Genomic DNA, 72,089 nt, shown 5'->3' with positions numbered 1-72,089 from the left:
AGATTAGGAAATAGGTCAAGCTCCGGTACAGAGATGGACTCGCAAAGACAATAGACCTTATGTTGATATAGAAATTCATTGGAAGCATTGTAATGTTCAGAGGGCCCGAGCCCTAGTTGATACCGGAGCGGGGGCCACTTTGATATACGGTAATCCCAGAAAGTTTAAAGGACAGTATTTCACTATCACAGGTTTAGGTGGTAAAGAGGCACCAGCAGTGCAGACAAAGGTCCAAATGAAATAGGGAGAATACCAAAAAGAGAGTACACTGTATTGATTGTGCCCCTATCTGAATATATTATTGGAATCAATATCTTTAAGGGAATGACTTTGTATTTAGACGATGGGTACTACCAATTTGGGTCATAGAAGTACATTTCAGTTGGCGCTGTAAGGGTGGTTCACTTGAAAATTCCCCCGATGAAGGTGCCTCAGGCTACTAAGGTAATTCATTTGAAACAGTACAGAATTCCAGGAGGGCATGAGGAGATCAGTGCAACCATACAGGACTTGATAGAAGCAGGGGTGGTGACTCCGGTCACTACCGCTTGGAATAATCCTGTGTGGCCTGTGCACAAAAGTGACAATACTTGGCGCATGACAGTTATTTATCGTGAATTGAACTAGCATACACCACCTTTGACTGCTGCTGTCTCAGACACTGATACTTTAATTGAGAAAATACAGAAGCACCCTGGGACTTGGTATGCGACTGTTGATATTGCGAATGCTTTCTTTTCAATACTGAATGTCAAGAGCAATTCAGTTTCTCATGCGATGGTAGACAAATGAAATTTAAATATTTACCACAAGGGTACTTACATAGTCCCACGATCTGTCACCGTCTGGTGGCAGAGCATTTGGATGAGGTGTCAGTTATCAGTGGGGTACAGCTTTGCCATCACATTGATGACGTGATGAAACAGGGAGAGACACAAAAACAAGTGCAGACTCAGTTAGACAGGATTGTGGAGCATTTGCAGAGCAAGGGATGGGAGATAAATCTCAACAAATTACAAGGACCCTCTCAAACTGTGATGTTTTTGGGTATTCAGTGGCATCAGGGACACAGAGAGGTTGTGCCCCAAGTGAAACAAAAGATCAGAGAATTTGCTGTGTCCCGAAACAGAAAGGAAGCCCTGAGGTTCATTGGTTTGTTTGGTTTTTGGAGACAGCACATCCCTCACTTGAGTCAGATTTTGGCCCCTTTGCACAAAGTTAAACAAACGAAAAATGCATTTGAATGGAGAGAGCAGCAGGAAACTGCATTTGAATTAGCGAAAGAAGCCATACCGCACGCTTTTGGATTTGTGGCCAGTACGGGAGGGGGATGTTGAACTGGATGTGACAGTACAAGGACCGTACACTAATTGGAGTTTGTGGCAGAAGCAGGGAAGAACAAAAGTACCTTTGGGTTTTGGACAAAAAAAGTGCCAGATGCTGGAGAGCGGTACACCCCATTTGAAAAACAATTGTTTGCATGCTATTGGGATCTAGTGGATACTGAGCAATTGACCCTAGGGCACGATGTGACTTTGAGACCTGTAATGCAATGGGTGATGAGTTCCCCCAAGACTCACAGAATAGGACATGTGCAGGAGGTCAGCATAAATAAATGGAAGTGGAATATACAGGATAGGGCCCAAGTAGGTCCCAAAGGCACTGCAGCGTCGCATGAGCAGGTGGTGCAGGCCCCAAATGGGAGAGACAGACGTGTTGTATGATGTATCTGAAATACAGGAGTCTCCTGTAAAGTGGGGTAAGTCATTTGGTGAATTCTCCGTGGAGGACAAGAAGCATGTGTGTTTTATTGATGGTTCAGTCAGGTGTGTAGGGGCTAAGAGGCATTGGAAGGTGATGTCATACAATCCTTTGACCAAGAAATTGTTGACCACTACTGAAGAAGGAAAGAGTAGTCAGTTCGCAGAACTATACGCTGTGTATCAAACTTTGAAACAAGAATTGCCAGAAAAATGTCATATTTACACTGATTCGTGGTCCACTGCCAATGGGCTAGCACACAGCTTTCCAAACTTTTCATGTTGGTGACACACCTTTTATCCAATCTTCAGCTGGTGACACGGTAATGCGAGCGAGAGGATGGGAAGAACAATCAGAGTCCCAATCACGATGGTACCTAGACATCCCAGGCCAGGGGATGGGACTTCTCATGGGGGATCGTTGCACTGACACCCCAGATGTGGGATGCAGATGTCTCAGGGCAGTCTCGAGTCCTGCTTCACACTCGCTGCTAGTTTAGTGCAGACACCTCTACTCCTTGATAAGTTTGAGCTCACCAGTTCTGCTCGATGTTGGTGCCTGGTAGGTCTCACTGCACCTCCACTCCCCTCCTGGCTGATATCAGGGGCACTTGGCAGAAAACCTAAGGTTGTATGTAGGGGTTGTGGTACATACCCCGTTTCAATCTGCTATAGATCATCACTAATGCTGTGTCTGCTGAAGTCCCCACACTCACCTGGTAAAAGATCACAGCAGATCGTCCTCTCAGTCTGTCCCCCGCAGCAAACGTGTGTCACTAGTCTGGCTGCAGTAGTTTGAAGGGTTCAACAGACAGTGCTTGATACTTCAGGGATAGAAAGAGTGTGCAAGAGCTGACTGCACACCCACCACCAGGTATGTGCCCTTCAGGCCCGTCACCGCTCCACTGACCTCTGGTACTCACAGCCGCCTATGGATGGCATTTTGTACACGTTAGTGCGGCCATCTGCGCATTTAAGCTGTGGGCTTGTCAACAATGGGGTGCGACTCCAGCAGGCGAAATCGGGTCGCAATTGTCAACTCCGCAGGACAAGAGTTTCTCACCGGCTGGGGAGCACTCAGGCTGTTCACAGGCTGGTGTGGGTCAGTGGCAGCGCAGCTTCCCGGTCCATCCTGCGCCGCTCGCTGGTGTCAGAGTCTCTCCTGTACTTCAAGCCATTCACACCAGCTGGGCTGTTGTAATCGATGTTGCTGTAAACTATGGAGGAGACCTGCAACATGGCGGCTACCGGGGCCTCTGAGGTATCTACGGAGAGTAGGCCCTAAACAGTTTTATCATTTCAAAAATGTAGCTTACGTCACTGAATGCAAATGCCCAAGAGAGCATTCGCCCTAATATACCTGCAGATGCCATCATTTCATGACACACCTAAACCTGGGAGGCGACACACACTTTGGAAAGCTCTGGGCTAGCAACTTGGCTTCCCACGTGACATGCTCATAACTGGATGATAAATGCAAAGGAAGTATTGTGTAAGGAATTGTGAAAGAGATCTGGACCATGTTGACACAAAGTACAGTTACCGTGTGTTAGGCCTGGCACCATTGGCATGGGTCTCCCTTCCATATTTTGCTGTTATCTCCCCTGTTTTTGCTGGTATTAGATGCTCTGGGCGCTGTGCCACTGCCATTCAGTGCCACAGCGCAAATGCTCCCTGTGTAAATGTAACTGTGAATTAGTATATCCCTGATTGGCTTATTTGAGTTACCTGTTAGTCCCTAGTAGTGTGGACTGTGTGTGCCCAGGGCTGGTAACCCAAATGCTGCTGATGGGCCTGCAGTGCTGGTTTGCCCCACCCACAGAAGCAGCTTGTAAATGGTACCTCAGACCTGCCACTGCAGTGTCTGTGTGCAGTCCAGAACTGCCATCTTGGCTGAGAAGTGGCCACACTTCCCAGCCCCCGAACATTCCCTTAGCATCATGTCAGTCACCCCTATGGTAGGTGCATTGTGTGTGTAAGGCAGGACATGGCTTGATATGTGTAGCATGTCCTGGTAGTGAATTACCCTCCATTTTGTTGTTCACTGCTGCAAGACTACCTGTTCTCCATAGGTTAGAATGGGCAGTCTGGCTATTACATCTTATAATCCTAACAGTCCCAGGGATCATGGTAGAAATTCGAGTTTAGTATGCCTGAGCTCAGAATAATCAAATACATATTTTAGCAAAATTGGTTTTAATATTCTGTGTTTGAAAATAGCACTTTTGGAAAGTAGGTATTTTCTTGCCTAAGCCTTCCATTGTGCTCTACTGTTATGTGTATTGGCTGTCTGGGTTCAGAGAGGCAAGGCAGGCTGAGTCAGACCTGGGTTGAATAGAGAGATCTGCATTGAGTACTGGGGAGGGGTAGCTCCTTGACCTGAATAGGGCTGTGCCTGGCAAGGTGAATACTGGCTCCACCTCCTACTGTGTGTCTGATGGCAGACCCCCTCTTTCTGAAAGGAAGGATGCAGCCTGGTAAACAAAGTGCTCCAGGCCTGAGCAGAACTGGTTCTGGCTGGGTTCAGTGACTAGAGACATGTGAGAACAAAGACTTTTGGGGTATAAATATCTGTGCTCAAACACCTGATTTTTGTATTGCTCCTGAATGTCAAGAAGAACCTCTGTCCGTTTCACTGAAGGGCTCTGCAGGAGAAGACTGTTCTTGTGCTTGTGTGCTATTTCTTGGGTTGGCCTGCAGTAGTTTCCCCTGGATTTGGAAGAAGAGAGAAAAGGACTCTTGAGAGATCTTTTATTTTGCTACAGCAATCACCCAAGGGCTAGAAGAGAGATAGCCTCCTGCTGGAGTCACAGGCACATCTGACTCCCCCACCAGCCTCCTGATTCCTCCCTGCGAGGATTTCTATCTGAAGATGAGGCCCCAGTCAGTTCCAGGGCCTCTAGCTCTACTCCAGAGAAGTGAGTGCTGAAATCATTGCTAACACCTGCTTGTGAGCCGCCACAGCTGAACAGCGTAAGAAAAATCACTGCGCTGCTGCCGCTAAGTACTCGCAAACCAAAAGTCATCGCATCACACGCTTGCGGGCCCTAAAGTGCTCGCTGCTCCCAAAGATCTTTGTATCGCACGTTTGCAGGCCGCCGAGTGCTCGCTAACCCCGGATCATCGCATCCAGATCGTCGCATCGCAGTGTGGGCGCCGTGCGTCTGCCATTTTCCTCGCAACACGCCCGGTTCGTCGCTCCCTCGCGGAGCGCCATTTTCTTTCATTGCAGCAGTATCGCACACGCAACAGTCCCGGCGAATCATTCCCCCTTGCGGCAAGGATTCAACACATCGCTGGCCTAGCATGAAGAAGTGTTTTGCTTTGTCACGCACACGCATCCGCAGACCGGCGCATCATCCTCCCTTGCAGCAAGGATTCTACGCATCGCCGGCCTTGCGTGAGGAAAATCATCGCTGCAGCTCGTTTGCGACATTTTGTTGGTTTTGCTATGAAATCCAGGTACTTTGTAAGTAAAAGGGTCGCAGAGACCACTGCCTTGAACTGAACTCCTATTTGCACACTCTGAACTATTTTTACAGCATTTCAAGGATAAACCTACTATACAGTATTGTGGCTTTTTAACGTTATTGGTCTTGTGTTAAGGCTATATATAAAGATACTTTTTTTATATAACTACTTGTGTGGTGTCCCTTTGTAGTGTTCCTCACTGCGTTACTGTGTATGATCATAAATGCTTTACACACTGCCTCTGAGATAAGCCTAGCTGCTCGTGCTACGTTACCACAGGGTTGAGCAGGGGTTGTCAAAGGGTGTAGCCCCCTTACTCTGACTTAGGAAGAAGTGTCCCTACTTGGACAGTGGCCAGCAATTGCCAACTAGAGACCCCCATTTCTAACATTGGTGGTCAGCGGTGAGGATCTGTACTTGCATTTGTGATCGCATACAGTAATTATAGTGTACACTACTAGTGAGTGCAGACCATAACGCAACCACATACATTTTTGAGGGTTTTGATTCTATTTTTTTATTGATATCGCTAGTTATTCCTACAATGGACAAGCCCAGATCCAATGCCTCGAAGGAGCTCTCCTGGGAAGAAGAGAAATTAGATACCTACAATTGCAAGCAGCTCAAGTATTTTTGCAAAAGATTCACATTCCCTATTACAGGCCTCACCAAGAGGGAGGAGTTTTACAAAGAACTGAAGGCCTGGCTAGAAGCTAGGGATGCCCCTAAGAATGTGGGAGAGCCTGGGGAGGAGGGAGAGAATACAGGAGAGCTGCAGGTGGAAGTAGTAGCATAATATGGAAATGTCCAAACTCAAGATGGAGGGTCAGAGGGAGTTAGAGAACAAGAAGTTAGAGGTTGAGATAATGAAGATGAAATTTGAACATGAGAGAGTGTTGAGGGAGTTGGAGATTAAGGCAAAGAATGTAGAGATCTCCCCCTCTGGTGGCAGCATACCTGTAGTGCATACTGAGAATAGAGTATATATACCTAAAGAGGTTATTAAGGATTTCCACAAAAGTGAAGATATTGGGCAGTGGTTTGCAGCCTATGAATTAGCCATGGTGTCCCACCGGGTCCCTGAGAAGGTTTGGGGAGCTGGGTTGTGAGGGCGCTTTGTTAGTGAGGGGAGGGATTTGTTGGACCTGCCTCAGGAACGTAGAATGGTTTATGCTCACATGAAAGAAGTTTTGATGACCCGCTATGGTTTGACCTCTGAGATGTATAGGCACAGGTTTAGGACCTGCAAAAAGTTAGAGGGTACCACGTGGGTTGAATATGTGTCTTTTTTTGCAGCGCAATTGAGCACTGGGTAAATGGTAGCAAAGTAGAAACTTTTGAGCAACTGTATGATTTGATTGCCTGGGAGTATTTATCTAGTAACTGTTTTCCTGAGCTACGCCAGCTCCTGATTGATTGCAAGCTAACTAACCCTAGGAAGCTTGCTGAGGAGGCGGACCGCTGGGTGAGCACCAGGGTTCTCAAGGGTCCGTTGGGAGACTTCACCAAAGGTGAGCAGGGTCTCCAGCAGAGAAGTGGGGGGGAACAGGGGTAAACCAAGGGAGTTTCCAAGAGGACCCCAAAGTAATTCCCAAGGGAACCAAGCAGTGGTGTCCTAGCCTCCCCAAGAACAGAGGTCAGCGCCCCCGACAGGTAGGCCTGTTCAGAGGGGGCCCCTTACTTGTTTTAAGTGTGTCCAAGTGGGAATTGACCCTTGTTTCATAAGGAGACTTTGTGATGGTCCCTAAACCTGCTCTGCCTGAAAACACTAAGAAGTACAGGCAGTGGGTGACCATCATTTGCCATAGCGTGGAGGCTCTAAGAGACACAGGAGCCAGTGTAACTGCTGTCAGCTCCCGGTTGGTGTCTAAAGAGCAGGTTGTCCCTCATGCATTCTACCCTGTAGTGTCAGCAGACAAGTCAGAAAGCCAATGTGAGGTGGCTCAGGTTCCCTTTGAGTGGGGGGGTCTCAGGAACTCTTCAGGTGGCTGTGAGGCCTGCCATGCCTATAGACTGTCTGTTGGGCAATGATTTAGAGAACTCCCCATGGGCTACGATGGAGAGGAGAGCTCACTTGCAAATGTTGGATCTGCCTGAATGGGCAAGTGCTACCACTAGGTCCATGCCAGCCAAGGAGGGTGTTGAGAAGGATCTGGAGCCTGAGAGTATGTCCAGATCCCTTCCTTAGAGAGAAGGGGCAGGGGGCATGGGAAGCCGGCCCCCTTCGCTCCCACTGCCCAGGAGGGAGCAGCCCCCAAGGGGGATGCCCTGGAGCCTACCGGGGAGCAGAGTGCCAACCTGGGGACCTGCCTGAGCTGATCCATTGGCAGCAGAAAGGAGGGCCCAGCAGGGAGGAGTTTTCTGAGCAGCAAAGAATTTGCCCTTCTCTTGAGGGTATGCGGCAACAGGCTGCAGCCCAGACAGCAGGTGACCAGTCTGGTTCACATCTGATTAATTGGGAGAACGGACTCCTCTATAGCGAGCCTAAGGCTGCTGAGCTGGGGTCAGCCCGTGTGCTGGTGGTGCCCGCATGCTTCAGAGCCTTCCTACTGTGGCTGGCTCATGACATTCCATTGGCAGGACATCTGGGGCAGACCAAGACCATTGAGAGGCTGGTCACTCACTTTTACTGGCCCTGGATGTGCAAGCCCTCATCGCAGGACATGTGGGACTTGCCAGGCAAGTGGGAAGAGTGGGGGTAGATCAAGGCCCCACTCCAGCCCTTTTCAGTTGTTAGTACCCCATTCGAGCGAGTGGGCATTGACATTGTGGGGCCTCTGGATCCCAGGACAGCCATGGGTAACAGGTTCATCCTGGTGGACCATGCAACCCGGAACCCTGAAGCCATCCCGCTCAGGATTGTGACAGCCCCCGTGGTGGGCCGCACACTGATGGGTATCTTCTCCCGTATGGAGTCCTCCAGAGAGGTGGTGTCTGACAGGGGGACCAACTTCATCTCCCAGTTCATGAAGTCCCTGTGGAGGGAGTGTGGGGTAACTTATAAGTTCACCACTCCCTACCACTCCCAAGGAAATGGTCTGGTTGAAAGGTTCAACCGGACCTTGAAGGGCCTGATTATGGGCCTAGAGGAGCCCCTGTGGAGTAAGTGGGACGTCCTCTTGCCATGCTTGTTGTTTGCCTACTGTGAGGTGCCACAGAAGTCCTTAGGGTTTAGTCCCTTTGAACTGCTCTATGGCCATCCGGTAAGAGGACCTCTGAGTCTGGTCAAGGAAGGCTGGGAGCAATCACCCAGGAAACCTCCCCAAGATCTATTTAACTACATCTTGGCCTTCAGGAATCAGAATCTGCGTTTTCAGAAAAATTGGTGAGGCAAATCTGGAAGCCAGCCAGGAAGAAATGAAATGCTGGCACGACCAGAACACCACTCTGGTCGAGTTTCAACCTGGTCAGAAGGTTTGGGTACTGGCCCCAGTGGAGCCTGGTGTGCTCCAAGATAAGTGGACTGGTCCATTTGAGGTGGTGGAGCGCAAAAGTCCAGTTAACTACTTGATGGACTTTCAGTCTCCCAGGAACCCCTTGCAGGTCTTGCATGTGAATCGCCTGAAGCCCCACTTTGCGAGGTCTGAAGTGGGCATGCTTCTTGGCACAGATGCTGGAATGGAGGAGGAGAGTGAGCCTCTTCCTGACCTCCTGTGTGCAGGAGAGAAGGATGGGTCAGTGGAGGGTGTGGTCCTCTCCACCACACTGACTCCTGAGCAGCAGATAGATTGTCACCAGCTGTTGGGGCAATTTTCTGACTTGTTTTCACTGGTGGTCACTGAGTGGTGCATCAATGACGTGGACACCGGGGATAGTCCTCCTTTCAAGCACAAGGCTTACAGGGTAACTGATAGGGTCATGGCCTACATTCAGGAGGAGGTCTCCAAAATGTTTGCCCTAGGGGTGATTCATTCCTCTAGTAGCCCATGGTCCAGCCCCGAGGTCTTGGCACCAAAAGCTGCTGCACCTGGTGCCACCCCTGAGTTCAGATTCTGTGTGTACTACCGAGGTCTCAATTCGGTCACAAAGACCAACGCGCACCCCATCCCCAGAGCTGATGATCTCATCGATCGGTTGGGGGCTGCCCGGTACCTCAGCACGTTAGATCTAATGTCTGGATACTGGCAGATCGCCTTAACTGATGGGGCAAAGGAGAGGTTTGCATTCTCCACCCAGATGGGCACTACCAGTTCCGTGTGATGCCCTTTCAGATGAAGAATGCCCCTGCCACCTTTCAGAGGTTGGTTAACCAGGTGTTGGCCAGGAGGCTACCTGGATGACATTGCAGTGTTTAGTTCCTCCTGGGAGGACCACTTGCGCCACCTCTGGGAAGTGTTGATGGCCTTGTGCATGGGGAACACCGTGTATCATGTAGATGCTCAATGCTCCACCGACTCACTTGACCGCTGGTTTAATTCTCTCACAGATGAAAAAGCTAAGATTTCAGAGGCCAACGTGGCAACGCAGGATTCTGACCTGGTTGGGATTCCGAAGTGGGCACATCGGAAGTGCGGACACTTTGGAGCACATATTACTAGCAGGTGAGCAGAGAATAGAGGTATAAAAATCCCCCTAGATTTGATTAAAACTGTGATTTTGCAGGGTCCTGACTGTAAGCATGCCCGACATAGATCAGTCCCACAGATAGTGAGAGGACAGCTAGGTAGAGGAAAATTACCAGCACAGATTTGGCAGATTGATTACATCGGGCCTCTGCCAACTATTTGAGGATGTCAATATGTTTGCAGAGCTGTGAATACATACTCTTGATATTTGATCGCCTTTCCATGTAAACGTGCTACTCAGGTGACTACATTGAAAACATTAGACTTGCTGATTTTGTACTATGGAATTCCATTACAGATCCAAAGTGACAATAGGTCTCATTTTAAAGGTAGATTGGTGCAGGAATATTGTGTACAACACAACATTTAGCAGATTTTTCATATTCTATATTACCCACAGGCTGCGGGTTTGATTGAGCGCATGAATGGATTGTTGAAAGATCAATTGAGAATGTTGTCTGATGGCTCATGGAAAAACTGGAGAAATCACTTGAATGAAGCATTGCAGAAACTGAATAATAGACCTTTTGCAAATGCAGAAACCCCTTTGATGCGAATGTTAACTCCAGCTTTGCAGATTCAACCCCATGTGGCCACTAATACCTTTCTTTACTGAGAGACAACTCCTGTAGCTTTGGCTCTGTATCGAGCGACACCGTAGGCTGCAGATCTTGATCTGCATGCTTTAAAACTGTACAGACTGAAAGCAAGAGATATTACAATCACTGAGACAGGAGTGGCGATTCAGATTCCCCCAGAGCACTTTGGCTTAATTGCCCCTCGATCTGGATTCGCTTTAGAGGGCATCCAAGTGTTGGGAGGAATCATTGATGCAGACTATCAAGGTGGAATCAAAGTCATCTTGCTGAATAGTAGAGATGCAGATTTGGTGATACAATCTGGAGACAGAGTTGCTCAAATGGTGATCATGCCAGTGTACGGAGGAGTAGTTAAGAAGGGAACTTCCCCAGCCCTCCTCACCATGCGTGGGGAAGGAAGGTTTGGCTCTACTGATAAGAACCCAGGAGCCAAAGTGTGGGTAGAGTCTCCAAATAGTCCCCCGAACTGGCAGAATTCATTGCAACTGGAAGGGACAATATCCCATTGATCAAGAAGCCAGGGCAGGAAAAATGGGAACATGTGCCTGCTGATAAATGTTATTTGTGAAAATGAATAATACCTGTTTTGTTTCTGTTCTTCTAGACCATGGCATGGCGTGTCTGAGCTCTGCTTGGTCGTCTACGGGTGGGGGCGGGGAGCTTCTCAACACCGAAGTGGCCAGCCGACCTCGCAGATTAACAGAGCTGCTGACTTGACCTGACAATGTGTGATCCTACCTTGCACAGACAATCCTCAACAAGATCGTACTTCTGCATGACGAATATGAAAGTACTATGGATGTCGTTTCCACGTGCCTTGTAGCTATACCCACCCCTGTTGCAGTGCCCTTGCAGACATTCAATGTCACAAATGCAGACGGGGCAGTGGAGGAACACGATGTAAAGTCTCATTTATCACCTTGTGAGTTTTGCCGATTTTGTCTGGAAACTACTGAAAATGACTGGAAAATTATTACACAAGTATCACGTTTAAAGTCACAGAAGGTGAAATTTGCTATAACTTGACTTGCGGCCCTGTTATCATTGGTAAATGTGCTCAAATACGACTTGACAGTACTCAACCTACCATGACATGGCAAGAAGAAACTTTATGCAAAAATCGAAATGACAATGTTTGTGAGAATGTGCAAAACAACATGGTGTGCAAACACGTAGTATCTAATGCTAGTCATTTCAGGCATGTCAAACTGCCTGTAGGGTGGTTATTCTCATGTGGTAACGTTATTTATATGTATATTCCAGTGAATATCACAGGTGGACCGTGTGCTTTTACTAGATTAGGTCTGATGATGATTCTATTAGATCCAGCATCACATGCTTGAAATACGAGAGAAGCTGTTCAGCTTAGTGAACATTGTGACTCTGAAGTTCATTTATTATCCAAGTCTGAATATATTAGTTTAGGTTCTTCAATAGTAGGAATTCCAGGCCTAACGATTTATCATTCTAGAGCTGTTAGTGAATTAGCATGTTTGAAAAATATTAATCACACATTAGTTGCTTTAGCAGAATTATTATTAGACATGCGAGGGGCAAGAAAAGCTATATTACAGAACAGAGCTGCAATTGATTATTTACTCTTAAAACATGATCATGGATGTTCAGACTTTGAGGGAATGTGTTGCTTTAATCTTTCAGATCATTCTAAGTCAATTCATCCCACATTGACGTTTTGCATAGGATAGCTAAAGATGTCAAGCAGAATGTAGACAAAAGGTGGTGGGATTGGTTGTTTGGGTAGCTGCCAGATTTTGGTAAACTTCGCTCTGTTCTAGGTGGGATAGCATTAGCAATATGTATCCTGATAGAATTATGTTGTTGTATTCAGTGTGTTGATAATCTTTTATACATGATTGGACCCCAAGTGTTTGATTTTAGACCAGTATGTTATATGAGTCAATGGTCAAATGATGGAATGTAGTAATTGAGAGAAAGGTGTACTGACCATTGAATTTGTTGTGCATAACTGACTCCATTTTCTGAACTGATGCCATTTTCTGTGCTCGCACATAGCTGCAAAGTGGGGAGGGCATGTTTCTGCTCCTCACTTGTTTTTCACTCTTCACTGACCAGAGTGAATTGGATATTTTCTCTGGAATGTACAACTCTGCCTCGGAGTCAAAATACAGAAGCTTGGCCAGCCTTCATCTTCGCCTTGATGCAGACTGGTACAGCCAGCTCGGTGTCTCCCAATGAGAAGGGGCGAGGTTTTTAAGAAGCTTCGCCTCACGTTTAGTAATGGTATTTAAGCTGGGAACCTTCAAGGGCCAGGCGGAAGCTCACCACATAATAGAATTATTGCTGTAGAGGTGATGGAATTTGAGTCCTTATCGAAATCCTTCCTGGGCTGGTGAAGGTCTCCCCCAGCTTGAGTTGGCAAGAATGTTGCTTAATCGATCGGTGAGGTGTTCCTAAACATTTTATAGATATTTTTTACTCTTTGCTACTTGTATATACTGCATTTTATTCTAATTGTTCATTTTAGTTACTTGATGTGAGGGAATCTGCATTTATTGATATATTTGGCCTGCCGTTCTAAAATGTGGCATTAATAAACTTGTGTGTGTTATTTTAAAGGCACCTGGATTTGTTTTCTTGCGTCGCCTAAAGGAGTGCTGCGTCTTTTCCTCCTCTTTAGGAACTGCTGCTCAAAGTGTATTATTTAAAGGTGCAGTGGTATATTTGCCTCCAAAGTGGGAGTGCAGGGGTTGGGTGTGGCTTATTGGTGAGAAGTCACATTCAGTACAGGGCTTGCCTTCATTGATTCTGAAATGTACATAATGTATCGCTATGCTTGCTGATGTCAGTCCCTCTGCAGAACTTTCGCTATTATATTAAACTGACAACCAATCACATAGTTTCTAAATATTCATGCTCTTACAGTGTGCCACCATGTATCATACATCTTCTTTTTGTCACCGCTTAGAGTTTACCATACAGATGAATATGGCTCATCCACACAAAGAAATAACTCTCACCTGGCCTTTTCTTGCCAGTAACTATGCCCCTGTGACCCCTCACACACTCTCTTATCGCAACCGTTTCTAAAATGAGCCGCGTCTCATCCCTGCTGCAACCCACTCTGGCATCGAGCCATCTATTTACTCTTCGGCTTCAACGCGTTAGTTACATGGTGCACCACGTGGTCCACCAGTACTGTGCAGATCACGTGGTTCTTCCTCACAAACACAGCAGGCATTTTAAAATTCTGTGTAGGTTCAATCGTTTAAGGAGATATATACTGTTAATGCACTCATTGCGTTAACGCCCGTTAGTGTCCGGCATTGCATCTGTCCTTGAGCCGCTGTCACAATTTGCGGACTTCGTCTTAAGGGAGTCGGTCCTCAGGCAACCATCGTATATACAGGATACAACTGATATCTTAATTATTCTGAATGATTTGGAATTCAATCCTACACAATAATTTCTAGTCACAATTGACATAGAATCAGTGTATACCAGTATCCCCCAGGATACTACGCTGGTGGCAGCAGCTAGAGCCCTGGGGGAACAGGACTGGTTTTACGACAGTCCCCAATCGTTTGTGCTCAATAGTATTGAGCTCGCTTTGACACGTAATTACTTCTGCTTCAAAAATGACATGCACTTGCAAGTGTCCGGTACATCAATGGGCACAACTTTTGCGCCCAGTTTGGCCTGCATTTATGTGAGCCAGTTTGAGGTACACTTCCTGTACCACTTGTCAAACTCCTTCCAGAGACACATTGGTCTCTGGAAGAGGTATATTGACAACGTGTTGTGTATTGGGACTGGAGAGGAAAGTATCGTCCTTGAATTCTTGAACTGTTTGAACAACCTTGATCCCTGTTTAAGATTCACTTTGATAAGTAACAAACATGTGGTCTACTCAGATCTTGACATCATTGTGCAGGAGAACAAATTGAGTACCTTGGTCCATCAAAAAGCACAGCATGTTGAAGACTTAGCATACAAATTGACACAAAGAGCCTATCCGAAGAAGATACTCAATAAAGCACGCAAAAGAGCCCGTAATACACCTCAGAGGCGTTATTGGAAAGGAATACAAGAGAAGCGGATGACTGTTTACCTGTTGTCATGACATTTGACCCTTTAGCCTAAAAAATAAGACTAGTTATGAGGAAACATTGGTCGTTGCTGTCCACCGCAGACTTTAAAATGCCTCAACCCAGATTCCCATGTAGACGTGCGAATAATTTGGAAGACAAACTAGTACATACACGACCACCACAGAAACCAAAGTTAACAACGATGCCAGCGGGGCACTATCCTTGTGGCAGTTGTTCTGTGTGTGAATTGACCGAGAAAACCAACAGTCAGCGTCTAAAGAGAGGCAAAACATGATTTCTAAATAAATTCACTAATTGTAACACAGTGATGGTAATATACAGGCTCACATGTCAATGTGCGTTACAGTATATTGGTCTAACAACCAGGAAAGTGAAGGTACGGATCCAAGAGCACCTGAGTAACATCAAAACAGGCAAGCTCACTACATGCCTGGTGAAACATTTCTGTGAATCTAAACATGACCCTCGAGCTCTTAAATGGGTCGTGCTAGAGAGGGTAATAACCGGCAGTGACAGCTTAGAGAGAGTATTGGCAACGAAGGAAGCTCATTGGATTTTCTCAGAAAAGGTGGACCAAACAGGATTAAATGACCACATTGAGTGGAACAAAGTCAGTAGACAGTAGGGTTTTATGACTGACTTCTGTATATTATTGGAGTGCTAAACTATGGAAGCACTATTAAATGGAAGGGATAACCATATTACTAAATGTATGTTTGAAAGATCTCAATAATGAGTAGAACATATATTTGTGGGTGAAAAACTAGGATAATAAGTTTAAAGCAGTGTGCATAGGTGTGAGGAACGAGGACATAACATAGGACTTTTTGAAATACACATAGACCTCCCCCGCGAATCAGCAGCACCCTTGCGAAAAATGCCAAAATACTGAGTGAATGAGACTGTGAACAAATAATGAATGATAGGTTTATGAATTAGGACGCTAAACGTGATTTTTAAAATACACATAGATCAACCCTGTGACTATTAAAATACACATAGACCAAACTTGTCAAGTAGCAGCACCTTTAACATGTCACAATATTGAGTGGATAAGACTATTAACGAACTAAGGCGTAATAAGTTCAGTCTGGGTCCAACACTTCACGAACTAGACTTAGATGAGAGTGCATGCATGGGCAGTGGGCGATTAATAATATTCATACTACAGCAGGCATTATAAGGTATGTTTGCTGATAGGAAAAAATACAAGAGGAGTGGCCGAATGTGGGAGCCCAGTACGCTATGACTGCATTAACAGTACATATCTCGTTAAACTAATGAACCCACACGTGATCTGCACAGTACTGGCGGACTACGTGTTGCGCACTTAACTAAGGCGTTATAGCGCGTAGAGTAAATATACAGCCCGATGCCGGAGTGGGTTGCAGAAGGGATGAGACGGCGCTTATTTTAGAAACGGTTGCGGTAAGAGAGTGTGTGAGGGGCCACAGGGGCATAGTTACCGGCATGACAAGGCCAGTTGAGAGTTATTTCCTTGTGTGGAGTGACCATATTCATCCGTATGGTAAACCCTGAGTGGTGATGAAAAGAAGATGTATGATACATGGTGGCAAACTGTAAGAGGACGAATAGTTAGAAACTATGTGATTGGTTGGCAGTTTAATATAATAGCAAAATGCTGGTGACGATATAGACCTACCGACGTGTTTGCAGTGAACCAGAGACACACCGAGGGTCACTGGGTGAAACAGGGTGGCCAGGTGCGGATTAAGAACCAAATTGAGGGAGTGGATAACAGACAGACAATGCCTTTGAAATAAAGATATGACACTTCAAGTAAACGAATGGCACATATTTTATGAATGACCCTGATTTATTTCTGGAACGTTAATTCCACAGGTGGAATGATTAGGCAATGGAAGTGCTATTTTAATCAGGGGAAAGAGTGCTGAATACAACCCCTGTTGGTTTGGTGGTATGCGTGCCCTCAGCCTGTACCTGGTAAATATTCTCCTTATTTAGGAGTTATAGTTGTTTATTATGTGTTAATATTACTGTACCTAGTTGGCCAGTTTTTATTAAAACAGAACAGCTGTTTTGTTTTGTCTTATCAGCCGTTCCGCAACATAAAAGGTTTATTGTCCAGTGAGGCAAAAGATTGAACCCCACACCCTGACGAATTTGCCACAACATAAGTAAATGGCAATGAAACATGTTGGCCTTCCTCGAAAAGGTTAGCAACATACAGTGCTTTTAATTGGAGTAAGCTCACAACTGTGAACAAAGAGGGCAACCTAACAGTGAGTCTTAACTCAACTTTTTTAATTTGCATGGAACACACTGTCCTTTGCAAAAGACGGGGTTTTGTTTTTGTTTTGAGACAGTTAATTCTTTCTTTCTGCCCTTTGTTCTCTCTCCACTGGACCCACTATATATTCTTTTGTTTCTGTGAGTGGGTAACCGATGATGATATACGTGGGTATACTGGCGAGAACCTGCTGGTAGCCTCCCTGGTGTTGCATACGTGAGGTGCCCTCTCACTCTTTCACTTATTTTCTAAGTGCCTTTCACTCGCATGCTGTGGGGGAGGTTGTACTTAGATGCGGTCTGTCTGATAGCAGTTCTCCTTTTTTTAAACTTCTGATTTGAGAGCTCTGGGACTGCAGTAAACTGGTTAAAGTGCCAGATAACGGGTGGAGATAATTATCCCCACGTTAGAAGCAGGTCCTAAAAAAAATATTATTGGCTCTCTACTAGCCAGGCCTTTATTTGTTTTGATAATTTGTGAGAGGAGGGCGGCCTCGTATATTCCCTCTATAGCTCCGTATTGTGAAGAAACCATGGAAACAGACCATCACCTTTCATGCAAACTTGTGCATGTCCATAGTAAACAAAAGAAAGACACAACAGTAGTTTACAATGTATTTATTGAGACTAACATAGTCTATGTTGAAGCAGGATTGTATTGAGATATAACTAAGAAAATTAATGAACATTACTAATAGGCTATAAACATTACACAACCTGACAATAGTAACTAATATATCAATCTAAACCTGTCCTCATTATGTGAGCTCAGGGACACATCAGTGACTTCTGGGATTAGCGCTGAACCCCATCCTGAAATGTGTGGTTATGTAGTCTGCTTAATAGGCGTAAACGGCTGCTGGCTCCATTCCAAAACTGCTCTCAGCTGGAATTCTCCCCTCTAACTTTCAAGGGGTCGAGACTAGTTTTTTATCATAAGAACTGTTGTGTTAAATATCTGCAGCTGTTCTACTGTGTTGTGCCTAAATCGGTAGGCGGTGATGTTAACCGGGCACAGATAAACAGTATACCATATTATTTGACCTTGTACAAAACGTTCAGATTGAAACCCAAGAAGAGTCACTGAATAACAAATAATATACACTGCATATTCATAAAATAGTATGTATTATATGTGGCTGTGCGAAGCAAAGGCAGCCTAAAGCTGCGAATACGAGTAACGAAGGGATAACCAAAGTGAGCCCATAAGAAGAAAAATTGCAAAATAATCATAGACCTAGAACCATTGAATTTAATTTTCATATAATTTTTCAGAACCTCACAAAAAATCAGTAATTCACTCTTCTATGTTTCTTCATGTCTTTTGTCTCCAATCATAGTGACCACAATGACACTGCAAAGGGAAGTATGAATCATAGATATGGACATCTTCTACTCAGGGCTATGCATATTTAAGACATAGTGGGGCATCTCTAGAAAATGTTGAAAATGTCACTGGTATTCAGTGCAACGTGGCGCATAAAACAGTGATTTCTATATTGCAGCTGGCTAACAATGACTCATTTATTTCACCCATTTCTTAGACAACAGAATATATAACTGCTACTATCAGGAAAAGTGCAGGGCTTGCTATGTCTCCCATTTTGGATGGAAATTCAAACATTTTATGTCTTCACCTCCAGACCGTTGCCTCTCCAAGTTTACCTCACCTCAGCGCTTGTCAAGGGTAAACTCTATTACTAAATGTGGACCAACATTAAAATCCAAATGTTAGGGTAGCATTTTTACATCTGGTTGTAGAACAGAAGATCCATTATTTTCAGGCAATGGTACTTATTATCAGGTTGGGAGAGGGAAGATAAAAGAAAGTCTTTTTTCTTCACAGAAGCTTTTAGCATACGCGAATCATAGCGACACAATATTCATTTTTAGATTCGGTTCGCTCGCCAGTTCTCTAACAAATACATTGCTTATAATATTTATTGAATTAGTTTTAGGTCCTCCCCTTTAATCTTTGGCTTTTTAGACTAGCATCGTTTAGCCATTGGCTTTAAACTTGTCAATTACATCTTGGCCTAGCATAGAACATTTCTCTCTCACCTAATACTATTAGCTGTTTGAGTGTACCCTTTTGCCTCCTGTGGGCTTCTTCAATTGCAATCTATCTTGGTTGCCACCATTTCCTCTTTTGCTCGGTGTCCGCTCATCCTTGCTACCCCCACCACATACCCATTCCCTCTGCCTCCACTTTCTTTCCCCAAACTCTTCTGGCTGCCTTATACTCTTGCACTCCCTCCTCCTCGCTCTTCCCCCATTGTGTCCCACAGTTCGAATCTCTCCCTTTTTTATACCTTGTTTCCCATTGCCCCAGACATTCCCCATATCCAAGCTTTTCCTTCCTCCTGCCTGCACTCCCTCACATTGCCCACCTCCCATCCCTGCCTCTTTTACATAACATAACATAACATAACATGAGTATTTGTAAAGCGCACGTTCACCACTACGGGCATCTTGGCGCTGAAATAACAGATGTTTGTTGTTACCCAACTCAATGGTACTCATTTTATCGACCCCAATGGATGAAAGGCTGAGTGGACCCGCCGGGATTTGAACCTGTGACCATGAGGTCGAACACAGGCCCCTGCAGTAGACGCATTAGTCCACTGAGCCACCAGACCCGACTATGTCTCTTCTCTAATCCCTGTAGCTGGGACTGGTGGCTTAGTGGACTAATGTGTCCACTGGAGGGGCCTATATTTGACCTTATCCTCACAGGTTCAAATCCTGGTGGGTTCACTCAGCCTTTCACCTTTCTGAGGTTGTTAAAATGAGTACTATTGAGTTGGGTAACAATAAACACCTGTTATTCAGTGGCAGGATACCCTTCTGGGTGAATGTGTGCTTTACAAATACGCATGTTATGTTATGCCTGTTGGTCACACTCTTCCTCTGATGTTTACCACTGCTTACCCCCTCCATATTTCCTCCATTGCGTCTCAATTCTATAGCACCCATCCATTTTCTTTATTCTCTTCTGTACTCTTCCTACCCAACACCCTGTTCTCATTAACTCATAGAATCATTTGCAAAGCCCATGTGAGGCTAGCCCACACCTTGATGCCTCCATGCAGTTCACATTCACCCACACACACAGATGCTGCACGCAGAACCACACGCACACACAACCACTGCATGAAGAGCCGAACACACCCACTCCTGATTTGGTCGGGGATAGAAACACAGAAAAACACACACAACACACACACTACTGCTACATACACATCCTATATCATCATCTATGTAATGGAGTGAGGGCATCATTTCAAGTTTGGGAGGTTTTTAATGTACCTGATAAATAACGATACCATGGGAAACGTTATTTATCGGGTGTGATATTTAAAACCTATTATGAGTTTGTGGGGAATAACATTCATATTTTGGTGTTTAATGCACCAAAATCAGCATGGTACAGTAAATACTGTATGCTTTTCACTATGTAAAATGTAAGCAGGTTTGACCTGCTGAGATTTAATGAAGGTAGAATTATTTAACGTATCCATTAATTATCAGATGTGATAACTACTTCAAACACATAATTCCGAACCAATTGTCAACAAGGGTTATTGCATGGGGTGGAATGCACTGCCCACTTGTAATCAGGTCCTGTGTGTTTGTGTGTCTGTGTCCTGAAGCAAACAGATCTGGCTTTAATATGCAAAGGAAGGCAGACACAGGCAGGCACAAGAGCTGTTACCGCACATTACAATGCAGAGTTATGCTGCCTTTACCAAAAACACCCTGCAATTTTACTCAGGTAAATTTTAGTAGGTCAAACCTGCTAAAATATATCAGGGAAAATGCCTAATAAATACTAATATATGCAGAAATTGGTGTAGTAGACATCAACTTCCACGTGTTATGCCCAATTTCCCACGGCCAAACTAAAAATATTAGGTATTTACCAAACTCAGTAAATATGTCACCCAGTAGTATTTATAAAGTGCACTAACTGTATGCCACCATCCAGCACACTCGTTATCGGGACTTAAATATTCATTTTAATATACCTATATTCATGCATACATAGTATGTTCTTAAGTGCAACAGATTACATGATACCCTTTTACATTTTTTAACAAAGCTTCTCTTGGGTACTTGGACTTCTTTTCAGCTAGAAATGATCTCACATGGGCTGAAGTAGGAATACTGGGGCATATTACCGACATGTGCGTTGCAAAACGCACAACGCACATCTCCGTATCGCCGGCTATCGCCGGATTTCATCGCCTAATTAGCGCGCAATTATCAATGCGCATCAGGCAGGCGATCAGAAATCCGGCGATAGTCGGCGATATGGCACATTAGCGCATGAAAACAAACGTTGTTTTCATGCGCTAATGTGGGCCTTGATAATATGGGGGGGTGGATTCAGCTTTATGATCCACACCCCCATGTTAACAATGCCTAACGCCTGGTTGGAGCAGGCATTGGGAGACCTGCGATAAATGAGTTTATCGCAGGTATTTGTCTCCCAACGCCTGCATTGGTAAGAGGGTGTTCCCACCTCCAACCACATTTTACATGTGGTTGGACGTGGGAACGTCCACTTTGCATGTCATTAGCGATGTTTATCGCCGACATGCAAAGTGGGCTCGGGCCAGACTTTAAAGTGCCCATGGTAATAGAGCTCTAGCTGTATCGCCGCTTTCTCGGCACAATTCGCCGAGAAAGCGGCGATACAAGCCCTTGGTAATATGCCCCACTATTTGTTCCATTTTAAGGCACGGGAAAGAGATGGCACTAGCCTCATTCGACTCGCTACTTTACTACAGTCACTAACTCCACATAGCTAAGGCAAGTCACTATAGCTACGTCACTTGGAACACCACTTAATAGTCACGTGTATCACTCATCCACATCACACATCATTCACCCTCAGCCATTCATTGCTCACTTGTGTCATTAACCATTCATACAAGATAATTCATCAGACACTCACTTGTCACACTATCAATGTACCCATAGCTACTCTGAACAGCTCAGCCCTTCATTGCACTAACCTGCTTGCAACATCACTCAGCCACGTCGCTCTCTCTCATACCCTTTTCGGCACCCACCCATAACAAAATCAGTTTCTCAGTCCCTTCTCTCACCAAGTCTTTAATAACAGTCCCTCACTCACAACACCACTATGTTACCTCGCACTAAAACTCGCCATTCACAACGCCGCCACACATCCCCCCAATCAGCCATTTGCATCATTTTCTGTCCCCCAATATCCCAACTCATCCACCCACATGGTTACATCATGACCTACTCTAACTCAGGTCTCTGCGTCTCGTTCTGAAGGATAGTTGTGTCTGCTGAGTGGGAGCTAGAAGTATGAAGATTGTTTTTACTGTGCTGTGAAGTAGTTGACACCTGCAAGATCTGTATGATCTGAAGACTTACTATAAGCAACATAGATTAATTACTCAATGAAGGTACCATTTGCTGTCTAGAGTCAATATCTCTTTTCGTCTGTGCTTTTGAGATTCTGCAATCTATCGATATCAGACTGTCAAATCTGAGGTAACTCAATCATAGCGCTCATCTGTAGCTACATGCATGCCTCTTTTTATTTATTTCAGTTGATGTTTTCATATACAACAACTGCCCCTTGGGGCACCAGGGTGCCTTACAATCTTAAAAAACATAACGTAGAGCCGGCATGTTATGTTATCTGTGCATAAGTGATTCAGAATTTTTCTTTTTGCAGTTTCGTATAGTGCAAAGGCGACCCAAATGTATTGGAGCTGAGAAGATTAAGATGTACATAGGTGAGGGTTTGCGATGACAAAATAGTGAAATTCTGCTATTTACTATTTGATAATTGCAAACACCTATTTACGAAGGTGTACTTTACACTTTCTGTGATCCTCAGTGGGTCACAAATATACCTATCTTGTTAATATTCATGAGGTAGGTCTCGGTTTGCGACCCATTTGTAAAAGCAAAAATCACGGGGATAGTGGCCTACTGGGATCAGCAGACCACCATGTCTGTGATTGCTTTCCAATAAAGAAATGTTCTTTTGTAAATGCAGCTTATTTTTCTTAAAGGAAAATGGGATCTGTTTCAAAGAGAAAAATGAAAAGTTTTCTTTTCAGTTTTTAAGAGTAGGCAGTGGTCTGTGTGACCACTTCCTGCTCTTAAAAAAATGTTTTTATTAACATTCACAATGGGGATGGGGTCCCTTAGGGACCTCTTCTGTTTTGCGAATCTGGGTACCACCTACATTTTGGTCGCAAAACATTCACACATACTACTACAATTCGGTATTAGGAAGGATCACCCTAAATATGCCCCTTCCTAGTACGGAATCGCAAAAACAATGCGCGATTTGGAAATAGGTTACCGAATTTCAAATAGGGCTTTGCAAGTTCCAATATTTTTTGTAGTCGCAAACAGTCCGATTCTGTGAATTGGGTGATTTGCAACCTCAAAAAAGCTTTGCACATCTGTCCCTAAGAGATTTCCTCAGAAGTCAATCCGCCGCCTCCTTCTTTCCCCAAACGCTCCTGCAGAAACTCGAACCTGTTTCCCCAGTTACAAAGCTGGCAGCGCTGGCCGTTAGCCCCCCTTTTCTTCCTTATTTACTGTATTTACTGTATGTCTCTGGTTATTTGTATGTGTGTCTTTTGTGTACCCACATATCACACCATGTACAACTATTACAACAAGAACACTTTTTATTTAAAAGTCGAGCCTATTTGTTTTTCACTGCCTGTAAGTCACTCTCCAGAATAGGCTCAAAGCGATTTTTCCACCTTTGAGCTGCCATCAAAATCATGGTCTGCTGTTTCTGCTTGTTCGTGCAATTCAATTCCTGTGTCTTTCTTTTTTACTTTCTTTTACTCTTAATAACTCGATGTGCTTTTCGCCTTTTCTTTTTCGAGCGATTGCTGTATGTGTAGGCAGGTGGCAGCGTCTACAGATGTATTTATTTGAAAGCGTGTGTAATTCCAGAGCCGTGAGCAGAAGCCAACGGGAGCTGATGCCTTTTCCATACAACAACAAACTATCCTCCTGCTGTGCTGAGGTCTGACCTTTTAACTCTGCGACTTGCTTCTTAGGGCTTTTGGTGACAGCAGCTAATCTACCTGCCGGACAAACCAAAAGGCAGATGGCTTCAATGCTGACCCTGATCCCTCAGTCCTATCTGATGGTCTCCCACAATGAATAGGTGAAGAGGTCACCACAACTAAGGAGAGTCGGTGTAATTTAAATCACAGCAGGGCAGAGCTCTACCAAGGCCAACGAGGAGGCGATTGTGGCCACTCATCAACATCCACAGTTTACATATGAAGAAAATAAGCCCTCACACGCCCCTCTGCGACATTGTAAGCGCTTTTTGTCTTCTACCGAAACACGTTTCTGTCTCCGAGACCCATTGGGGACCTTTAACTATTCACGTTATCAGTTATGTTATGTTATGTTATGTTAACTATTTTTTATATAGCGCGCGGATGCCGCAGCCAAGTGGCGTCCCGGCGCTTGGAGATCTGAATAACACAACACGATTAAGAAAGCTGGACAAAAAACAGGCTAAACTGTGGAGAAAAGAAAAGTCTTCAAGGTCTTCCTAAAAGGAAGCAGATCTGAAATTGAGCGGAGTGGAGCTGGAAGAGAATTCCAAAGAGCAGCCGCCAGCACTGAAAACGAGCGACCACCCACTCTAGCCCTTTTAAAACGAGGCACTATGACAAGGTTAAGACTAGCAGAGCGAAGAGCTCTGGTAGGAACATAGTGCAGAATAGTCTGTGCAAGGATCGGGGGAGAGGCTAGGTTGAGGATTTTAAAAGTTAAGCAGAGGGCTTTAAACTTAACTCTTTGCTCAATCGGAAGCCAATGAAGATTGCGGATGGTTTGGCGAGCTGAGACAAATTTCGGGAGGCCGACAAGCATCCTAGCCGCCGCGTTCTGAACCCTCTGGAGACGGGACAGTTCGGCCTGGTTTAAGCCCAAAAACAGAGAGTTGGCATAGTCCAGTCTGGTAAGAACCAGAGCCTGGACCATGATCTGTCTTGTCTCAGCATCGAAAAATTTAAAAATGGGTCTCAGACCATGCAAAGTACCAAAACATACGCCAGCCACGCGTTTGGTATGGGAAATAAATGAAAGCTTGTCATCGAACCACACCCCAAGGTTTCTGACTTCACTCACAGGGGTAGGCACAGGGCCAAGATCAGTAGGCCACCATTGATCTCCCCATAGACCACTTTCCTTACCGAAGATAATGACCTCGGTCTTAGAGGCATTTAGTTGTAATCGGTTGTCCGTCATCCAGCCAGCAACAGCTTTTAACGCTGACTGGAAGGTGGGGGCGTCCATGCTGGAGTCTCCATTCAGTGCCACCGCCAGCTGCGTGTCATCGGCGTATGACACTAAGGAAAGACCAAAACTATGGGCAACCTCCGCCAAAGGCTGAACATACAAATTAAATAAAGTGGGACTAAGAGCCGAACCTTGGGGAACACCCTGAAGAATAGGACGTGACGCAGAAACAAAAGGGGGGGTGGACACTTTAAAACCTCGATCCTTAAGAAAAGAGCGAAACCACTCAAGTGCCGTCTCTCCGACTCCAGCCTCCATCAGACGATGTAATAAAATCTGATGGGACACCGTGTCGAAAGCGGCACTGAGATCCAAAAGGATCAGTGCCGCCGTCTGACCCTGATCCAACTTCTTCCTTATGTATTCCACCACAGCCAAGAGAGCTGTTTCGGTGCTATGACCTGCACGGAATCCATTCTGGGAAATATCCAGTAGATTCGTTTCTTGCAGGTGAGCAGATAAAATGCGGTTAGCATGAGCTTCCGCTAGCTTGGCTGGCCAAGGAAGAAGGGAAATGGGCCGGTAGTGTTCTGGTTTGGTCGGATCGAGGGTAGGTTTCTTAAGGATCGGAATGACCACAGCCTGTTTCCAGGCCTTGGGAACACTGCCGGAGCTGAAAGAAATGTTGATGAGATCATGAAGGGCAGGATAACAACATTCAGCAAGTTCCCGGAACTGAGCAGGTCGCAAAGGATCATCCGGAGAGCCGGATTTAACTTTTGTTGTCAGAGCTAAAAACTCATCCCTGGTCGGACTAGGGATGGTTAGCAATGATTTTGGGGCCATAGAAGTAGGCATTTCCTCCCTGATGGGAAGCTGAGAAAATGACCTGTAGATGGCCTCCACCTTTTCAACAAAAAACGAGGCTAGATCCTCGCAATGTGCCAAGGAGGGCTCAATAGTAACAGTGTCCGTCCTCTTGCTGGTAAGGTCCTTACAAACCCTGAAGATGACCTTGGAGGGGTTTGTACTATTTTTTATCTCCAGAGCGTAAAAAGCAGCCCTAGCAGTGCAAATGGCCCGATGATACACTCTAGTGCAAGCCCTATAGGCCGCCTTGAGGTCAGTATCATACGCTTTACGCCAAGCGCGTTCTGCTTTTTTGCAAGAGACTTTCAGAGCTTTCAAAGATTCATCGTACCAAGGGCTTGAAGGGCTCGATTTGGTCTTACACCACTTGGCCGGAATGAGTTTATCTAAAGATTGATTGAGCCATTCACAGAAAGTATCATAGCCCCGGGAGACTTCAGTAGGAGGTGAAGGATGGTATTTCATCAGTAGCTGATGGAAATGCTCCAGATTCAAATTTCTCCAGGGACGTCTGAAACTGGCTGGAATCTTCTTTTCCGGGAAAGAAGAAGTAGTGGCAATAAGGATCTCAATCAAATGGTGATCAGTCCATGCCATTGGTCTAGGAGGCTGGACTGAAATGTTGGTTACCAGGTTCGTTATAACGGGATCTAGTATGTGGCCACCCGTATGGGTCGGTAGTTGGACCAGTTGAATCATTTGGAGCGCTTCCAAATCCTCCAATAGGGTGTGTACCGAGTTGGAGAGTGGAACGTCCATATGAAGGTTAAGGTCACCTAGGATTGTAAAATTCGCCGATTTCAGAGCTAGGGAGGAGATCACCTCCGGGAGGCTTTGGCGAAAGGCACCATCGGGACCAGGGGGCCGATATATCAGAAGTCCCGTAAACGTAAAGTGGGGATTAACTGAGATGTTACAAAAGGCACTCTCACATCCTGGCAATGGGATGGGTTTCCAAATGCAGGGGTAGCATGACTTCACCGCAACTGCTATACCTCCACCTCTGGCGTTACGGGGAAGGGAGTGCATAGTATATCCCACAGGCAAGGCTAGGTTCATAACCGCCATAGACTGGTCAAGCAGCCAAGTTTCCGTAAAGAAAAAGATATCCGGAGCCTCGTCCGTTATCAAGGTAAAAACTTCAAGGGCGTGGCAAGATAATGATCTGACGTTTAGATGAAAGATTTTAAGAGATGATGGAGTAGACGAAACTGCAACAGTGTCCAATTTACAGACCGTAGCCGGCCTAGCTTGCAAACTCTTGATGGGCAACGGTAGAGGTAGTTTAAAAAGACAAAAGGGGCACTGATAAGGCCCACTAAGAGGATCCAGTGTACCATGTCGACAGGGAATTACCTGACTCCGCAGTAGGCGGATATTCTCAGCGGAAATCATCGTGAACAGGCCAGAGTCCCCTGCCCTAGCCCTGCCTTAGCGCTGACGGGCGCAGACGGGCAGGACTCTGGCGAGACTCAGGCGTAGCGAAGGCGTGACCGCTACGCTAGACCGCTACGCTACGGGCGAGCATTATGTAGGCGACTGGCGGTAACAAGCGCTAGCGCGCTAACCCCCGATGTGAAGGAACCAGCCTTCCCAAGATGGCGACGGCGTCACGTCAGAGACCACGTGATGCGGAACCCCAGGAGCCCGGACCCGCTAAGCAGCGGTGCTTGAATTTGTTATTATATGCGGTGAGGGGCCAGGGGGGGGTAGCGGCGATGGCAGTTAAAAGGCAAAATGCAATTGAGGAAAAATAAAAAGCAAACAGGTTTTAAAAAGAGCAGCGCGATTCACACCACAGCGCAAGTCTAAGTAACGCTCAGCGCTTCAATAACGCGGTGGTCACCTTCTCCAGGCAGACCCCGTGTCCAGACTCACCTTATGTAGGCGACTGGCGGTAACAAGCGCTAGCGCGCTAACCCCCGATGTGAAGGAACCAGCCTTCCCAAGATGGCGACGGCGTCACGTCAGAGACCACGTGATGCGGAACCCCAGGAGCCCGGACCCGCTAAGCAGCGGTGCTTGAATTTGTTATTATATGCGGTGAGGGGCCAGGGGGGGGTAGCGGCGATGGCAGTTAAAAGGCAAAATGCAATTGAGGAAAAATAAAAAGCAAACAGGTTTTAAAAAGAGCAGCGCGATTCACACCACAGCGCAAGTCTAAGTAACGCTCAGCGCTTCAATAACGCGGTGGTCACCTTCTCCAGGCAGACCCCGTGTCCAGACTCACCTTATGTAGGCGACTGGCGGTAACAAGCGCTAGCGCGCTAACCCCCGATGTGAAGGAACCAGCCTTCCCAAGATGGCGACGGCGTCACGTCAGAGACCACGTGATGCGGAACCCCAGGAGCCCGGACCCGCTAAGCAGCGGTGCTTGAATTTGTTATTATATGCGGTGAGGGGCCAGGGGGGGGTAGCGGCGATGGCAAGTTAAAAGGCAAAATGCAATTGAGGAAAAATAAAAAGCAAACAGGTTTTAAAAAGAGCAGCGCGATTCACACCACAGCGCAAGTCTAAGTAACGCTCAGCGCTTCAATAACGCGGTGGTCACCTTCTCCAGCCAGTGAGGCAGTGAGGAGGGGACTATTAATACCCCCTCCCAGTGCATAGGGCTGTACAAAATAAACATCGCAAGTGTTGATTCAGACATAACTCAAACCCCCACCTTCCTTGGCCTTTCCTTCAATGAGTTCCACCCCAGAAACAATCATTTCTGAACGAATTAACATTTCCCCCAATTAACGCTCACTTTTTAGTTCTAATGTGCATACGCAAAATCACAGATTATTTGTATACACAAATTGAGTACATCTCTCAAAGAAGTGCACCAAACAGAGACTGATCCTACCCTGTTGGCACTACTCTCTTTGAACAGCTTTCAGGCTCGTGATGGAAATTAATTTGGAGAGGTTAAAATGTCAAACACTCTCTAATATTGCATTTAAATTATATAAATAAATGATCCATGGTATCGTGCAGAAGGAAAGAAACATTTTTCTATAACATCTGTCCCAGTTTATTTCCCACAGCCTTTTATCATGTGATTACTTTCAAGAATAAAGGATCCAGCAGAAGCTGGAAATATTTATTGAAGAATATCAAAAACCTTTCATCTTCAATGATCCCTAACAGAAACTCAGAAAAATGCTAAAATGATAAGTTGTGACATTTTAAGTATGGCTTTATCAGTCAAATTCCAACACCCCTTAAGAATATTCTACAATAATACGCCCATGATGTCTAGCGCGATTGGGGCTATTCTCAAAGTGGAGTACTTGCCATACATTGAAGAAAATCAATTTCTAGGATGGCTAATTGGCTGAAATCAAGCAATCGCAATAAAATATTGCTTTAAAAATGAAAAATACAAAAAAAGATTCCTGCAATTTAACAAGACACACTCACTTTTAATATTTACCACATTGCCACCTTGTAAGAACTGAACTCGGGAATCAGTGGTGTAATGAAAGTTGAAGGGGCCCCCCTGCAAGGTACACAGAGGGGCCCCCCTCCGGATTTAAGCCGTAGCTCTCCAGTGTGAGTACAGTGCTGAGGGGCCTCCTGCAGCTCGTGCCCCCCTGCACTGCGGGGGATGCGGGGGCCTGTGTTACGCCCCTGTCGGGAATCAGGACTGGCTTATAGAGCAATCAGGACGTGCCCTATATTCTAGTTTCACAGGTCAGTGTGTGGGCTGTATTATTTGGGCTGTTTGTGGGCCTGTTGTATGGCTTGGTGGGCCGGTATTTAGGTCTTGCCTGCGACACTGCATGCACTGCTTGCGCATGTACTCTCGATTGCGAGACATATTGTATACAACCAGGGGCTTGCAGGCTGTACATTGCTTGCTGACATTAATTTCCTTCTTTGTCCCTCTTATTTGCTGCCTTTTAGTTAGACTGCGTGTGCTGGTGTCACCTCCTGTTCTTCAGCATGGACCAAGTACAGATTACTTTGAGCTTGATTGCTGTCCTTCGCTGATCAAGGTACTATTTTTATCTTTTTTAATATTTATTCTTGTATTGCTTCTTCATCCTCCCACCCTCATTGTTCCCTGTGTAGCTTATTCTCCCCCCTCCCACCAGCCATAAGAAAAAAATGTGATTTGACATGGTCAGCGCTGGCTGGTTCATAGTGCTTTTTTTAATGTCCTTTTGCCCACTCCCTTCCACCCTCCCTCCTGTAGTTAATGTGGTCCCTTACTTTCCACCCCCTCCCATTGCCTTTGTTGGCCACTAACACTCGCTATATGGAAATAAGCATTGGCATAGCCAATAGGTCTCAGCTTTGGACCTTATAAGTATTTAGTTATGCAGCACAATATCCTTGGTGCAACAACATCAACTGTTGCATGGCTAAACACTTATAGGACCTATTGGTTATGCCAATGCTTGTTCCTCTTCTGTCTCACCCACTATTTTTACTTTCCTTCAGCTCCATGCTGTTCTACACCCACATTTCAATGTATTTTTTATGAGAGCCTGACATCTGTGCAGGTCTGCTGGGCTGCTTGTTTTCCTTTTTGTGCTTCACATGCACTCTTCCACATATTTTAACATTTTAATTTACCATTTTAATGTGGGTGCCCGCTATGTTAACACAATAAATTTTAAAAAGCCCCCACGTCTCATAAACCCTGTGCGCATCATGATGCAGCTGTGAGTATATTCTGCAATCTTGGAACAGCTTCTCTTTAATAGATACCCCATTACAAAACTGCCAGCTATGCATGCATATGTATCTGGACCTGCGCCAATGGAAATAAACACTGGCAAACTCAATATCTTGGTGTCTTCCAACCAAGAACTATTGACTTTGACAATGCTTGCTGTTTTTTTAATATTTCACCTTAACTGCTACATCAGAATTTATTGATGCTTTTAGATATTTTTATTTCTATTTAGACAAGTGAAAGCCATATGGGTAAAGACATATATGGCTATAATTACTGTTTTTTTACTTTTACTTTTATTTTTCAATAAATTCTGGCAATTGGAGGTGTTTGTTCAAGTGTTTACACTTCATAGGCTAGTTGTCTTACTACTAACAGTTTCTAAGTGTTTCCAGTTAGTAAAAGAAGGGGGGTAATGTACATATGATGCTTTGTCCAGGATTACATAACTTGTTTGGAGACTGAGTGCCCATGATGAAGCAAGAATGAGAGTCTGCAAAGAAGAGAGACTGAGTGTCCATAAAAAAGAGAGAATGGGAGTCTAAGAGGGAGAGAGAATGAGAGCTTGTGAGGAAGAAAGGCAGTAGGCTGCGATAAATGAAAGGAAAGATGTGTTGATATTTCTGCTATCTTGTTGCCAAGTATTCAAAGAGGGCATTACAGGCTGGCTGTGCCAGGGGATGGGCATCCGGGCTGCACCAGTAGAGGGACATGCAGGAAACAGAGCGGGTAATGCGATGCTACCAGCGTAAAGCTTCCGATGCTGCCTCCAGCTTTTTCTTTGGAGCATTACTTCACTGTTATTGAAATATTTGGTTTCCTGTGCACACCCCACCAAAGTACAAGAACCTGAATAAACAGATGGCCCGGTCAGCTCTTTCCAAGCACTTGTGCTTGTGGCAGTATCCACCTTGCTAGAGCGAGCAGACGCTTTCGCAAGGTGGATGCCGCCAAAAGCACGAGTCCTTGAAAAGAGCTGACCAATTCCAAAAGGTCATCTCCTAGGGCAACGCATGCGCGCTGCAGAGGCGAGACCTAACAAGCACTATGACACGACCAGCAAAGGCCGCATCATAGCACTTTATTTAAATTTTTAAGCAAGCTGCACAACAGCCATGCTGCTGTACAACATGGCTAAAAGACATAGGTGAGAACTATTGACTTGTTACTGGTGCGTTACTTGATTTTAAAGCAAATATTACCTGCAGCAAACTCCAAGCCATGCAGTCTTCAATGCCCTGCAAAACATGTGTCTCTACAAGTACAAAACTGCCCCATTTTGTAAACATAGGCCCCTTGTTTAGCTGTCTAATTGAATAGTTGGGGCCACTTTTATTTTGGTACCAGGACTCATTTTCTTTTCCTGTCCGACCCTGCCAAGAATCAATAAATAGAAACAGTGCATCTTTACATTTTCGCTAACTTATTATTATCTGTAGCTACTCTGCCTCAGGTTAAAGTCTCATGAAGCAATGTAGAAGTTTAATCTAAAGAACTGCAATAGAAATAAACAATGCCACTTGGAGGCAAGGATGATTTCTCTCAAAGTTGTTTATTGATGATGCATTTAAGAAAATGTTGCTCTTTGAATTACGCAGTCAAGTCAAGTCAAAGTAAATTTATTCAGTATCCAATAGACCACCATAAAAGTGCACAGAATGAACAATTCAATTAATAATTATGATGACCTATTAACAAGACAATGTGAGAGGCCATTCAATTATTAAAAAAGAGATAAAGGTAGGATTAACAGGATACAATCCTTACAATTCAATCTTAAACTAATCACAACTTTTAGTTCATGGGACTCTTAAAATGTATGATGATGAGTCTAGCTAGTCCAGTTGAGCGACAACTGCTAATACCGTTTCCTAATAGAAATTGCAACTTTAATAAAGTTAGGGACCCCAGTTCACATATCAAGTGTAGCCAGAGAATGCAGGTAGTTATAATCATCAAGATAAAAACATGACCTGATTTCTTTTAATTTCAGGACTACACATTTTCTTCTAGGCTCTTTGTAAAGAGTGCAAAATAGCATAAAGTGCTCTGTGCTTTGAGCTGCCAAATTATCACAAGGGCAGGCCACGGAGTTGTCTGCCCACCCAGTTTGTAGTTTGTTTTGGAAAAGCCACTAGGAAATGCAGGGTAAGGAAACAGAATCTTGTTAAGTAAAAACATGTCTGGGTTTTTGTAGTGAATGTTGAATAAAATTGCTGCTGAGCTGGGAATAAACAAAGAGGGCCTCTTACCTCAGGTTGAGAGCGGCGAGTGTTTACCTCTGTGGAATGCACCTCTTTTATGATCTTTTTCGCATTCTCATGGATACTGGCTGGGCAATCAAAATAATGTCCCAGGCCTAACTTAGAAAAGCTATCCCTGACAAATCAGAGCCAGGGAAAGTAAGTGCACCGTCAAGGTTAAGACAATCTTTTATGATCTCTCTGGAGAACGCCAGCTTTTCCGATAACCACATTTTAGCCCATAGGAGTAAGGGGGCAATGTGTAAACAGTCTTTTACAAAGTCAAGCCCCACTCATAATGACAAAAGCTTGTGGGGGCACTATTTGGAATCATCAGTAGTCTTTTTATAAATGTATTTTCTATAATTTGCAACTGACGGTTTGCTATGATACCCCCATACGCCTGCTCCATATGTTACCCCAGGTACACATTTGGTTTTATAAAGTGTAACTAGCTCGGTCACCAGCTAATGTCCCAATTTGCAGGCAAAATGAAAAAGTCCTTCATTCACCCCACCTACATTGTGCAACCTTGTAGTAATTAGTGGATCACAATTGCTAAAAAGGTTCCCTAGATAATTAAAATTATTCATTTTATCAATCCTCTTCGCACCCTCAACATTATTTAAAATTTTAGTCTTTTTAGGCCCACAGATCATAACATAAGTTGTAGTAAAATTAACCTTTAGATCAAGTGACAGCATAAAATTAGAAAAAGCATTAAGATATTTTTGGAGGCCATTTGCTGTTAGGGCCATTAAAACATTATCATCCACGTAAGAATGAAGCGGAGCCCGAGTGCCCCCGATGTGTGGACAGGTAAGATCTTTATCTAACAAGAAAGCATCAAAGCCATTGGTGTATATTATAAAGAGAAATGGAGCTAAAAATGCATCCCTGCCGGACGCCCTCTGTCAATGCAATAGGCATAGTTTTTTTGCATTTAGCGCCATATCTGATACTTACGGATGTAGAGGCGTGGAGCCTGCGGAGGAGAGTAACTAAAGATTCCTCAACTCCCATTTTCCCCATCAGTGCCCACAGCTTGTCCCGATTTACAGTATCAAAAGCACTGGAAAAGTCTATGAAGGCCGCATTTTTAACTGAGAAAACATTTACCGTTGAAATATTCTTGTGAAATGGCCATTACATTTGCAGAAAATGCATGCAGCTTTGCTGTTAAACATATGTAGTGCAAAAGCAATAACCGGTGGACATTTGGTTTCTGTGCATAGTTATCAGATGAGTGAAGTGTCTTGGATTGTTTTGACCTTATTAAAATCTGTGGCTCTCCCACAATTCAAAATCAGAAAAAAACACTAATGGCCAGATGTTGGTATCCAAATACCGGTCGGTAACGGCCAAAAATACCGATTTTTGGCCGTTACCGACCGGTATTTGAATACTGAGATGTAGGGGATGGCAAAATACAGATTCGGTAATTTTACCGAATCGGTAAAATTACCGAATCTGTATTTTGACATGTAGGTAGCACTTTAAACAGTGCTACAGGGCTTTAAGGACTCGTTATTTACCACCAACTATTAGTTGGTGGTAAATAACGAATTTCTATGTAAATGTAAATATGTGCATTTACACCTGTGCCATGTGGCACACATACATGCCCTAAGGGCATGTATGTGTGCCACATGGCACACAATCACTAATCAGGGCTGCAATAGGGTGTCAAAATGACACCCTGCCGCCCTTGAATTTTTCAGTATTTACCGAATCGGTATTTACCGATTCGGTAATTGACATTCATTCACATGGGCCTCAAGGCCCATAGGAATGAATGGCAATTACCGAATCAGTAAATACTGATTCGGTAATTACCGAATCTTACCGATTCGGTAAAAAATACAGAACATTTACCTACATCAGATTTACCAATTCTAAAATACTGAATCTGTAAAATTCGGTATTTTAGAATCGGTAAAAATTATTTACGTACATCTAGCCCTATGTGCCTTATTTGCTCTTTACTTGCTGCTGATATTTAGAAATATCTGTAGAGTTAATTTAAAAGTATTACACTTTATCGTGTGTTAGAAAGCATCCTTCTTTCAGACTCTCTGTACCCCTGGAGGATTGTCACTTGTTTGCAAAATTAAATCACTTTGCGTTAAGAGAAGGGAATGGTAAACACTAGTCTCCTTGTTTAATAAAACGAATATTAAGCAATTTGCCAGCGATATTTGGCAAGTCTTTGAATGCAAAGCAAATGCTGCAAGGTAAAAACAAAATGGATAGGCCTCTTTATTGATCATTTTCCTTTTGAGCTCCTGGAAGATTATTCTGGGGTGCTGTAGCCCCCTCCTGCACACCTAGATCCAGAGCCTGGTGGGATGTTGTATGTATTCCATGTTTTAGCTAGAAATCTCACAATTAATCTCATATATTGTAAAGAAAGTGGTGGAAGATAGGAGAAAAGGTTGAAGGCCATATCATCTCTACAGAGCTACAGAGGACAATTCAATATTACAGGCTCCTATATTACTTATGCACGGGTACGAACATTTATAATATCATTTCTACAGCTCAAATGCAGTTTTGGGGTGATTATGAAAGTCTAGAATGTTGTTACTTTGTGGGATAGTACACTTAAACCTCAATTAAGGGAAGAAGTCTGGCGCAGCAGCCAGCGCGGCTGACTCCGGAATCCGGGAGTTCACGGTTCGATCGCCGACGGCTGATCGGCCCAGCACCATGTGACTCTGGGCAATAACTCACTTAATCTTCCCACCTGCCCCCAGTACCTTGACGCCCTCTGGTACTTGTTCACACTTTACAACTACTGGACATTTACATTTACTTGTGAGTGTAGCAAAACATTTGCTTTCCAAGACTTAAAATACAATTACATCAAACTTCAATAACCTGGTATTCCCTTTGCAACCTAATTAGGGAGAGAACTTTCTCTGAAGCAGATCAGAGGCACTTTTGGATTCTGGTTTTAGATCTGGCTTGACAGCACTGCTGTCAGAAGATATTAGGTGATCATGTCAGGGTGTCGGTTCTTAGGAGCAATCCCTCCCAAGTCCAGCATTCAGCAGCAGTAACTCTGAGTTGTAAGTCCCCAGAGGATCAGCTTGACTAAATGAGGGGAAGGGTTTCTTTTCTTCAAACAAAATAAGAAACAGGTTGTGAGTTATCTGTGTGCTAACTTGGACCTCTCTGTTTTTGTCTAAATGTGTCTTACCATGAAGAATCCAATCTTCTTGTGGTCGCAAAGGGAAGTCCTTACCATCCTTCCTCAAACACGGAGTCTCCAGACTGCCACACACCAAATGCTTCTCCCAGGTCCAAACTCTCAAACTTCTCCCTGCTGGATTCAGAATAGTCTGCACCGATGGCTAGGTCTGACTCCTTTAAATAGATACATGCTTCCAAAACAGCTGCCAAGACTTGGGTAATTTCGCAAGAGCTTATAAATATGTGCAAGATCTGAGATTCACTATTGCCTCCATATTTTCAACAACCTTGCAGGATAGTCCGTGGTTTAACCCATGGTCCCATTTGTAAGCAATCTTATGTGCACACTGAAAAAGCTTAGCTGTTTGCGAATCCCCTCGTAGGCTAGGTGCAAGTTCAACTATCTTGTCCTTAATGTTCTCCCGGAAGCAGTCCAAACCCAGTGAAGGGTGCAAGGATTCCCTATAGACCAGCCTTAGAAAGGGTTTCAAGAAGCACTACTATGAGAGGGGCTTTGGCTATGCCCACAAATTGATAGCCAGGAGTTCATGTTATGATTCAGAATACATTGTGTGCGCCCTCAAAAAAAGGGTTTTGCCTTGCACGCTGATGTGATCAATTTGTTTATCTAGCTAGCTGCCTCAGCTTAAACCTTTAGGGACAATTGGCACACACATGATATTGTATTGATATTAAAGTGTCTTAGATATCTAGATCATTCACAATGTTTGTTTTTATAGGGAAGAAGCACAGATGGGATAGGAGCAGCCATTAACTTTAGATTTCAGAGAGCAGTTTTGAGTTTGAGAGGCCAAGGATACACTAAATAAATGGAGTTTTAGGTCTGGTTTGACAGTGCAAATGATGCCTGACCTTAAGTGGTCAACACAAAGGACTTCCAGGGTCATACTGAGAGTTGAGCTTAGGCTCCACACAAACATTGGTTCCTCTCAGTAAAGGATGTGATTGGGACAAGTTTCTGAGCTTTCTCTAAAATACCTTGTATTGTGGAAAAGTGTATACTCAATACAGCAAGACTGAGTTGGTTATACTGCCAAGGCAATAATCATGGCTGTAGGCATGATCAGTATATTATGAAGTGTTATGTTAAAGGTACTAGGACTGTTATATTTCTTGTGAAAAATAGATGTTAAAGTGCATAGGCATTTAAATGTGTATTGTTACTACTTTATATTAAAGCCTATAGCTAGATATCTTATTACATGGAAGCTTAGAGATTACTGGAGTAGGCAGAGGTTGTGGTTTTGGCAATCCAGTGTAAGAAACAGTGGCTATAGAAAGTTTGCTCTTTAAGATTCCTTGTTTGCTCATCCTAGGAGAAATACTATTTTACTTCGCCTACTGATTATTTTTTTTTACCTTTCTAAATTTTTTTTCACTCTGTTTGATGATTGCCTTGTGGAAATGTTTACATTGAAAACTGTAGGAATGAGTTGATTCTGATGACAAGCTATATGCCTGTTTGGTGCACCGGAAAGTTTACGCCCGATAACATGGGCCTGGTCTGTATATTACATTATAACTGAGGCAGTTAGTCTGGCTTATTAATTAGGAAAAAAGCGCTAGTAAGTCTATAACAGTTGGTTGTCGTTATACTGTGTTACAGGCTATTGATAGGTATGTTTTTTGTTCCAAGTATCTAACAGAATACCATAGAAGGCAGGTATTTTGGCATTATCCACCCACTATGACAAACCCAGGGTTATTTCACTGTGATTATTCTTGTTAGGCCCTGTTGGGAAGGAGTTGTATATTTTTTTTGCAAGTTGTATTCTTCTACATATTTGTAATTTTATAACTGAATGCATGATGGTTGCCAATTTATGTACTCTTGAATAGGTTTTTGTTGGGTATAGTGCAAAGCCAATGTTAAAGGGTAAATGCTTAATAGGTTAAACTGGAAAAGCTGTACCAAATTTCATAGGTCTAAACTATTTATTATATAACATTATGATAAAGCCTGTAGGCCTGGTCTACTTCTTATGAAAAGAGTGCATTAAAGACAATAGGCTATTAATGATGGACTTGCTAAAGCCTGGAGACAGGTATTTTGTTACCTAGAATTTCACAGATTACAGTGTTAAGTGTTTTGGCATTGGTGATCTCCCTGAACAAACTGTTGGTATAGATGATATAGATTACAATGTTCCTTGGTAGACTTTCTTAGGATGGATATTATTTTGCTGCACCACCTGTCCTTTTGTATTAAATTGAACTCTTATGACTGCATGTTGGATGACTGCCTTGTGGAATGTTTATGCTCAGTACAATGGACTTGAGTTGATTAGAGTGTCAATCCAATTATAAAGGCTATATGCCTGATTATGATTATTTGATTATGAAAATAGACAATAGAGGAAGAAGGCTCACATACTGAATGTGTAAAGAATATGTAAAATGTAATATTCATTAAAGGTGTATTGTTATGCCTCTTAGTTAAAGCCTACAGGTTTTTTATATGAAATCCTAGAGATTACCTTAGTAGGCAAAGGTTTTGATGTTGATTATGCCCTCTGAAAAACCATGCGTTTGGAAGACTTGCACTGTGAGAATCCTTTAATGGCCTAATTTGCTTTGTCAACTGTCATTTTGTATACATTTGCAATGCTATGACTGTATGACTGATGGTTGCCTAGTGGGAAAGCTTACCCTCAGTCTAGTAGGCCTGAGTTTGTTAGGGTGCCAGGTCAATGAAAACAGCTATAGGCTTGATTCCGGTCATTGACCTGACTTATTTATTGTGAAAAGCATACAGTAAATTCAATAGGCGTCTAACAATGAATTGTTATATATAGATACATAAGTACATAAAGGGTATAAATGTATAACAAAGGTAATATAGCAACATTTAAGTTGTATTTAATAAACTCAAACTGTACTTCAAGCTAATTTCTTTTTGTATTTATTTTAATCAATTTTTGAATAGTGGAGGAACTATAGATAAAATAGTTATGATAATATTGGCATATTGTGATTGATATGATTCTCTTGCTTTGTGAATGATGGCATTCTCTGATCCCGTGTCCACATCCACCTGAAAATGAGTGACCTTCAGTGTCAGGCCAGTGTTTGCCAGTCCTTTCATTTTGAATTTTCTCCTTTTATAGATCTCCTTAAATTTATTTGCTACTCTTTCTTTAATTTTAATGTTTCTGAAGCGAATACTACAGCTCTCCATGCGGTGCTAACTGGTCACACATTTTATCTGCTGTGCTCCACATGGTGCATGGACACCTTCTCCAAACCAGTAGACCATTATAGATTGCTGCTGCCCATAGTGAATCATTGTTTACCATTTCAAAATGGCCAAAATGTTGGTTCTTAGCCATGCTTGAATTTTAAAATAATGGTGAACCATTTTCACAACTATTTCAAGAGTGGCTCCTGTTGTTGTGTTTATTTGTTTTTGCAAACATGCCTGCCTTGTTTAGACTGAAGCATGTTTTCTATTTTTTTTACTTGTATTCTTTTGATTTATCTCACAAAAGATGAGTTTTTGGATGTTTTATTGCTTTTGTATAAGAGGGTGACTGTAAGAAGGAATCAGCGGAATGATGAATGGATGCATGGGTGCTAACATGAGTAACAGAGTGCATGTATGATGACTTGTTGTCTCATTGAGTGCTGCCAAAACCCATCAATGTCACATAAGGTGATTTCAATGATAAGCCAGACCTATTGGCATTGCTAATGCTTGTTCTCAGCTTCCGATTAGGGTTCAGCATGCAAGAGCACTGGGGGGCTTATTTACAAGCCCCTTCAACTGCTGGTGCGTCATCAGCTGGGTAGTCAAGGAGATTAGGGATCCCTAGATAATTCAAAGTAGGAGAAATTGTTGGGTAAAATGGAACAAATGGCAGTGGGACATCAAAGAGCTTCTGGAGCACCGGACACAAGTGAGAACCATAAAATCCCCTGAAATTCAATGCAGAATCCATGCACCACCATATCACCGCACACTTTGTGTTTTGCTTGTCTAGTCCATACCAGTCTGAAGGGTATGGCCCCCTAATTTGCTTTTTATACCTTTCCATAAATGTAGTTTTCTATTCCTTGCTCTCTTTGTTCCTTTAAAGAATATTCTCCTTTAGAGACTTTCAATCCCTAAACATTTCCATACCTTTCATGCATCTTCTTTGTGCAGAGCTGCTCGAGTGCCCCTCATATATATTCTTCATGTTTTTATCTAAAGAATGCACTAACAATACTTCATCTTAGGCTGTGTCCAGGTCTTCCTGGAACTTGTGTATTTTCTCAGGCACTGGTCTGTTAACCTATGGCCTTTATTAGTTGGCACAACCCTTTGGATGCTCCAAAATAGCCCTATGAATTCTACTTACACTGTACGAATCACTCACACTATGGACATGTGACTCATGGAACAAAACAGAAAACACTTTCGACTACAAGGTGGGCATGTTCTGTCACTCAGTTCCCAGATCCTATCTTCTTTTCGCAGACCCCTTTCTCCACTCCAGCAAAACATCATTGTGCTTAAGTGATGTAAGTTTCACAAATTATCTTACTAGAGCAAAGTTGTTTCCTTTTTCATTTTTTCTACTTTAATATTCCAGGGGATTAATCTTTAGTAGAAAATACTCCATCCATCAGGGTGGCAGTGGTCATTACCATCACCATACTGTTGAACTACCATTCATCAAGTTCAGAAAAGACCACCGACCAAGCAGACATCTGGTCTAGCCAAACAGTCAACAGGCAGGTGCGCAGCATTCACCATCATGTGCTACAGGCTTCAGTCTGCAGAAAAAAACACTGTCAACTACAATGTCTGGCAGGAGATCAATAAACCTTGCTGAGATGCTGGAAAATATCTTAAACATTCTGAGGAAAATATCTTAAAGATTCAATTGATCTACTTAGACTAGCTCAACTATGGTCTGCAGTGGCTACTCCTGAGCAGTTTCGAAGGACAGCTAGGAAAATGTCAAAGGGAATTTCATCCATGGAGGACAAGACATCTTTAGAGAACCGTGCCCATGCAGGGATAGTATTAAATAGCTATACACACCTAAAACCACAGCTATACCTCGGCAAAGCTTTCAGCAGCAGTGTCAAAGAAACCTTTCGTTTAATCGCCTCAGAGTGCTACCCAGTAAAGCGCACGCAGCACCTTGGCTTAGGGCAGTAGGAGAAGCTCCCTGAAGGCTGTGGGGCCATTCAAAAGAAAACGCAATCCACAACTTCTGCCTTTGCAGGTTCACCTTAAATCAGCACTACCACTGGCTTAGGGCCTTTTGGAATCAGGTTGGGTGCACTCCGGCAGGCAAGCCATAATGACATGTTGAAACTCTGGGGACCTGCAAGCAATCTCCCCAACACAATAAAAATACCTGAAGGGAGTCGACCGGGCCTTAAAGAAGGTACACCATCATCCTGTACAGCTCACCCAGCTGTGACCTATGGTATCCCCTGGGGAAAAGGGCGAAGTAGCTCCTCTTTCAATCGCAGCACTGGGCCAGCATCCCTGGCTAACCCATTATGTTTTAGTTACCGTTTGCACAAAGTACTTTTCCACCCAGGACACATGAACCATCCTTGTCTCAGGCAGAATTAACCACCAAACCATCTACTCAGGTTAAGCTGCCACTTGCACAAAGAAGGACTTCAACGTTTAGCCATGACATTGAAATTTGTTTATTGAGATCCCTCATTCCCTTATTCGTCAATGACGTTTTATCATTTTAATGTATTTCATTCATTCGCTGCACGTAATTTATAATGTAATGATATTAATGAATCTGACAATAAACTTTACTTTGGGTTACTTTGACATCTCTGTATCTTAAAATGAACTGCAGTAAGAGTGGTTCCCTTCAATGTACAACACGTCTGGTGGTTGACCACCATTGGTTTTGACACAGCTCACCAGACTTCTAATCTTTTTAAATATTCATAAACAGGTTGTTGGAAGTAGATTTATGTCAAGGGATACAATGAGGGCTCCATTGATGGAATGTGTGCAGTCCCCCTGTTTCTAAATAAGGTGGGTGGACAAAGAGTTTGACAAGCAGAGTACTCAAGTCTACAAGCCACTGTGGATGTATCTATTTGGCACATACAAAGGAGTTGTTTGCAAGTAGTCACACAAACCCTGGCACATTAATAGTTCTTATGATGCATAATTATTTCTGTGAATCCTTGCAAATGACTGCAAAACCGAGATGAAGGTCTTCAAAGGTCAGCAACACCCCATCTGTACATCAGTTTCACCAAGTGCAAGAGTTGCAATCTTGTAACTTTGAATAACAATGGCCATCAATACCAAAAACGTTGTACATTGCAAAGGGGACAAATATGAATCAGGTAATAGTCCACCTCTATTACCTGCTTTCCACCATGCCTTGCAGGTGACACTTGTGGAACTGTCCCCAAGGTCAGTTGTTAGACTTTCAGTGCATTGTGGACACCAGATCGGAGGTAAACAATCTATACAATGTGTGCTTGCAGGTCCTAATAACATCTGTGTCTTACAAAGTATGTTGATATATATAGTACCTTTTTAGAGTCTGGCTCGACAGCACAGAAAATTATGTGAGCATCACTAGAGAAGGGCTTTGACTCAAGCTCATATGTTGAGGGACAGGTGTGCATGTTTTGATTGGGCAAAAGTTGTGTGAATCCACAAAAAAAGTGCTTACCCTTCATACATGTGTGATCCTTTTTTCCTGCTCCCTAAGCTTTAACTTTCAGGGCCACAGACGTGACACTGGAATGCTCTGAAAGTGTCTTAGGTAACTAGATCATTTACGTTGTTTTTCTCTGGCAGTGGAACAGATGGAAAAAGGGCAGTCACCCTACATGGATTTTTACATCCAGCTTGATAGTGCATGTGTCATCTGACCTTTTAATCTAGACCAATATTATTCTACAGTACTTTCGTTTCACACAAATACATATATTTTCCGTGCTATTAACATGTAATGCTTCACATTGCCATACAACACTCCTTTAAAGCCATACCTATTGGCATTGAAAATACTTGTTTATTTTCTTCCCTCGCATAACCTGTCACTTTGCGCAGTGGGAGGGTAAATCCATCCGTCCAAAGGGCCTCATTTATGAAAAGTGACGCATCGCTGCGTGAAAACAGAGATGCGTCACTTTTCACTGCGCACTCCTTGCGACACCAATGATGCGTCATATTTAATGTATGACGCATCATGTCGCAAGGAGTTACAGATACGTCAGTATTTCTGACGTATCTGTAAGCGCAAAAGTGACGCATTGCTGGAGTGTGTCACAAAAGTGACGCAACTCCAGCAATGCTCCCTTTCACATGGGGCAAGCCCCATGTGAAAGGGCATGCGTCAGTCTTACGCCTGCTGTGAGGCAGGCGCAAGATTTTGATGCAACGGCGTCCTAAAAGTGATGCAGTGAAATCTCATAGATTTCACTGCGTCACTTCTACGACCCTTCCTTGCGTCAATACGCCCCCCTTGCATACATTATACCTGGTGCAGGTATAATGTGGCGCAGGGGTTTACAAAGTGACGCATCTACCTAGATGCGTGACTTTGTAAATATGGTGCAACAAGGTATATTATTTACGCTGCTGGTGCGTCACAAAAAGTGACGCACCGGCGGCGTAAAAGTGACGCAGAGCCTCATAAATGAGGCCCAAAGTTTTTAGAAGTTGTCTCTATCTCATATTTTAAAAGTTGTCTGTAGCCTTTGCTACTTTTCATCGAATTCATGTTATGGTTGTAGTTCCATATATCGATGCATGCTGTTAATCAAGGAATAATCTGCAAACTTTTCCGCCCAAATATGCTTCACTTTTAAGACTTATCATGTGAGTTTCAGGACACAGAGGATCAAACTGCATCGATTCATAATCAGGGTAAAGCATGGACTTCAACAGCTCATGCTGTTTCAAGCCTTTGAGTTTGCAAAGAAGATGAGATCGAATGCTTTTAGAAGGTGAACCCACGGAAATTGAGGAAGTTTTTCAGGGCAGTTGATCCAGATCAGGCCGACATGAAGCAAATTATTTGAAGATTCGTCCAAGCAGGACGACACCATCCAAAAGGGGTTTAGGTAGAGGGTAAGACGTATGCTTGCACTTTCAATATTGTATTAGAACCAGGTTTATTCACCTTTTCAAAATGCTGTTATAAATATAGATTTAATTTTGAAATAAAATAAATTGAAAATGTTGAGATTACACTCAAAGATTATTCTGCTTTCTGACAACGAGGATGGCGACCTGCCTTGAATCTCCATGTTTATTTCGCTAGTATTTAGGACGTTTTCTCTCCCCCTCCCTCTTTTACGCTGAAAAAGTTATTGCTCGTCCAAAGTTGTCTATACTCCTCGTTATATTTTCTCCTGATATCCAAACTTTTTGGGGCAGATTTACAAGCCCCTTGCGTCACTTTTGCGTCACTTTTCCCATGTTAAAAATGACGCAAAAGTGGCGTAAGGGGCTTGTAAATCTGCCCCTTTGTTTTTTAGCATAGCTCCAATCACAGATCTAAGGCCCTGAGGGTGGTATGCGTGGGCGTCATTGATGGTACTTGGAAAGAGACTGTGGCTGCAGTGACGGCTTCAGGAATGTCAGGGTTCTGACAACACGCATGCCGCTGCCATTCCATTCGCTGATTTTTAAATAGACCCGACGCTCACGCCTCTTTCGTCGCGGAGCCGGTGCCAGCTGGAAGCTCATCTCTGCTTTAGGAGCAATCCTCTAACGTGGGCTCTCTAGTGAGAGAGCGAGAGAGAGAGAGAGAGAGAGAGAGAGAGAAAGAGAGAGAGAGAGAGAGAAAACGAGGGGGAGATAGGAAGAGATTACAATGTTCTCGTCGCATACGCCACCCTGCTATGTTGTGTCCTTTGCCCCACTAATTTTCCCAGGTCGAATATGTTTCACTCGCCAGTATTAGTATTATAGACCACATGAGGCGGTTCTACGTTGATAACAGGCATAATTTTGACTCTGCGAGCTTGGTTGGAACCCAAAGTGATCATACTTTCAATATTCTAATGAGCTACTCCCACAAACATAGGTGACTCCACAGTGGGCAGCAGTACTAATGTTTTCAAGTATGACAAAGGAAGAGCTCCGCCATCACCCCTTTGTTCAATTCAGTCTGGTTAGTGTAGTACTGAGTGCTTTTTCCTGCTCCATATGAACATGAGTAAGTAAACAAAAAAGCTCCACATGCAAGGGATCTCTGACTCAAGGGCATGCATAAAGACTGTGTTTTCACCGCTTCCTGGGGAGGGTTGTCCATCATCGTTGTGCTGTGAACTGGATACTATAACTCCACCACAGAAAGACCTCTTCATCCCCAAATGATCGGCACTTGTCCAATACATTCTGTTTTGTGCTTTAGGGTCTGAACACACACAAATTTCGAAGTCAACCAGCTCCAGCAGAGGCCAGCTCCTTGGTCCCAATTAATGAGGAAAAAGCCAAACAATTTGTCTTTGTGCCTGATTGACACTGGCCAAGAACATTAAAGGAAGCACCAACCCTGTTCTATAGTTCAAACATATACAAAAATATAGAACTCAGTACCTCAGTAAATCGATGACCTCAACTAAATCTCTCAGGGAACTTACAGCTAGATGCATAAAGAGAAATACCGTTCGCAAAGGGGCAGATTCTCAGAATCTGCCCCTCTGCAACCGGTATTTATGCATTTGGGATGCATCATCCCAAATGCATAAATCACAATTTGCGATTGCATTTAAGGAATCTCAAATTGAGATTCCTTAAATGCAATGCATGAATGAAAAATAGCTAGCGATTTCGTTGATAGGGTCGCTATTTACCGTGAAATCAAACTTCATGGTAAATAGCAAAAACTGTGAAAAATGCACTAAAGTGCATCTTTCAAAGTTGTATGTTACACACACACATGTCATTGGGACATGTGTGTGCGCAATACCAGTGTCCAGGTCAATTTAAGGGGTGCAACAGGGTGTCCTTTGGACACCCGTCACCCTTGAAATCGCATTCTCAAATTGCGATTAGCTAATTGCTAATCGCAAATTGAGAATTCCTCCCCATTCATTCCAATGGGCCTCTTGGCCCATAGGAATCAATGAGATGTCCTTCCTTGCGAATCACACTCTGCGAGTCGCAGATAAGGAATATTTAGGAATTGCTAATATTTTAGCAAATCCTACATGCATCTGATTTTGCGAGTCCCTGAATGCGAATCCTTAAACTTCGCAATTAAGGACTCGCAAAATCGAACGTTGAGGCATCTAGCAGATAATCTCTATAACACATACTCTTCGAGGCAACGACCTGGCTGCACGCCTGCTTGGGAAGCATGTAGTGTAGTTCCTATATTCCCAATAGGCGCATTGGAATAATATATCCTGCAGCTTAGACGTAGGACTGAAGTCGACTAGGTCTCTGACGAATAGATTAGACTTAATTGTGAGTGCCAGCTAGCTCAGAGGTCACTAGAAACTTTCTCGAATAAACAAGAAGGGATTCGTCTCTGACAACCATATAACATGACAACTTTGTTTCCCCAGAATGAAACGTATCTCTAGAGTCGCGGAAACAATAGATGGCTATTTCACTCAGTCAAATGTGCATGCTTCGTTTCACCAGAGTTGCTTAGAAATAGAGAGACAGGCGTTTTCAATAAAAGTATTTATTGAACAGTCTTATTTCTTAAGCATATGGAATGCACTGCTACAATTGAAATGCTAATTAAGAAGTACACTGCATATATTACGAATAGTATTATAAAATAGTACTGTAAAAGCATTATATGGTTTCTGAGCCATATATATAAAATAAATAGAATGCATCAAATACATACAATGATAAAATAGCGGCTAAAAGAACACAACTGGTGCTTCTAACATACGCCTACCCTGGTGTACCTCACCTAAGCCTAGTACAAGGGAGGAATAAGTGAGCAGTAGTTTAGATTTGAGTATTTCTCTGCCAAGAATCTGTTCAAGAATTCTCTAGGGATCTAATCAGCTCCGTACCTTGGTTTTTAGAATGATAGAGGTCTTGTATCTCTCTCTCGGGACTCGATCTCCCAGCAACCCGCAAGGGTAGCCTGGAAACACTGGAGCTGGATTTCTCTGCAGGAGAAAAGACAGCGTCTTTTCAGTGCGTCAGTTGGAGGGTCGGCTTCATTCAGCACTTGCAGCAGCAGGGCGCCGGGCAAGTAGTTAGTCGATCTGCTCCGGAACCACAGTGTGTTTGACTGGGCAAATGTAGGCATATTTATACCCCTGAAGGTGCCGAGTCTGACGTAAGATTGGACATAATATCGTCACTAGTGCCTTGGTTCCTTGAAAACTCCCAGATTTCTTGGATAAATTAGTATTCAAGCAGGGGGAGGTTCCTGACTGCTGAAGGCTGGTTTTACCACGAAATCAATGTAGATTCTCGGAGTTTAGTGGAAGTAGCCATGCCGTATTAGGGCTGCGCAGGCTATACCTAAATAAGGCAATGATTCTTTATGCCTATATCAGGACTGGATGGTTTACACCTATATATGGGCATGAATTGGGAAAAATTACACTAGGGTCCTAGATTCCCACATAACAAGCAGATAGAGAAGCAAAAAAGCTACTATTTCATGAAGAACACAGCCAAAAGTCCAAGATTTATTTTCTACCCCATCAACCATCGACGTTGCATGAGGAACAGGAAAAACGGTGATTGAGGAATAACTTAGGTTCAGCGAGAACTTTAACAAAGTGCATGCAAGTCAACAAGAGCAAAAATCCTGAATGCAGGGATTACTCATTCCCCATAGCGCCTCAAGAGAATGTGGCCTTCCCCCTTGCTGTTCCCCCTCACATTCCACAGCCCCTCACAGAGCTGCATTCTCTCCCACTAGATGGATGTTTAATGCGCAACCCTGGTAGGTGGGCTCTGACGGTGACTGGGGACACAAAGGACCTACCTGTTTTCACATTTTTTAGAATATTTGGAGCACGTTCGTTGGTCAAAGTCCTTTGTTGCAAGAGATGTGCTCACCATGTAAAAAAGAGCTTCTAGATAGTAGGGAACAAGAAGTAAAGACTTTTTTTCATCCTGGCATTTTCCTAGTAGACCTAACCATTGCAATGTGTCCCCTAGACACAATAAATCTTTTTGAAATATGAACTCAAGAATTGATTGCTCCGTGGGGCACTAAAAAATCCTAAAAATGGTGGGCCTATTTGAACACATTACTTTGTAAAAATTTCCCATAGCGCAGCACTATTCCCTAGCGCCAATAAAGGCTTTAGAGATTGAGAAATCTTTTGCAAGAATATCTTTCTTACCAATATTGCGAAAAACTCCGAGTCCAATGATTTCTAGTCACTTTCTCAGTTAATTGTTCTAAATGGACCTTTCCCACTGCTCAATGGCAGGATCTTAAGGCAGGCGATCTGCTATTACCCCAAAAAGCACCATACTGTTGTGGTAGACTTTACTAGAAGTGAGAAAGAGACAGACAGACACAAAAAGGAGATGTGACAAAAAGAGAGGGAGAAAGAGGAAAGGGATGATAGAGAGGAATGTGTGTGAGAGAGAAGAGACGAAAAGGGGAGAGTGGAGAAAGAGTCGAGAATATATGTGAGATGATTTCTTGACAAACTGATCTACTCAAGAGATGGTGACAGATGAATGGTACTTGTGATTCTGTGATAGCTAAAGCGCATAGCTCAAGTGCAGCCTCATGCATATCAAACTTTGTTTGAGTATAGGTTCTTCAGTTTTAATATCTCTGTGCATCTTGCAGGCCATGGATTCTATTCCCAATGGATTATTTTGGCCTTTCCACAGTCCAAACAGGAGTTTTGAAGACTTATTTTGGTAAGGGGAGGCGTGACTTTTGAGCAGCCAAGATGGTCGCAACCCTTTGAGCTCCGCCGCTTCACCGAGGAGGTCACACAGGTAGTTATGTGACGGAGATCCCCTTCGCCTGATTAAACACAGAAATCGGCAGCGGAATACCGCTGGAGTTAAAGTGGCGATTTCTGGCTGTCCTTGAGCGCTTCTGACGGCACAAACACCGCTTTTGCTGTCATCTCAGATGCAGCTCTCATAATGGCGGTGAAAGGTGTGCGAGTGGAAGTCTGGTGTCATTCGCCTGAATAAGGAGCTATTTTCAATTTTGGCCCTAAAGGCATTCACTTTAGTCAGCATTCGAGGTATGGCATTACTTTTCCTCAATATTCTAGAAGGCTTTCTGAGGAGATGCTGATTCCCCGTTTTTTGGGGTATAACAAGACTTGCTATGACTGAGTACCCCATTCACAGATACTTTCTGCTTCTGGAGTCAGTCTTATCAGGCACTTGTCCATTGTGAATTTTTAGTCATTGTGTGACTCCTGGCTGTTTATTTTTTTGCGCTGATAGCAGTGGGCTTATATAGGAGTCACTGAAATACATCATTTATTATCAATGGGGTCTGTCATGGAAGACCTGCTTTTTCCTGTTCATTCACCTTGTTAATCTGCTGTGGATGTCAGCCTCTCCCAAACATCACTATATTGCAGTTGGCACTTCTATCCTGGATTCTGGCTGCTTGTTCTTGTGGGCAGTCACGTTGTGCGTTGCATATGGCTTTGTTCTGATGCGTGTTTAAGGAGATATACGTTGCTGACCAACATCAGGGGTACTGCTTCTCTCTTAGGTGTAAGTTTTTGCTCTACTTGTGATATTGTCTAGGCTGGGGATACCCTGGTGGAGTGAAGTCATAAGTTGCTTACAATTCTATTCTATGGTCTGATTTGCTAGAATGGCAGAAAGTATGCGTATCTCCTCAAAGGACAATGACTCTAAAGGGAATTCAAAGAGGTCTAAGCAAGCCTCTCCCACTCTGGAATTAGTACCTAAGATTTCTGGCACTACTTTGGATACTATTCTCTCTTGGCTCAATTCTGTCCATGATATTGTGCAGTGCACTAAAACAAATACTGATTTACTCCAGGTTGAAGTAGCGGCAATCAGGAATGATATCAAGAACCTGTTGCTTCGTGTTTCTAATGCAGAGTCTTGTATAAGTTCAGTGGAGGATACCACACATAAGCAGTCTAAGCACATGCAGAACATGGAGAGTTCCCTGATTTCTTGCGGAGAGACCTCACGGAGCAGGAAGACAGTTATCGTAGAAGTAACCTCTGTATATTTGGTTTATCAGAGGATTCTGAGAAAGCTGCTCCATCAATTGTAGACTTTTTGCTCAATTAGATTCCTACTGTGCTGAATATCTCTTTCCAAAGGGAGTTTGAAATAGAGCGTGCCCATAGGGTTCCGACATTTAGACCAAAGTCTTTGTCATATCCCAGACCAGTGGTTTTTAAACCGTTGAGGCACCAAAATTCGGAACAAATTTTGGCTCAAATGAGGAAAATCAGGTCGATACAATGGGAGGGCCACAAAATTGCCATATCTCAAGACTTTGCCAGAGATACTGTCATCCGGCGTAAAGGTTTTCTAAACCTACAAAGACGACTCCTGGAGATGAACATTCTGTTCTCTTTTGCTGGCCCTTCACGCTTCAAAATAACTTTCAGAGGTTACACTCAGATATTCTACGAACTTTCTGATCGGTCCACCTTATGGATAACCAGTCTGAGTCGCGGCTAGACTCTGACTCTCCTCCGGGCACATCTAATTAATTTTCGCATTTGAGGTCTGGGTTAATGCTTTTATGTGCCTTTCCTGACATTTGTAATGTTATTATTCCTTTGACATTCTAGAGGTGGAGTTGATTATTTACTCTAAGCAATTTGGGTGTTGCTGTTCTCATATTTGTGAATTTATTAACTTTTTCCTTTCAGGTTTCATCGTTTATTTCCACGACAATGGTATTTCTGTGGTATCCCTTGTTATTTTTCACTTCATAAACTTCACCTTTTCTTTCTCTTGACAATTTTCTTTATTTGTTCTAATCCCTCCTACTCTTCCTTTTATATTTCTCTATAGGCATGCTTATAAATCTTTAGTGATGAATAACATGTCGTTTATATTTTTCTCTCGTCTCACATATTAATTTGTTATCTAGACAGTGGTTCCTGGGTACTTATCAGTTCGGTAATGGTTCTCTGTTAGTATGTTTTGTTTCTCTTTTTAGGTGGCTAGATCAATGCTTATAAATGCCTTTACAGCAAGTTTAATGTTTTCTTGAGATTCTGAGTGTAAGGATGATGTTTTTTTCAGGTTATTCGGGTGTGGCTGTTTTCTTCCTGTGCCTTTATTTCATCTGCCTTTACTAGCTTTTCCTTCACTGGCTTCATAGATTACCTCCAAAATAATAGTATCTTAGAGTTATTTGTTTGCATATAAATTGTTACTCTGTTACGTCGCTTCTTTCTCTTATAACTTCCTTTTTTCTGTATGGTCCTTTGCTCTGTTCTTTATTGACTTTTTTAATTTCTTATTTCGCTTTTCTCTTAGGTGTGTGTTTTACTTCATGAACTTCTTATTATGTAAAAAATATTTCCCAAGTTTGTCATTTATAGTTATGAATTATGAATTATTTGTTATATATGTTGAATATTCTGTAACTAGGTAATGCTTCTTTTAGTAGGCATATTATCTTTTGTATTTATTGTTATTTCTCACAGTTTACTGGTATCCCATACATTCTCTTTCCATGGTTTTTAGGTAAGGGATGCTACATATGAATTTCTCCCTCTTTTATGATTTGAGTACTTTTTCTCACTTTTCAACTGCTCATATTTATTCAGTATTTTAATTCATCAACTAGTTATTTATTACCCTATGTATATGCATTCCTTTTGCCTTATGCGACTCTGTATTTATTCACCACTGTTACTTATTACACTTTTTATTCTGCAGGTATTATACATTTTTGTGTTTTTGTTTCCTTAACAAAATGAATTGTACAGATTTGCCTCTTTAATATATAATATTTCGGTTTTTAGGTACCGTGATACCTTATCCTTTTTGGTCATTAAAGGAATTTAAAATATATGTATTTGTTAGTTTCCTATACTCCGTGGCTTAATACATTATCTTGCTTACTTTTTTGAGCAGGCTGAGTTATGTGTGCTTTCCTCTTAGGTTGCTCCTTCACGTTTTTCCCCTCCATGCACTGTGTCTATTATAGACTTCCCTTTGTGCTTTTTTTTCTCTTTTATGTGCAGTTTGTTTTCTCTTCTGTTTTTGCTCTTCATTATTCTCTTTTTTTCCAGTCTTAGCTTGTTCTTTCTTTATTCCTTTTCTCTTCGGGACTCCTGCTTCGGGCCATTCTGTATGTTTTTATTGTCTTCCCCTTATTACTACATTTCAGCTACAGCTATTATGTTTCCATTTTTCCATACACAAAGTGTGCCTATTTATTTTGACTCTTCTCTACTATGCCTGGTCTAAATGTGCTTTCACTTAATGTGAATGGTCTAAATCACCCTGTTAAGAAGGCCAGGATTTTGGATTATTGTAAATGCCTTTCTAGTGATATTGTTTTGCTACAGGAAACCAAGGTAGCTTATAAAGAAGCCTTACTGTTACGGAAGGAGTGGGTCCTTGATTTTTCTTGTTCTGAAGCCTCTGGTAAAAGGAATGGGGTTGTGACGGTAATTTCCAAAAATTCTGGCCTGTCTATTGTTACTGCAGAAAATGACTCGGACGGAAGATGGTTGCTTCATCGTTCATCCAATGGATTGTTGGACATTTACATCATGAATATTTATGCACCTAATGGAGATGATCCACCTTTTTGGTGTACTATAAATAAAAAGCTCTCTGATATTCCTCAAAATGATAAGATGATTGTTGGAGGTGATTTTAATCTCCCTATGGATCCTATTTTAGACATTCTGCGTTTATATTCCACCCCCTAGGGCACATAAAGAGTTGCTTTATATGTGCTCTTCTCATCGGATCAGTTATGTCTGGAGAATGTATAATCCCATCAGTAGTGATTTCACCTTTTTCTCTTCTCCACACTATAGTTTTTCTCGCATTGATTATCTTCTGGTTCAAGCAACACTAATAAAGCATACTACTAATGTTATGATTCATCCAATAATTATCTCTGATCACGCAGCGGTCTCGTTCACTCTCCTCAATCTTACAGATAATATTGGACCACGTACTTGGCCCTTGAATACGGAAATCTTAAATGATCATGATAGGTCGAACAACTTAACACGGATAATCACAATGGGGAAAAGAAATGCCGATATTAGAGATACTCAGGTAGATTCATCAAAGACCCGTTTTGCGAGTCTTTAATAGCGATTCATAAGGACTCGCTATTAAGGACTTGCAAAACGGGATTCATGTAGGAATCGCTAAATAAATTGCGATTCCTACACATTCCTTATTAGCGATTAGCAAATTGCTAATCGCAAATAAGGAATAACTTCCCATTCATTCCTATGGGCCTACAGGGTGCCAGGGGTGTCCAAAGGACACCCTGTAGCACCCCATAAATGCAAATTTACACAGGTGTTGCGCACACACATGTCCAAAGGACATGTGTGTGTGTAACATGCAACTGAAAAAAATGCACTAAAGTGCTTTTTTCTATTTTTTTCGCTATTTACCACGAAGTCTGACTTCGTGGTAAATAGCGACCAAATATTGCGAATTCGCAATTTAAATTTGGTTAATGAATTGCATTTAAGGAATCTCAAATAGAGATTCCTTAAATGTAATTCCTCGCAAATATGCGATTTCGCTATTACCGATTTTTGCATTTGGGATGATGAATCCCAAATGCAAAAATTGCGCTCGCAAAGGGCCAGATTCTGATAATCTGGCCCTTTGCGAGCGCAATTTCCTTTCATGAATCTGCCTGTATCTCTCTTCTTTGGCGGATAGTATTAAACGCAAAGAGTGTTTGTACAGAAGCTCCAAGGATAAGTCGTTGTTGCAAGATATCAAGAATTTAAAATACTCTCATAATTCCATAGTAACTAAAAGGGCTCATATTGGCGGCCTGGCATAAAGTCCAACAGTTGCTTGAGTTGAATCGAGCAGGTAAGTTGTTGGCGGCTACGTTAAAATATCATGATACGAATATCAGGACAGCTCAGATTTCCTGTATCAATGATAGTTCTGGATCTAGGAAGTTTCAGACCCAAGACATTCTTGAAGTTTTTTGCGATTTTTATAACAAACTATATACTCCCAAAGATCAATGTTCTCTTGCACAATGTCAACAATTTTTGGCCTCTATTCCTACACATACTATTTCCGACGCAGACATGTTAGCCTTGGGGAAACCGATTGATTCCGAAGAGATAATTCAAGCCATTAGGGCTACTCGGTCAGGGAAGGCTCCTGGACCTGAGGGGTTCCCCATTGTCTTTTATAAGACATTTCTATTGTCCATGCTAAATTATCTCAAAGATGTTTTTGAAAATGTTGTCACGTCAGGGAAGGTTTCTGGCTCAGCTGCTGAGGCTACTATTGTGGTAATCCCTAAGGAGGGTACGGATCATTCTGATCCTAAAAACTACTGCCCAACCTCCCTTTTAAATATGGAAGCAAAGATTTTAGCCAAGATTCTGGCTAAACGCTTGGAGAGCCATATTCCTACTCCTATTCATCCCTCTTAGACCAGTTTTGTTAAAGGACGGTTGGCTAGAGATAATATTCAGACTTTTTGTCATATTTTGGGGAAAGGGAAGCTCTCTAGTTTCCCTTCGGCAGCCATCGCTCTCGACGCCTAGAAGGCTTTTGATAAGGTCTCTTGGCCTTTCCTACAAGCAGTACTTCAATCTCATAATCTAGGAGATGTATTTATTAATATGGTAATGGCTTTATATGCACAACTTAAAGCTAATATTAGAATTAATGGGGCTACTTCTTTTTTTAATCTTGGTTATGGCACTCGACAAGGATGTCCGTTATCACCTCTTCTTTTTTTTGTTGTCAATTGACCCACTCCTTTGATTACTCAATCTCAATCGGGATATTAAAGGCTTTCACTTTGGTACGCAGAACATCAAAACGGCGGAGTATGCAGATGACGTGCTCATCTTCTCGGAAGATATAGAAAATGCAATTCCTGCTATCTCCAACAATATTAGAGAATTCTCTCTTGTTTTAGGGTACACTCTGAACAAAGACAAGACGGAAATGTTTCCTCTTAATGCATTATGTTTTTCTTCCCACATGGGTAATGTTGGCTTTAAATGTCAAACGAAGCGTATTATATATCTAGGGATTTGGTTCTGTAACAACTTGACAGACACTATCTCCTATAATAAATCTCATGTCATAGCTAAGGTTAAGCAGCTGTTGTCTGCGTGGTTGCCTAAATTTATCCCTGGTGGGTGCGAGTTCAACCATTGAAGATGATGATAACTCCCATTGTTAATTTTGTGTCTTCAATGCTCTCTATAAAGTTATCTTCATCTTCTTTCCATGAGATAGATGTTCTTACCTCAAAAGGTTTATGGAGTGATAAACGCACTAGAATAGCTTATAAACATCTAAGGAAACCTTATGTTATGGGTGGATGTAATTTCCCAGATTGGAACTTGTATCAAATTGCATTCTTAGCATCTCAGGGTGCTCTTTGGTTCTCTTCAGATACCCGATATACCCCACCATGGATCTCTATTGAACAAAAGTTATGTTCTCCTCTATCTACTTCTTCTCTTATGACCGCGTCTACATTGACCTTACCTTATTCAGGTCATATTATCTGGGATACCATTATTGCATTGAAATATACAGACAAAACGGTTTCTTGCCAATTCATAAATCCAGGTGGTCTTCTTTATGGCATAATCCTAAGATTTAGGCTGATATGGACTCGGTTACGATGTCATCCTGGGCTAGCAAATGTATTACGTTGGTCAAAGACCTTTATGATTCCAATAAGGACCCAATCCCTTTCTCTTCTTTAGCTAGGCAGTATAATCCCAATAATATGGATTTTTATTCATTTCTGAAATTAAAGGTTGCCTTGTCTAAAGCATCTTTTTACCCTGATTCACATACTGTTTCCCTCCTTTCTATGTGGTATAGATCAGGTCACGTTGCCTCTAGAATATATACATTTTTATCCACCACACCGCCTTTGCAGTCTAAGGTTACACAGCAGAAATGGTCACACCACTTAGAGCATGATATGTTTAAGCACATTACACCAGAAACCTGGCAACTCATTGGGAAGTTTTCCTTATGAAATAAGATTGCTCCTTCTCTTATTCAATGTAAAATGTTTACTCTCAATCTTCTACATTGGACCCCGGCTCGTTTGTATAAACTCAAACTTAAAGATAATGATCTTTGTTGGAGGTGTAATATAGCTGCTGGCACCTATGAGCATATGTTTTTTGAATGTTCGTTATTTCAACCTTTTTGGGAGCTGGTTCACAAACATTTATCATTCAGTTTTTATATCAAATTTTAGCTCAGTTTACCTCTAATTTTATTAGGTCCATGGGCTGCACCATTTGCATTATCTTTGGATGCTACAGATATGCAATTGCTAGATTTGCTGATATCAATTGCTATTAAGATCATATTAACAGAGTGGAAATCCTTTAAGTCAATATCATATCATATGTGGTGGGCATGGGTATCATTTCTCCAAGGGGCTCATACTTCTGTGGAGGAGAAACATTATGCTTTCAAAAACAAGCGAGGGTCCCTGAGTACAACAATACTAGGAGAAGGAGGCAGGGAGCAAAGTGAAACAAGAACAAAACCTCTCCTAGAAAACTCTGTTAATATATAGGTAATATATCCGTTAATTCATATACATCAACATTGTGCCACAAAAATATTTATTTGAAAAACATATTTCTTATTTATTTTTTAGACATAGAAGAATAATATTTCATAAATATATACAATTGAACTTAACAAATTAGAAATACACAACAGCCCCCAATCAACCTGAAGCAACCAAACATCCTCCCAGGCAACCAAACAACCATACGCAATTATACAACAATACAGAGACATATAATAATACAAAACAATACAAAAGAAGAAAAGAAGGAAAAATCACAACAATACAATATTGGTCAATAACAACAGAAGACAAACAGAAAGCGCCGACACGCCTTTCGTAAAGGACAACTATCCACAGTGCCTTCGTCAGGGCGCAAAGAAAATTTACAGTTTCTTCAGAAGCGATGCTTTCTTCAAATTTGGAATGGTAGACCAAAAATTCAGGAAATAACCAAACAAGGGAGTTCAATCTTGAGATTAATCAATACATATAGGTATATTATCTGTAGGGACAATGAGACAAAATATGAATACATATAAATAATTAAAATGATCAAATTGAGCTGCCGGAAGAACCTTCACCAAAGGATATAGACATAGAAAACTCCATGTTATATAAGAGTAAGACATGGTGCCAAAGGTAAAAGGAAAAAAAGGATATAAATATATCATATAAAGGACCAAAACAGATAGGGAAAAGGATAAGGTCAGTGAAGCTCAACCAGTGAAGAGAAGACACAAAATAAGTGATTGTCTTACATGCACCCAAGGAAGGTACCTAGGTGGAACCTACCCGAATATCCAGAACGTGTAGAAAGTCTGGGCAAAGCTCACAGAACGTAAGATGGTAGACCGCTGCACTTCCAGGGGCTAGGTGGCCTAATATGAAGAAAGGAGGCATTTAAATCCTAAGTAAAGTGTGGGGGTAAGGACAAAGCACATCTTGGCCCAGATTAATACAATTGCTACCGTCCTGAACCCAAGAGATAGCTGAGAACTCAAAGGTACACTGGGTACATAGTATAACAGAATATCCTAAATCCTACCTAAGAAGGAAACATTCCCACACTATATCCAGACCGGGCACTCCTAAATGCATCAATAATACTAAGGGAGATCAAAACATGCATACTAGCTCCACTGAAAAAGATCTTCCTGAACAGGGCGCCATACTTAAAAGGAGGTTTAGCAAACATACTGAATAAGTCCTCGAAGTAAGATGACACAGAGTATGACTTACCCTCGGAATAAAATGTCACAGAGGCAAAATTCTCACCCGGGCACTGACTACGAGGCGTGTTGACATAAACTCCCCTCAGTAGATATTCAAGGGTACTACACCAAAATAAAACAGAGAAAGATAACATAATCCCACTTACATATAAGGATCCAGATGGAATAAAAAAAGAGAAGGAAAATCACATACCTAGAGCTAAATATAACTGATAACATTAGAGCATGGTATCAAAGATGACTGCTTCGGGTAAAGCCACGATAAACCCACTCACTCGAATTTCAAAGGGACTGTATGGAAATAAGTAAAGAAAAAACGGAAGGATCGGTAAATGGGAAACATCTCTCTAAGCACCCCCCGTAGATGACCTCGACCCCGAACAGAAGAAGCAAATCAAGAAGGATACAAAACCTCCCACTCCCGTACCTGAAGCCAGCTAGGCAAGACCGCAAACGGCATGGCGTCTCCCAAGAACGCCGAACAAGTAAAGCCTCATTCGTTCTGCCTCCACATATACCCGTCGACAATTGAAACTGTGTTAACATGCGTAGCGCAAAAAGACCCTCGCATAGAAAGAGGACTGACGGAGGCCGGTCTGCACAACAGAGGCGCCATGATGAAACAGACGAAAAGAGAAATATGGACAAGGACCGGCACTCGAACACTGAATGAAATGAAATGAAAATTGCACTTATATAGCGCGTAAACTACCCAGAGGCCTCGCAGCGCTTTGACTGATTACTGTAGCAGGCAGTGAGGTGAATCGGAACGCTTTTGCAAATAGGTGGGTTTTCAGAGCTTTCCTGAATGCCATCCAGTTTTTATTCTCTCTAAGGACCAAGGGGAGAGAATTCCAAAGCCTCGCGGCAGTATGGGAGAAGGAGCGGCCGCCCCATCGGGCTTTGTTGACTTTGGTTGTGGTTGCGAGAAGCAGTGAACCAGAGCGAAGGGCTCTGGTCGGTGCGTAGGGCACAGCTAATGGGAACAAGATAGTAGGACCTGTTCGGTAAAAGGATTTGTGCATAATGCACATCGCCTTGAACTGTGCTCTGGCAGCCACTGGGAGCCAGTGGAGTTCTTTTAGGGCTTTCTTGGCTGACTGCCCGCGGGGAATATTGAACAATAATCGAGCGGCACAGTTCTGTGTGACTTGAAGCCTGTGGGTCACTGCTGCCGGAGCTCCTATATATAGCGCATTTCCATAATCCAGGCGGGAGAGTATCAGGGCCTGAACCAGGACTCTCCTCGCCTGGAATGGGAGTAGAGGAAGCACCTTACGAAGCATTTTCATAAACCCAACACATGTCGCGGCAGTTTTAGTGGCTTGGACCGAAAAGTCTAGTGCTTTGTCGAGCCAGATTCCAAGACCCTTTATCTGGGTCTTAGGGGGGGGAGGAAGACCGAGACATGCGGGCCAGATGGAATCCAGGGTGATCAATGGAGGGTTGCCCAGAAGCATAATCTCCGTCTTCTCCCCGTTGAGTTTCAGACAGGAGGATCGCATCCACTCAGCAACGGCCTCTAGACAGAGGCCTAGGGTGTTAGACGACCCCTCAATGTGGTCCAAAGAGACCACCAATTGGGTATCGTCGGCGTAGGTGACAATACGCACACCGAAGGGATGGACTATCTTTTCTAGAGGTTGCATATAGGTATTAAAAAGCGTGGGGCTTAAGGAAGAGCCCTGGGGGACCCTACAGCCAAGTGGATGCTTAGGGGAGGCTACCTCACCCTCAAACACCTGGAAGAATCGCTCATCCAGGAAGGAGGCCAGCCATTCCAGGGCCGCGCCCGACACGCCCAAGCCCTTCAAACGATGTAATAATATGGCATGGTTAACCGTGTCGAACGCGGCACTGAGATCGAGAAGTATAATGGCAGCTTTTCCTCCCTGGTCCGGCACAGCTCTAGCTTCTTCCGTCACTGCTAAAAGGGCCGTTTCAGTTCCGTGCTGAGGGCGGAACCCCGTCTGGGAGACACGTAGCAGATTATTAGATTCTAAATAGTCTACTAAGATGTTATTAACGTGCCTCTCCAGCAGTTTGCTCAGCCAGGGAAGCAAAGAGATTGGGCGAAAATTGGCCAAGTTATTCTGGTCCAGGGTAGGTTTCTTCAATAAGGCTCTGACCATCGCACACTTCCATGGGGCTGGGACGGAGCTAGAGGTGATGGAAGCATTGAGGACATCCAGGATGACCGAGCGAAAGGCATCAGTGACCTTAGTTAGCTTCTGCGGGGGTGCTGGATCAGTAGGAGATCCCGAGGTGACTTTAAGGATCATCCTGTCTAATGTGGTAGAATCAAGAAGTGGGATTTTGTCCAGCAAACAGGGGCCGAGAAGTTCAGGATCTATTGTGGAGGTCGATTCCAGATTCCCACTGCTGGTGGAAAATGAGGAATAGATGACCTGAATCTTCTGGGAAAAGAAGGTGGCTAAGTTATTGCAACGGGTTTGTGCGTCGTCCGATGGCAGACGCTCAGAGGGGGGGGAGATTAAGGATTTGGCGATTTTAAAAATTTCTTTAGGGGAGTTTTTGGCAGAGTTAATCTTGGATTCGTAAAACTGGGCTTGTGCAGATTTTATTCCCTTCTTATAGAGCTTTATTGCGGCTCTATATTCGGCCTTCTTTGGTTGGGAGTACTCCTGTCTCCAGGTTCTCTCAAGTTTACGGCAGGATTGTTTCATTATTCTGAGGGCGGGAGAATACCAGGGGGCGACTTTGGATCGTTTTATCAATTGTAGGGGAGCCTTCGGGAGGACTTGATCGAGGGTACTAGAGATCGAATTCTCAAAGTTGACAGAGGCTGTATTGGGATTAGTCACCTTCTGGGGAGGATGTGCGGTGAGAGCCGACTCCCATTCGGGGAGCGAGAGCGAGGTCCATTTCCTTCCCAAATGTTTGTTGTAATTTTGTGAAATGGAAGGGGTGCTTGTGGACCATATAAAGGGTATTAAAAAATGATCGGTCCAAGGCAAAGGTATGGGTACCTCAACAGTTAGGCTGTCTAGATTGCTATAGATGTGGTCTAAAAGGTGTCCCTTGATGTGGGTTGGGTGAAAACCTTTTTGGGACAGGCCAATGGCCTGGAGGTTCAATCGAAGGCTATTAGCTGCTGAATCCAGCGGCTCGTCAAGATGTAAATTCAAGTCACCCAGCAAGGTGAAATTTGCCGAGGAGAGAACTAGGTTAGCAACTATATCCGTCATATTGATGACGAAGTCGCTGGGGGTGCCAGGTGATCGATAGGCTAAAATACCAGAAAAGGTGGTAGTAGGAGAGAATTTGAGGGTGAAATGTAAACTCTCACAGACTGGTGTCGTAAAAGAGGTGATACGACATCTATAGTTATCTCTATAGATGATGGCCAGCCCGCCACCTTTGCCTGTCAGGTGATCCAGTCGTTTAAGAGTGTAGCCTTGGGGGGTGGCCCATGCTATAGCAGGATCAGTTTCTAACTGGAGCCATGTCTCTGTCAGAAAGAGGGCTTCAGGATTGAGCTCCTCTATCAGCATGGCCAGTTCAGTATGGTGCTTCGGTAAAGACCGGCAATTAAGGAGAAACATCTTCCACTTAAACAAGGAGAGATGCTTCTCTCTATCTGGGGGGGAAGCACCCCAAACACAGGTTTTGCAACGGACCTTAGTTTTAATAGGGAGGACCGAATGTATACATAAAGATTTAGCGATAGGTCGTAGTGCGTGCAAGAAGGGAGCGCTGTAAGAGAGGCGATTTCCTACCATGATACCGGCAGGAACCGGGAGCTGGAAGCGTCTGGACGCGGACTGGCGCAGATTGGCTTCTCTTAGGCGCCTCTTCGGCGCGTCTACGGCGCTCCGCTGCGCGTCACCGCTGCGGCAGAGGGCCGGTCGGAGCTGTAGATTGGGAAGGAGGTGAGCCTAGAACGTCACCCTGAGAAGATGGCCGCCCGCCGTGGAACAACTGGGGAGTGAACACTGAACCGGTCACCGGGAGGGGGTATATATAACCATGGCGAAGAGACCTAAAGCGTCACTTGGTAAAATGTGCCTAGAGTGAACAATAAAGGCCTAAGCAACACCAATTGCGTGTCCAGGCACACACTAGGTGAAAGGCAAACAAAAACAGGAAAATAAAAATAAAAATAAATATAAAGAGTGGACACTATTCCCCAAGTCCGTAAGGTGCTATTTGCGCAAGAAAAGACCCTCACAGAGTCCAGAGAGGGCTCACAATGGAACCAAATTAAAAGAAAAAGATATAAAAAGAAGAAAAGAATAATAATATGTATAATAAAGGATCCAGAATGCTAAAAATAGTCTGCTTCAGAATAAAGCAGGACTAGAACCCTAAATCTTAAGAGAGAACCTGCAGACATCGGGGATTCAGAAAATACAGCTAATGGCATGAGAAAAGAATCGCCAAGATCACAATAGCGCATTGTGCCACGGAATGGATTGATTTAAACCTGCGACCGCTGTCTGCAGAGTATAGATCCAGTAAACCTCTCTTTTTCCTCTCAAGCCATTGATGTTGTTGCCATGAGGTTTGTGTACCTTCTCAAGAATTCTCCATTTGATGTCAAACAATGAATGTTGTTTTTCATGCCAATGTGCCACTAGAGGAGCCCCTCTTTTGTTGTTCTTAATGGCAGACCTATGTTTGCTAAGTCTAGTTCTAAACTCCCGACTCGTCTCCCCCACATACCCCTTAGGGCATAGGCATAATATGAGCTAGACCACATTGGCAGATCTACAGTTGGTCATTTCCTTAAGGGGGAACTTTCTCTTACCCCATACCAATTCTGCGGAAACAATCGCTGAACTGCAGGCGTGGCAATTGCCACATCTGTGAGTACCATAGATGGGATACTCACCAGTGATGGATTTCTGGAGAGGCAAGACGGTGGTGTTAAATTTGAATGGACCAAATGATTCTGGAGATTCTTATTCTTGCGGAATGCAAAGACTGGTTTAGGCATGGCTACTCCTTGAGAACCTGAATTAAGAATGTGCCATTGAGCACAGACAATCTGACGTAGTTGGTTATTAATGTTGGAATGACGTTTAACACAGACAAGTCTGGAGTCACTGTCCTCCTTTTTACTTTCCAATAGGGCATCTCTATTATAGTATTTTGCCCTCTTATAGGATTCTTTGAGGAGTCTTGGGGGGTAGCCCCGTCTAAGTAATTTACTTCTCAGTTCTTCAGCATGAATCTCAAAATTTTTAATGTTGATACAATTACGTCTCAGCCTCAAAAATTGGCTAAATGGAATGCCATCTTTCTGGCTCCGTGGTTGGAAACTCTGATATTGGAGTAACGTATTACGCGCAGTTGGTGTAGAGTGATACTTCAATCGCCCCCTCCAGTGCTTGAATCCATACGTCAAGGAATTCAATCCGATTCCTGCTTGTGTTAGTACTAAATTTGAGATGGGGGTCACATAGATTAAGCCACAGAGTAAATTCTTGTAGCTGTTCTTCAGGTCCCCTCCAGATGAAAAAATATTGGCGATAAAATGATACCAATGACAAATATTTTCAAAAAAAGGGGCAATTTCATTAAAGATAAATCTATCCTCGAATTCTCCCATGTAGGTGTTAGCCACATTCGGGGCGCAAGCTGCGTCCATACTGACACCTTGCACTTGCTTAAAGATAGATTTATTAAATTCAAAATAATTCTCTTGAAGGACTGTACTCAGACATTCAAGGATAAACAAATTATCCACCGGACTGTTGCTCTTCTCTAATGCTTTTTTAACCGCTTCTTGCGCGCCCCGTTGGGGGATAGCAGTATAAAGTGCCTCTATGTCCATAGAGACTAAAATGTCAGAATGATGGTTAAATGTCAATCCCTCAATGAGGCTAATAAGGTATCTTGAATCTCTAATATAGGCTGGAAGCGCCTGTACCATGGGCCTTAAAAATGTGTCAACATATTTGGACAATGGTTCGGTAATCAAACCAATCGTCGAAACAATAGGCCTATACAGGGGTTTAGAGATACTTTTGTGCGTCTTAGGTAACCCATAGAACACTGGTAAACTAGTGTAGGGCTGATGGTCCCTCTACCTGGTGCTCCTTGAGTAAAGTGCATGATATAATTTTTAATTATTTTTTCTGGGTAAGAATTCACCCACTGATAATGTTCCGGGATGCTAAGCATGGCTTCAATTTGTATTTCATAGTCTGTACTGTCTCAGGCCACGATCTCTCCTCCTTTGTCACAAGGCTTACAAATATTCTCCTAATTCTTGGACACTGTCTTTAATGCCATATATTCCTCATAATTGAGGTTATATATGGGTTTAGGGATAAACTTAATTAAGTTCTGAATCTTCGAACATACAATCTTTTCAAAGATACCAACCTCCAGTCCAACTTCGTCCAAGGTTGGTGTAAAGACAGAGTTAGGGTGTATTCCTGATAGATTATTTATGGATGGTGGCTTATGGTTCTCAAAGAATTTCTTAAATCTAATCTTTCTAAACAAAGATTGTATGTCACTGTTTCATTCAAACTTATTCAGTCCAATACTCGGGACAAAGGATAAACCTCTGGACAGCAAACTTAAAGTGTGGGTATCAAATGGAACCTTCGATAAATTGAAAGTAGGAATGAGGTCTCGCTGACCAGGTGTATCCACTGTCTCTAATTCTAGTACTTCCTCGCTTATAGTATTCATTGTCTCCAATACTGGTTCCTTCTCCCTTGCGGATGTCGAGGGTAACTCTCTGGATAATATTGATCCTCAGACTGTTGATATTGACCCCTGCCCTGGGATCTGAACCTGGTTCTTGGAGTATACTGCCTGTTCCCTAAAAAACGACTGCCTCTAAAGTGTTGATCGAAGGCTGGTCTCCTATAGTTGTTTCCCCTAGAGTAGTTAGGTCCTACTTCACCTTCAGAATCAGAGGACTCGGAGAAGGTCAATATCTTTTTATTAGACCGATATGGATAGTCTCCTTGGTAGCCCTGATCCCTGGGGGTATTATAGTATTGGGCACCCAGATATGGATATACTCTCTCTTCAGAAAAATAACAAATATTATTTTTTTAATTTCTCAGTTTTATTTTTTACCAAATAGTCGCTAAAAGAGTCAAGTTCAAAATTGACCTCATCTAATTTCTTCTTGGCCTCTTCTACTGAGTTATTTCTATTCAAGGTTTCCTCAATTTCTGTTATTTCTTTCAGAAGTGAATCAACCACCTCACGTGCTGTTTCAATAATGAGAATCATTAAATCCCTTGAACATAGTTAGCAATGAGCGACCATCTTTCAAGGAATTTTCTAATTTCAATGAAGAGGCCAGGAATATTTCTTACGCGAAGTCCATTTGTGATAACCCCAGCCTTTAAATATGCTAACATAAACTCCGCATGGGACTCTGTTCTTCTGGCCTTCTTTTTAAGGTTCAAAAGTTTGAACCATTCATCATTGTTTGTTTTGTTTAGAGTAAATGGGCGCTCAGTAGAGGTACTCTGCCCAATGAGTTTAGAGAACTCTTCATCAGTGAACCCGAAGGTTTTGATCTTCTCCATAAATCAATCCTCCCCACAATAAAAGGGGAAGATAGTCAAATCAAATATCAACATCAGACCAATGGAACACTCACCTAACCAGTGAAAAAGATAAAAGAGAAACAGATTAACAGGAAAAATAAAAGAAAGAGAAAAGTCTCCAGCAGCAAGAGAACACAAGAGCAATCCTCACAGCAAAGTACTGGGGAAAATTAAAAAAACAAGCGAGGGTCCCTGAGTACAACAATAATACGAGAAGGAGGCAGGGAGCAAAGTGAAACAAGAACAAAACCTCTCCTATAAAACTCTGTTAATATATAGGTAATATATCCATTAATTCCTATACATCAACATTGTTCCACAAGAATATTTATTTGAAAAACATATTTCTTATTTATTTTTTAGACATAGAAGAATAATATTTCATAAATATATACAATACAATTTAACAAATTAGAAATACACAACAGCTCCCAATCAACCTGAAGCAACCAAACATCCTCCCAGGCAACCAAACAACCATGCGCAATTACACAACAATACAAAGATATATAATAATACAAAACAATACAAAAGAAGAAAAGAAGGAAAAATCACAACAATACAATAATGGTCAATAACAACAGAAGCCAAACCTAAAGCGCCAACGCGCGTTTCAGAAAGGACAACAAACCACAGTTCCTTCGTCAGGGCGCAAAGAAAATGTACAGTTTCTTCAGAAGAGATGCTTTCTTCAAATTTCGAATGGTAGACCAACAATTCAGGAAATAACCAAACAAGGGGGCTCAATATTGAGATTAATCAATACATATAGGTATATTCTCTGTAGGGACAATGAGACAAAATATGAATATATATAAATAATTAAAATGATCAAATTGAGCTGCTGGAAGAACCTACACCAAAGGATATAGACATAGAAAACTTCATGTTATATAAGAGTAAGAAATGGTGCCAAAGGTAAAAGGAAGAAAAGGATATAAAGATATCATATAAAGGACCAAAACAGATAAGGAAAAGGATAAGGTCAGTGAAGCCCAACAAGTGAAGAGAAGACACGAGAAACATTATACGCCTTCTATTTCTAGTGTTGTTTGGAGGTCTCTCGATAAATATATGAACTTGGCTTCTCAAGGTTTGGTGGCTCAATATCCTTTTGTGTCTTCCTCTTAATTTATCTCCCCCATTGATGTAGGTGTCCCGATCACTTGCTTATCTTTTCTTTCTTCTCTCTTTTTCTTTTCTTCCTCACTACTTTCTTCTCTCTTTTTCCTGTATTTTGTTAATTGATTTTTTCAAGCAATACAAATGATATCTTCGGATTAATTCTTTGCCTTTTAACATATTTTGATTGATACACAGATGTTATTTAAGGCATTGATTTTATTTATAATGTTGATTGCCTATTCATTTATTGTTCAAAATGTTAAGCTGTATTGCATAATATGGTATTTTAATCATTTGTACTCCTCTTCTTAAAATAATAAAGATATTAGAACAAAAAGAAAGACTTTGGTACTGGGTGGTGAATTTCTGCCTGCATATTATCGCAACCATAAAGGAAATTCCATCTGTGGATTGTCCATAACATTCAGGAGGATATGTACTAGCCCCTATCGCCACTACAACGTCACCTATAGTGACGTTGTGGTTTCGATAGAGTTTGCGCCTTATGTACACGGCAGTGTTAAACCACTTAACGTGGCTAAACGTTGCCTTTTACCTATGGCCCCTTTCATGCTATGGTTACTATGAAAGGGATGGGCAGTCGGTGTTGCAGTGGGCGTTCAACCACAACACCCATTCATTTTTTACGATGCCCCCTATGTACAAGGGTGGCGCACATAGGAGGCAGCGCCAAAATTAAGACCAGGTAAAAACTGGTCTTAAGATGGCAAAACGAGGAGAAATCCATTATTTCTCCTTGTTTTTGCCTTTTCCAGCACACATAGAAAAATAAAAATGTCATTGTTTGTTTATGTACAGGAAGGCGACCCGTCCTGTATGTAAATACAGTTTAAAAAAATTCAATTTTGTCACTTTCAGTAACACACCTGAAAAAGTGACAGAACACCCTTGCACCATGGTGCAAGGGTGTCTGTGTTGCGCTAAGTTGCTAAACATAGCGCCATCACAGGGGGGAAATGCAAGGCTGCATTCTTGTAAAAATGGTGAAGCCGTGTGTTTCAGAAGTGGTGGAGAGAGGCGTTAAGCCAGGAAGGCTATTGTCTCTCTCAGTAACTTCACTGTACATGTGGCCCTCAGTGTCTCCTTCAGAAACCTGAGATATTTTTATTACGCTTTAACTCTAAATCATTCACAAAATATCAGACTTTGTGAAGTGACTAGTCACTCCTGTAGGAGAATTTTGACAATCTAAGTGCAACCGTTTATAACATATTACATTATGATGGCTCGGTCCTATGAAATCACAGACACTGTGGGTTAGTCTAACTCATTTTAGTGCATGTTCCTCCATCACAACACTAAAGGTCTTTGTCATGCATATTTAGTTCTTCTGGCACTTTGCTCTCACTGTAGCATGTGTACAGTCACCCTAGTTTAATTGATCTGTATGTGCTTCAGGCAGTGTCTATGCAATTACAGAGAAGAGTTGTTATTGTCCTGGAAACCTCCTCAAGGACCAGGTTGCATTGTATTGCAAGATTTACATAGCGCTCACTACCAGTATGTGGCAGCATGAAGTGCTTACCTACATAGGTAAAATTCACACAGCAGAAGTATGGTTGGAAGGATGTTTGTTTTGACCCGATGTGGGAAGTGATTCCATGTCATTGGGGATGACCACCAAGGTGTGGTTAACGTGTTAAGGATGCAGCACATAGCAGTGTGGTGGATGATGAAGTGTGAGAGACAGACGTACAGTTTCATGGTTTTTAGTATGCTGGTAGTTTTGAACAGCTCTGCAGGTCCCTTTCTGGTATGTTGTATGATATAGTCTGCTTAGCTGGGTACTACATATTGTCAGTATGAAGGTTGTGGGTTATCCTAAGTATGTCCTTGGGATAATGGCCATAATAATTACTACATGGGGGTTGGTGGGCGCCAAATGACTGTAACATATGCCTTCCACTCTAGTGAAGTGTTGTGTGTTGAGGAAATGGGCATACACATTTCCTTACATGGGGATGATGGGGGTTAAATAGTTGGTACATACACCTGGTGCTGTTATTTAGTAAATGTTGAAGGTCATTGGGCATAGCTTCATTCTGCCTTGAGGATTATGGGTGTTACATGGCCAATGAATATATTGGGAAATGTATTAGGATTGTTCAAGGTAGGAAATAGGGACAGAGATTTCTACATCAGGGATGATGGGAGTTAGGTGGCTTTTACATATAACTGCCACTGATTTCCATGAATACCATAAGGAAATGGCAAGAGCTATTTTACTTACATGAGATTATGGGTTTTAAACTGCTGTTGAACATAGTTTCCCCTATATTATATTGGTCCTATTAGGAAAATTGAAAAAGATAATGTTTACGTGGTTAATTATGGGATGTAAAAGGACCCCGGTGATGAAGCATGTCACCCACTAGGTGGGTGAGTGAGGGGTTTCTTAAAGAAAGAACGCTTTCCTAACTGCTTCTATCTCCATTTGATTCTCTAGAATTTCACGTCCTTGAGATACTCCCTCATTGCTTTCTGTAGATCTGACCATAGGGGACTGGGAGTGTTTTTCCCCCCAAAAATCCCTTACTCTCTCGTTGTTTATATGAATGCAAGGCAGCGGACAGCTGTGAGAGCACTTCCCCCCGGGAAGTAATACGTACATTGGTGAAAACCAATGTTTAATGTTTACTAATGAAGAGGTAGAGGCAATTCTAGCTGAAACCTCCATTTTCGCAGACTCAAGTATAGCACAAAGAATTGCTCAAACCACTGACTGGGACAAACTATCAGAAATGAAAAATAACAGAATTAGAACATCTTACATGGCACAATACTGACTGAATATTTGAAAAACAACACCACACCTAAGGGGCTACTAGTCACAAATGCACCACCAATTTTTCTTGATGATCTCACATTTAGGAAGGACTGTGCCCAGATCACGTGGCATTGTACACGCGACTGGATTGTACTTATAATAAAAACGGCAGTTAGGCTATCAGAGGCCCTACTTGTGGAAATTCAATATACAGAGAGTCACATAAGAACTACAATCACTGGTTATAAGAAAAGACTAGATTAACTGAACAAAGAACTTAATGAATACAAAGAGAACTTGACTCAACAAAAAGTGCTAACATTTCAGAAAGACCTAAAACGCTTTTCATACGTTAAGTGGTGACTTATCTGTCAGTAGTGGCTCAAGCACAGGGAGTGGGAGAAGTAGACAGAGGGGAAGAGGCAGATCCCAATCCTCATGGCCACACTCCAATGCTCCTGTCATGGGTAACTTCCCGGGCCCTTTCCATCTGCACCAGCAATTCTCGGGGTTTGGATGGCAACCACCTATCCCACAACCAATGTTTCCTCAACATACATTTAGGCCTCCCTTTTTAGGGAGGGGCTGATGGGTAAGAGGAAGACAAAAGGGAACAAACCAGGTACACTGGGAGGATCAGGACAGGGTGGGCAACTACACAAGAATCAAAACTCAAAACCATATACCACAACCAGGGACGAGCAACAGCCAAACCTAGTTACAAATCTCTCCTCCAGGGAACTCACAACAACAGAGGTACGAACATTAAACAAGGGTTTGGGCTTCGTCCCAACAGCAAGAGTGGACACATTTGGTCTACATTGTGAATTGGCAAGCTTTTTTAGAAAACTAAAGGTAAAGGCATTTTTTGAGAAAGACAAAGAAAGCCAAATCTCAGCCATACGAAGGGACACAGGTCTACTTAACAAATCCACCTTTGTCCCTCCTCCACACACCATTCCTGTTGAAATCACAACCTTCGAACAGGCAGTATACAATGATATTGAGAGGATGGAAGAGAGGAAACCCTTTCCATAATATGACTTGAACAGAGACCCAGGCTCTTGAAGAATTGAAGAACAGCAAGGAGATCATAGTAAAACCTGCGGACAAAGGTGGGCCATAGTGGTGATGGATAGAACAGCTTACCAAACTGAATGCCTAAGCCAGCTCACTGACAGTAGCAATTACTGTCCACTGAGCATTGATCCCACTAAAGACCTGAAAGAAGAAATAAGATCACTTGTGGATACAGCGGAGTCAAGTGACTTCATCACTAAGCATGAAGCAGAGTTTCTCACAACCAGTGAAGAAAAAGTTCCATACTTTCATGTGCTACCAAAAATGCACAAAAATAAAATCCCCCCACCAGGCAGGCCCATTGTGTCTTGAATTTGTTCTCTCCTGGAACCATTTTCAAAGTATTGTGACTGTTTCTTCTAACCCATGGTGCAAAAAACTGACACTTATTTGTGTGACACTAAGAGTTTACTCACTCTCCTGAAAGATATTCAAGTGGATGAAACTACCATTCTAGTAAGCTTCGACATCGAAAGCCTCTACACTATCCTTCCACAAGATGAAACCTTAGAGGTACTAGGTAGAGACCTTGGAGATACAGAATGGACATACAATGCCCCTAAACACTTTGTTTTGGAATGTGCCACGCTAGCACTCAAACGGAATTATTTTGAGTTTGATGGTAAACTATAACTACAAACAGGGTGTACTTCCACTGGGAGCACCTTCGCCCCAAGCGTAGCGGGTTTGTATGTCTACGATTTCGAAAGGAAATTCATCCTGAACAATGGCAACCCCTTTGCACCATACATTGTATTTTGGAAAAGATACATTGATGACATTCTTGCCATTTGGCAAGGCTTGGAGGACACTCTAAGAGAGTTTATAGTGTGGCTGAATACCTGTGACAACAACTTGAGGTTCACACACTCCATTGATAAAAAGACCATGATTTTCTTGGACATAATCATCACCAAGGAACAGGACAGACTGGAAACAAAAAGATACCACAAACCCACTGCAAAGAACAATCTTTTAAGGTTTGAAAGCTTTCACCCTAGGACGCTCAAAGAGAATCTAACCTCATGGACAATACTTTCCATTAAGGAGAAATTGCAGTAAGCTACAAGACTTTCGACACCAGGCCGCCACCTCACCAAGAAACTCTCTGATCGGGGATATCCCGACCAGATTCTGAAAAAATGTCAGAAACGGGTTAGAAACCAGCCACGAGAGACACTCTTAGAGGACTATATGAAAATCAAACAGGAACTGTCGCTCACTTGTGTGACCACATACAATATACTGTCCAACCAAGTGACGAAATCCATCAACAGGAATTGGGGCATCCAAAAAACTGGACAACTGGATTGGGAAAAAACACTTTTCTCTTACAAAAGAGCTAGGAGTATTAGAGACACTCTAGTGAAAACCCGCCCACGACAGGAGGAACGTGAGCAGACCGCCACAGTACTCAGCTCATGGGGTCTCCCTAAAATAACCGGACACTATCCATGTGGCAATTGTAGTGTCTGCCATTTGACTTCTGCAACCAAAACTCTGAACCTAGAAGAAGACAAAGTATGGAAGCAAAGGCCCATACAAACTGCAACAGCAGCAGCGTAGTGTACCTAGTAACCTGTCCTTGCAACCTACGTTACGTGGGCATGACA

The sequence above is a fragment of the Lissotriton helveticus genome, chromosome 5_1, assembly GCF_964261635.1.
Source record: "Lissotriton helveticus chromosome 5_1, aLisHel1.1, whole genome shotgun sequence".
Lineage (NCBI taxonomy): Eukaryota > Metazoa > Chordata > Amphibia > Caudata > Salamandridae > Lissotriton > Lissotriton helveticus.
The sequence above is the reverse complement of the archived record's forward strand: the minus strand, read 5'-3'. Positions refer to the sequence as shown.